The sequence below is a fragment of the Benincasa hispida genome, chromosome 7 (genome assembly GCF_009727055.1).
Source record: "Benincasa hispida cultivar B227 chromosome 7, ASM972705v1, whole genome shotgun sequence".
Taxonomy (NCBI): domain Eukaryota; kingdom Viridiplantae; phylum Streptophyta; class Magnoliopsida; order Cucurbitales; family Cucurbitaceae; genus Benincasa; species Benincasa hispida.
The window spans coordinates 51,753,080-51,824,910 of record NC_052355.1 but is presented as its reverse complement, the minus strand read 5'-3'; the positions used below and the strand labels follow the sequence as shown (position 1 = coordinate 51,824,910).

At 32.2% G+C, this 71,831-nt stretch overlaps 7 protein-coding genes and 1 pseudogene across 9 annotated transcripts; 5 read left to right on the top strand and 3 right to left on the bottom strand.

The window, feature by feature from the left end:
- Positions 1–9,515: 9,515 nt before the first annotated feature.
- Positions 9,516–15,325, top strand: LOC120080825 ((+)-neomenthol dehydrogenase-like). Its single transcript, XM_039035476.1, has 4 exons — positions 9,516–9,676; positions 9,792–10,050; positions 14,485–14,667; positions 14,764–15,325. The coding sequence occupies exons 1-4, from the start codon at positions 9,630–9,632 to the stop codon at positions 15,166–15,168; spliced, it is 894 nt and encodes a 297-aa protein (XP_038891404.1). The 5' UTR covers positions 9,516–9,629; the 3' UTR covers positions 15,169–15,325.
- A 7,475-nt stretch (positions 15,326–22,800) lies between these two features.
- LOC120081143 ((+)-neomenthol dehydrogenase-like) lies at positions 22,801–23,522 on the top strand. Its single transcript, XM_039035818.1, has 2 exons — positions 22,801–23,004; positions 23,091–23,522. Exons 1-2 carry the CDS (start codon positions 22,801–22,803, stop codon positions 23,427–23,429), a joined length of 543 nt encoding a protein of 180 aa, XP_038891746.1. The 3' UTR covers positions 23,430–23,522.
- Positions 23,523–41,968: 18,446 nt separating this feature from the next.
- On the top strand, positions 41,969–44,381 carry LOC120080790. Of its 2 annotated transcripts, none has more exons than XM_039035417.1 (2): positions 41,969–42,124; positions 43,861–44,381. In XM_039035417.1, exon 2 carries the CDS (start codon positions 43,888–43,890, stop codon positions 44,074–44,076), a length of 189 nt encoding a protein of 62 aa, XP_038891345.1. In that variant the 5' UTR covers positions 41,969–42,124; positions 43,861–43,887; the 3' UTR covers positions 44,077–44,381. The 2 variants fall into 2 exon arrangements, with proteins under 2 accessions (XP_038891345.1, XP_038891346.1); XM_039035418.1 differs by having other exon boundaries at positions 41,982–42,124; positions 43,854–44,381.
- A 1,374-nt stretch (positions 44,382–45,755) lies between these two features.
- LOC120081963 (protein FAM136A-like) lies at positions 45,756–48,948 on the bottom strand. Of its 2 annotated transcripts, XR_005482998.1 has the most exons (4): positions 48,685–48,948; positions 48,415–48,552; positions 46,079–46,311; positions 45,756–45,980 (listed from the first exon to the last, which is right to left on the bottom strand). XR_005482998.1 is itself a non-coding variant. In XM_039037150.1 (3 exons), exons 1-3 carry the CDS (start codon positions 48,811–48,813, stop codon positions 46,132–46,134), a joined length of 447 nt encoding a protein of 148 aa, XP_038893078.1. In that variant the 5' UTR covers positions 48,814–48,944; the 3' UTR covers positions 45,881–46,131. The 2 variants fall into 2 exon arrangements, 1 of the variants encoding a protein (XP_038893078.1); XM_039037150.1 differs by having other exon boundaries at positions 45,881–46,311; positions 48,685–48,944.
- Positions 48,904–50,364, top strand: LOC120081960 (shewanella-like protein phosphatase 2). The gene has a single exon (XM_039037147.1). It carries the CDS (start codon positions 48,996–48,998, stop codon positions 50,235–50,237), a length of 1,242 nt encoding a protein of 413 aa, XP_038893075.1. The 5' UTR covers positions 48,904–48,995; the 3' UTR covers positions 50,238–50,364.
- A 276-nt stretch (positions 50,365–50,640) lies between these two features.
- On the bottom strand, positions 50,641–53,751 carry LOC120081961 (annotated as a pseudogene).
- A 113-nt stretch (positions 53,752–53,864) lies between these two features.
- On the top strand, positions 53,865–56,880 carry LOC120081959 (4-coumarate--CoA ligase-like 1). Its single transcript, XM_039037146.1, has 6 exons — positions 53,865–54,574; positions 54,659–55,240; positions 55,442–55,640; positions 55,929–56,074; positions 56,254–56,321; positions 56,416–56,880. Exons 1-6 carry the CDS (start codon positions 54,152–54,154, stop codon positions 56,648–56,650), a joined length of 1,653 nt encoding a protein of 550 aa, XP_038893074.1. The 5' UTR covers positions 53,865–54,151; the 3' UTR covers positions 56,651–56,880.
- Positions 56,881–59,269: 2,389 nt separating this feature from the next.
- On the bottom strand, positions 59,270–63,531 carry LOC120081962 (ranBP2-type zinc finger protein At1g67325). The gene is made up of 10 exons (XM_039037149.1): positions 63,368–63,531; positions 62,906–62,951; positions 62,514–62,629; positions 61,559–61,832; positions 61,164–61,234; positions 60,515–60,566; positions 60,314–60,423; positions 60,153–60,177; positions 59,895–60,046; positions 59,270–59,641 (listed from the first exon to the last, which is right to left on the bottom strand). Exons 1-10 carry the CDS (start codon positions 63,374–63,376, stop codon positions 59,639–59,641), a joined length of 858 nt encoding a protein of 285 aa, XP_038893077.1. The 5' UTR covers positions 63,377–63,531; the 3' UTR covers positions 59,270–59,638.
- Between the last annotated feature and the right edge of the window lie 8,300 nt (positions 63,532–71,831).

Below are 71,831 nucleotides of genomic sequence, written 5' to 3'. Positions count from 1 at the left end.
AGACAAGTAGTCCAAGAGATGAGTTTCAAAAAGTATGTAATCAATTTGCAGTTCAAAAACAAAAGAAATCTATATACATGTTAAAACAAATGTTTATCTTGCCAATAAGAGCTCAGTTCAACTGACATATCTATGTACCAAAGACCGAAAAAAAATTCAAAAAGGTTACCTTCATAATTTTGCACGTGAATTAAACAATGTTTTAAAAATAGGTATGAAGACATATATTTAAGTTATATAATTAGTGGGGTGGGCACTGTAGCATAGTCCTATAGAAAAATAATATGATAGTAAAAGAGGTGAAGATTGAAGAGATATGAAGGGAGGGAAACTAATTTTATACAAAAGAATTAGTTGGGAGTCTAAAGATAGATATAGCTATCACTTGCCTAACGCTAGCCTTTTTTTTAGGCTCTCAAATGTAAAGCACATGGAACCTACATTACAATTGATGGTAAGGGCAATAACAAAGTTCAAACAACTATTTAACTAAGCAAAGTTGTGAAACACTCGTTTCTTTTTCTTTAAATAATGTGAGGCCATGCTTTATAGGCATCATCAAAAGTCACTATTACTCTGCGTCTAGTTGTTGAACATCTCCCATTAAAAATTTTGAAAAATCTTATGAGTTATTCATTCCATTGTTAATTAGTTTTGAGATTCAACCTTGATATGTATCAGACTCTATAAACCCTAAATATATGTTTTAAATCATCTTCAAGATTCTTTAAGAAAATTTCTTATTATTCACGAAATTTCTTGGAAGACAATTTTGGGCTATTAGATCTTATACTTTGTCTATCAATTTATGGCCGTTAGATCTTCCATATTGTCCAAGGCCAATTTGTGACCATTAGATCCCTCACATTGACCGGGGTGAATTTGGAGCCATTGGGTTTGCTCGATATCCAAGTTTCTTTGACAAATAGGTGGAGACTCATGGTAGCCATACAACCTGAATATCTCTCAAGTGAGCAAAATGTAATAAAAATAGCGAGAAATTTTGTTATTCCTCTGTAAGAAAGAAATTTCGTAACTCTTATTTTATATAGTGAAATTCTTCTATTTTTGCATGTGATTTTTACCTTAATTTGTATAGAATTTTCCACGTAAAATCAATGTGTATTAATTTTTTTATTATCGTTCTTCATCATTATTATTCTCAATCTAATTTAGCTGCAATTTTACTCTATTCGGTTATCATCCTTTTCATCATAGTATGCAATTCAATAAAAAATAAAATAAGGTAAAATCTAATAGAATGGTGTGAATAAAAAAGAGACACCCACTTACAAAAATCGAATAAATAATTAGTTTTGAGATAAAATTTCGCATAAAGCAGACAAAATCCAAGAGAATAAACAAAAGATTTCAGTTTTAGGTTGGACCTAAAACCCAATTCTAAGGCTTTGGTCATACATTGGTATTTAAGTGAAAGAAGGTGGCTAACGTGGGATTAAAACATGGAATTAACCTTTTCAAACTATTCTTTGTAACATATAAAAAGTCAAAATTGAAGAAACCCTCATTGATGAAAGAAATATAAGGGGAATTACAGGAAATAGCAAAATCGGGAGGTGTCTTTTGATTTTTATCAAAAAAAAAATTAAAATAATAAGATTTTTAGTAAAAGCAGCATACATGATATATATTTTTTTAATCTCCAAATTGTTCTTGGTATGGTCGATTAACAATTTTTTTGAGTACTATGTAATTGTTATATCATGTATAAATTCTCAATACAAATATAGTGTAAATGAAATCGTCTATTATGAGATTGTGTATCAATTCTCAATAAAAATACAATGTAAATGGAATATCGTTGGTTATAAGACTTCAACCTAACAAATTCAAGAAGTAAAGTTGCCAGATTTTTCTCTCATTTTAAAATTTGAATTGACAGTTTCATATCTATTTTGATTTGATTTAACCACTTTTTAAAAATATTGAGAATTAATCCATCCTTAATTTGTTTATCACCATTTTGATTTTAATTTGTTATATAGCTTTAGATTTTACATTATGTTACTGATTTTTTATTATTTTAAATTCAGATTAAAAATTATTTTATCCTGATTAGGATTTTACTTAATATTTTATACATATTATCATCTAACAAATTGTATATTTCATTTAAATTTATCGTTTTTTGTATTTTTTTCAATCCCTTTTTATTCATTATCATCTTATTATATTATTATACCATTATTTTTTTTTAAACAAACAAAAAAGTGTTCACTTTTGCAATCTTGTTGCTTCTATGTCTCTACAACAGTTAAGTTTCTTTCGTAGGTTTTGTGGTTGATGAAGTTATAAATACAGTGCAATCGTTGAAGCTTAAATGAAAATGGAATTATGAATATAGTGTAATTGTAAATTAACGAGCTCCCTGATTTTTCTCCCCGAATTATATTTGAATTTATATTTTATTATCAAATTATATTTTATCAAACTACTTATCGAATTAATCACAATGAACAAAAACTTCTTTATTTTTTTCCCAATTTATTTTTGTATTATCAAATTTGATTTTATCTAACTAACTTTCAATGTGTTTAAATGTTTATTACAAATTTAATTGTATCTAAATATTTTTTCATTATTTTATACATATTGTTATCGAATTAATTTGATATTTTTTTTCCTTATTTTCAATGTTTTCAATTGTTCATATAGAAACACATAAAAATGACTTGTTGTACTTAAAAAGAAACACACACATATATATACAGTTTTTTATTAATATTAATATTACTATTACTATTATTATTATCATCATCATCATCATCATCATCTATCATGGAAGAATAGAAATAAGGAGATAGAGTGTTTTTACTATCACAAGAAAGATCACTTCAAAAATCAGTGTAGGAAATTAGAAGAGGATCAGAAAAAAAAAACAAGAGGTAAATTTGGTTGAAAGTGAAGAAGTAACAATAAATTTGGCCGAAACTGATAAAGAAATAATTAGTGATGTTTATGTCTGTATTGAGAGTTACATACAAAATAGTAGCCATTCATCTGAATGGACAATTGATAGTATAGCTTCAGTACACATAGCTTCAGATAAGAGTCTATTCACATTTTTCACATCAGAACATCGTAGTCTAGTGAGAATGGGGAATGGTAGAGTTTTCAAGATCCCTAGGATTAGGAACATTAATCTGAAGACAGGGTTTGGCGAAAAGTTAGTACTACGAGATGTCAGGTTTATGCCTAGGATGAAAATAAATCTAATCTCTATTGACAAATTGGATGATGAGGGTTACAGGTGTAAGTTTGGTAGTCGCCAGTGTAAATGCATGTTGGGATCCTAGATAGTGGCAGTAGGCCACAAAAATTTCACACTGTACAGATGTCGGTTTAGTGTTATCAAAAGATCAAAGAGACAGTGGATGCCAGTTAAAATTGTAGATGTCAGGTGTAAAGGTACAACTGAGCCAACAACAATGATAACAAGTGTTGATCAATCAGATCAAGGTCCATTAGTTCAAAAGCAATTGGAAAGTCCGAGAGAGAAAGTTGATGGCTATTATGAACCCCAAATTATTAGACGATTGAATGAATTGATGAAGTCGCAAAAGCGAATAAGGGCATCAAAGTGGAAGGCCAGAGCAATTGCTAAGGTCAAGGATAAAGTCTCCAGCTTGACAATAGGTTTGAAGGAAGTAGTCAAACCATTTGCAGGATGTATCTTCTTCAAGAACAGGTGTTCAGGAGTGAAGAAGATGTCAATTGATACCACTTCGCTGAAGTGGGAGTATGTGGTTGTCCTTTATGTCTGGGGGATAATTTCACATAGCTTGTCTATACCTTGAGGCAAGCACAAATGAGTTACAATTATTTTTCTTATGGTTTCTTGTTTTGTTACTTTGTTGAGCTTACAAGTTTTATGTTAAACCTTAGAGTTTGCCAAGAAGATAAGAGATAACAATTATAGTGGGAGTTGAATCTTAGAATTTGCCAAGATGATAAGTTTTGTTACGGTGAGAGGCAAGATCGTCGTTTTGTCTCCAAGTGGAAAAATGTTGGGATTGTGGAGACAAAACTCCACGAAGAAGCGCACACATATTGATGGAATATATGTATGTATGTATGTGTGTATATATATATATATATATATATATACATAGTTTTGAACAAAAAGGCAAAATTGAAGAAATTCGTACACATGATGAAAGAATTATATATAATATTTATATGATTTTTTATTTTTATTTTTTTTACCAAAAGTCAAAAATCAAGAGAAGAAAATTTATGGTTCGTGGAGTGAAATTTTTGGGCTTGGCCCATTTGTACCCTAAGTAACATATACATATATATGTATATATATTGAATAGAGATGTGAGGCTGGAAAAAAAAAAAACAAAGGAAAGCAGTAGATGGAATTCTTCTTCTTCTTCTTCTTTTTTTTTTTTGGAGACTGACGACAGACAATTTGTAGTGTTGTGCGACAAAAGCACAATTTTTCTAGTGCAGTCTGATCGTGACAGAGATTATTGAAAATACAGTGTGTATTTTTAGGTTTTAGTGTGTTTCTTTTATTGTTTATTCTAATTACCGAGTTGTGGTATTTGGATTCAAATATTTTGTGTTGGGCTATTTGGGGAGAAATTTGTAGTGCGAGTTTTGAGTATTTTTACAATCTTTATCATAGTAGAACTTGCAGATGCAAAAGACTGGACGTAGTCCCGAATTTGGGGCAAACTAGTATAATTTTCGGCGTCGTTCTGGTTGTTAAATTTTGGCTCTATCTTGTAGAAGTGAAAATTTTAAATATAATTTTGTTTTCGCATTTTATTTATATCATTTTAAGTTTCCAACATACTAAATATCCTTTAAAACGCAACCAGAATTTTAAGACAGAAATCATGAGCAATATTTTACATTGTCAATTTTAGACATGTCAAATTATGAGAATGTTGTAACTTTTAAAATAACAAAATATATTAATATAGAATCATAAATTTGAAATGAATAAATGATAAGGGAAGGAGACAAATTTTTAGAATAGCTAAATATAAAAGTTGGTTCAACTTTTGAATGTTAGAATAATTTAAGAAGTGATTATTGAATTGATTATTAAAAATTAAAACATCATTTTGGTCTATATGCTTTAAAATTTTTGTTGTTATTTATAGGCTTTTTACGATAAATTTTGAAAACATATTTAAATTTTTTATTTTCTTACATGAAAATTATTATTATTATTTAATCAATTTCAGTAAAATTTAATTTTGAGTGACTAAATTTAAGATTCACTGAAAGTAGTAGATTAAAATTAGACTATTGAAAGTATAGGAAAATTGAACAAGATGGGACTGAAATAGTATTTTAACCATCATTAAAAGACTTTTCTACAATTATTTGAGTTTTTCGTACGATTAACCCATTCACAAGCACATTTATTATTGATGATTGGCCTCAAACATGTATGAATTATTCTAACTTTTTGCATACGTCATAGCACACTATCACAAATGTATAAATTATTCCAACCTTATGCTTATATCATAACATACTACTGCATTAACGATGTTATCCCAAATCTTTCTATTGTGTTTTCCTCATTTTTCTCTATCAAATCTATCGCAACGATGTCATCCCAAATCTTTCTGTTGTGTTGTAATAGAGATGATCATCATCTTAGTGCTACACAAGACCATCCCTAATGCGATACATTATAAAATGTGTAAGTTTGTTGTATTTTCTCCATTTTTGTCACATTTTGGTCACAGTTTATTGTGAATTTTTTTTATCGCGATAGAGATGACCATCACGTTAGAACTACAATAGATTTAACTATTCCTAACTCGATGATACATCTTAAAATGTGCTAGTAGGTTATGACATAAGTAGAAGATTAAAACTCATACATTTGTGAGATACAGATCATTAATCATAAAAGATTTTGGGAATGGATCATCTGTAAAAGAAAACTCCAATTGCTTTGATAAATACGATCTCAAATGAGGCCTAAACATAGTCCTAAACAAATTTAGACGTATATCATCAACCATTGAAATAGAAGGAAAAAAAATCAAAATTTAAGTGGGAACGAAAAGAATAAGCTCGCTTAAACAAATCATATGCAAAACTATATATATATATATATATAAGTTTTGGAAAGTCAACGTATGACTTATGAGTGGTGATGGGTGGAAATCGGCGATACGTTTAGGCTTATTGAAATTGCCTTACCCACCGTCGTGAATGGCGGAGGAAGTTTCGCTTTACTATACCATTTTATGCCCCTCTAATTCTCCCTCCACATTTACCTTCTATATCTTTTCTCTGCCATTTCTTTTTCGGATTTCAATTTATATTTTTTTTCAGAAAAGCCAGGATTTACTTTTTGCTTTAAAAAAATGACATATATCAATTTTTATTTTAAGAGTTAGTTTAAATTTTTTAAGTGGTATCAATTTAAACCCAAACCAATAATTGTATCAATCTAAACTTTAAACTTTTATAGCTGTATCAATTTAAATCCTAGACTTTCATAAATATGTCAATTTAAACCTTGAACCAAATAAATTTTTAAATTAATATACTTATAATAGTTCAGGGTTTAAATTGATATAACTATTAATTTGGAGTTTAAATTGATATAACTCCCAAAGTTCTGATACAATTATTAGTTTAGAGTTTAGTTTGATACAACACCTAAAGTTTAGCGGTATAAATTGATATTTTTCCCCAAAAAAATTGGATAAATATCAATACAAATCCCTAAACTTTGAGGTTGTATCAATAATTAAGACCTTAAACTTTCATAAATGTATCAATTCAATTTATAGTCAACTAAATTCCTAAATTTTCATAAACCAATAATTTTAGACACTTTCCTACCATCACTTTTGAAAATCATCCATACATTAATTCTCAAACGTGTATAGACTTCTTCAAATATTGGTTTTACAAAATGGACTATTAGAGTAAAATGCATTGATGCTTTTTCAAAGGAAATTTTGTTTAAGAATATAAGTTTAGGAGTTTAATTGATACACTAATAAGTTGAATTCACATGAAGTTTTTCCAAACGTATGAATTGATACACCTACAAAACATCAAGATTTGAATTAATATATGCTTACAAAAGTTCCAAATTTTAAGTTGATATAATTTATTAGTTCGGGGTTTAAATCGATACAACCCCTAAAGTTTAGTGGTATAAATTGATATTTTTTTGTAAAAATTAATTAAGTCAACTTTTAATATATATATAAAAAAAAAAGTAGACTAATCTGATGAGACCATGAACTTTTAATTTGTGTTTAGTTACTATGTTTGTGAATTTTAAAAGATGTAAGATAAGTAAGTTAAAAGATCTATTATTTATAAGATCGAAAGTTAAAACGTCGTTGGACAGATGAACGATTATTTGAGAAGAATGTTGTAAAAAATGTGACAAAAAAAATTACTCAACAACTAGATAAAGGAAATTCATAAATATACAAAATAAGAGATATAACTCAGTTGATATGAAATCTTTTGAATAAAACTCATAAACAAAAGTGTGAACGCATATGTTTAAAGTATGTTGAGGTGTTTATTATACCTAATACAAACACAATATAGATATTATGGGAAAGTAGGCCTTATTTCTAAAATCGAAAATATATGTTGAGATGTTTATTCGAAATTCTAATTTCTTTTAATTTTTTTTTGTGGGGGTCATACATGAATATATGCTTTAATCACTTAAGTTATTGCAATTTTGACAATGTTATAATAGTATTAAAATCTAAGGTTGGGTTCCTAAAAATAATAATTATAATTAAAAATTTTAAATAAAATCCTAGGTTGGGTTCGATGATAATTTTGTTTCTTAATTTTCTCAGTTTCTATTTGTAGAACTTCAATTCCTTTATCTTAATTCAAATTTTATCTGTTTTGTTTTGCTTTTGTTTTTTTCCCTTATTTTTAATACTTTTTAACAATTTTTTTTAAAGACATGCCTATGTATTCTTGTTTTTTTTTTTTTTTTTTTTTTTAAATAGCTTTATTTACCATCCATTTTCTTAATGGTAATTTACATGACATTTCTTTAAAGTTTAGAGGTTTCAGATTCCATCGCCACCTTCGTAATTGTTGTATTAGAAAACAATTATAATTTTTATATAAATTTGAAAAATAATTTTCGGAAACTATATTTTTTAGAATTTTAAAAATATTTTGAAAAGCAAGTTAAAAAGATGGTGCCAATTGAGCATACTTCCGAAAACTAAGAAGAGAAAATTAAGTCACAAAACAATCAAGGACTAATTTTTCAATTTTCTAAAGTTTGACTTGATTTTAAAAATATTATATAAAAAAGTAAATAACAAATAACAAATGTTACAGCTACCGCCTTCTTAAGTTGAATTAATTTGGATTAAAATATTTTAAAGACTCAATCCAATGGTTCATATTGTAAATTTCTACAACTTAAACAATTCCTATAAAATAATGAATCCAGTTGAGTTGTTTTTAGATAACTCAATCATTTATTTAATTTTTTTTTTAAGAGTAAAATATTAATATATAAAAGATATTTAACTATTTTTTAATATTAAATTAATATTAATAACCCAATTTATATATTATTAGTTGCTCACTTGTTGGCCTCAAATGCCCTCATGCATCGATTTGAATGTATTTGGGTGCATGATTCATTTTCTTTTCTTTTTGTTGATCAATATGTTGATTCTGTTTAATTAAATAATTGTTGAAAATGGCAGGACCCTCAGAATGAGGGATAGTAAACGGTCAAGACATGACGGTCAAGCAAAGAGGAAAACCTGCAAAATAGAAACTCGTTATAGGTTGAGTCGCGGAACTGTCCTTAAGATATTTCGCGACTCTGCCCAAGTGTGCAAGCAGGTCTAGAAATTGCCACGTCGTCCCTAGGATAAAACAGTCAAAAGAAACCCGAAAATGCACTATCCACCGGAACACACCCTTTCTAAACCCACTACTCGAAAAACTAAAATGGAAGAGTGAAGAGAGGAAAAATGAAATGAAGTGAAAAATGAGTTGTGTTTCTCGAACAGTTGAAGGTCATGCTTTTTATTAAAAATAAATAAAAATAATAATATTTTTGTTAAATTAATAATCACACACGCGTCACATCCGACCGATCGGACGATGACACGTGTAAGACGTCCACCGAATCCACATTAGTGTATCTCCTCACTCCCTCCAAAACATGGATATCCCTTGGGTCCAAACCTAAAACTCAAGATTAGAGTACATAAGAGAAACTTTCAATATCAAATTTTTCAACGTTGAATCTTCCAATCAAAAGATTTGGTTATATGTTGTTTTGAAAGTTAAATTTTCACTAAACAATAAATAGATCCAAAGTTAATTATTTAAATTCGGTAGAAAAAAAGTGTGATGATTAATTTCACCGTACAAAATTGTGTCCCTCTCAAAGGGGTTTAGTAATTAAGGAGAGACTAGAGATTAGCCCCACCTTCCTCTCAGCTCCCACTTTTATTTTCCTTTTTTTCTTTTTTTATTCCTTCTCATAATTTATCTAATCTTCTTCAGTTTCCCACTTGGCTTCTCCTCGTTTCCCATCTCTATTTATATTATTCCCCCTTTAATTTCTTCACCTCCTCAAACCTCCATCCCTTTCTTCCATGGCTTCCAAAGAATTCGACCTCTCTTCTTCTCCCTTCTCCGAAAGGTAAATTCAATTTCATTACAACCTCCATTATCTCCGATCTCAGATTCATCCTCCTCTCTCTCGATATCTCCTTTTTAATTCTTCACTAATTTCTTCCGCCGTCGTTCTCCTGCAGATGGTGGTCCAAAAACTCGGTGGCGATCGTCACCGGAGCCAATAAGGGCATCGGATTTGCCCTAGTTAGAAAATTAGCGCAATCGGATCTCACTGTGATATTGACGGCGAGAGATGAAGGAAGAGGACTGAAGGCTGTTGAAACGCTACGAAATGAAGGACTCCATGTTCTCTTCCGCCGTCTCGATGTTTCCGATCCCGTTTCCATTAACGCCTTCGCCGCCTGGTTCGCTTCCAATTTTCAAGCCCTCGACATTCTTGTGAGTTTTCTTTTCTTTTTTTTCTTTTTTTTTTAAAAAATTAATATGTGAATTAATCTGCGTAGTGCGTAACTTCTCTCTCTGCTGTGCATCACTTATTTTCAGTCTCACGCCTTCTGTTGCTTACAGAACGCAACTACTTTTTCCATTTTTTTTTCTGAATTTGCAATTTCATCCCTCAACTTACATGAAATTAGGATTCTTCTCACACGTCACGTCACGATAAACACTTCAGCTGATGTTGCAGCCTACTCTGTTCTCATTGCATCTAAACCTGGTTTAAAATGTGATGGCGAACGAAAATGCCCAGATTTTTTAAATATATATATATATTTAAATTAATAAATAAATGTTTTGTGATTTTTAAGCAAATTAACCTTTTTAAATATATTATTAATATTTTTTTATTTTATTTTATGTTTTATGAACTTTTTTTACTATATAATTAAATAGATTCATCTTCTTACGTAATTATGAAAATGTGGAAATGTCAAAATATCCACGGAAATTTAATAGCACGGTGTAAATAAGGTTTTTAATTATTAAGCTCTTTTTTTAAGTAAATAAAATTATTAAGCTTCTTTTTTCCTTTTTTTTTTAAAAGACAATTAAGCCCTTGTTAATTCCCATAACCATTTTATTTATACAAAATTATTTTAATTGGTAAAATTGTTGAAAATATTTTTAAATATAGGATCTATCATAAATAGACACCGATAAACATATAAGTAATAGATGATAGTAGTCTATTGATAAACCGTGATATTTTGTTACATTAGTAAATATTTTTATTCATTTTTCTATATTTGACAACAATCTATTATTTTTTAATTATCTACTTATTCTTTTTTATCATTAAAAAAATTATTTTGTTTTTTGTTTTCTTTTATTCCCTTGGTTTTATTTTTATTTTATACGGAGCATGGCCTGGACTTGTACCAATAACTTTAAAATATGAGGTTGCATCTCCACCTATATATATATATATATATAAAAGATAGTAACTTTAAAATATTGAGGTATGTAACATTAAATTTTGTTACGTGTATACTATTGGAATGTGTAATGGAACACGTGATTTAAGATACATATAAGGAAAGATAAAATTCATAATAGTTTTAAATTAAAGTCAAAATGAAATAAATGTCATAGGATAGATATAAAATAGGATTTGAACTGGTTTTCAACCCAAATTACCTACCTCAATGCTTGAGATATTAATAAGTTTTCCAATGGGTTGATAGATCCAGTCCTCATCTTTCCTTGAAATGTATATTCATAAGGACAATTTCATTTATAAGTTTAGTTCGTGAGTTTTAAAAATTATATCTAAATGTCTCTGATATTTTATTTTAGCATTCTATAAGTTTCTAAATTATTTTATAATTTTTTAAAATTTATAGGTATGTTAGGTACTAAATTGACTTTAGGATTCCATTTTGAAAAAATCAAGTGATCTTACAATTTTTATATGATAGATGAGTTATTCTTCGTATTACCAATTGGTTTTGAGATTCAACCTAATGTTATCTAATAATAAGTTTTTGAATTTTATTTTTTTTGTCTAAATGATTAAAGATCTATTCTACACAAAGTTGAAAGCTATGATATTTATTACATTTTTATATGCTAGAGATATATTCAATAAAAAATTGAAAATTTAGATTCATTTGATAATAATTTTCTATTTTTGAAAGTTATAGTTATTTCTTCCCAGTTTTTTTACTGTCGTTTTTATCTTTCTTAAAGAAACATTTAAGATCTCGTTGGGTAATCATTTCATTTTTTGTTTTTGGTTTTTGAAAATTAAGTTTATTTCTTCTCCGAGTTTTACAATGATTTGTATCTTTTTTAATATAATGGTTAGATTCTTAGCCAAATTAAAAAAAAAAAAAAAAAATCTATTTTCTCTTTTAATTTTCAAATTTTGACTTTTTTTTTAAACTATTGGTAAAGAGTATATAACAAAAAAATGAATTTGAAGGTGGAAGTAGAATCTATAAGGCTTAATTTTCAAAAACAAAGATTAAAAAACTAAGGCCCCATTTGATAACCATTTAGTTTTTTGTTTTTGAAAATTAAGTCTTTTTTATTCACATTTTTTACAATGATTTACATCTTTCTTAAATACAATAGTTGAATTTTTAACCAAATTCCAAAAACAAAAACAAATTTTTGAAAAGCTACTTTTTCTAGTTCTCAAAATTTGATTTGGGTTTTTTAAACCATTGGTAAAAGTTAGATAATAAATGAAGAAATTTAGAAGTAGAAGTAATGTTAGATAATAAACCATTGGCTTAATTTTGAAAAACAAAATACAGGGCTTAAATTTTTAATCAAGTTTAAAAAACAAAAGTAGACTTTTAAAAACTACTTTTCTTACTTTTCAAAACATGACTTAGGTTTTTTTAAAACATTGCTAAGAAATTGATGACAAAATAAATAAACTTAGCAATAAAAAGAGTGTGTTTAATGTATAAGCTTAGATTTAACAAACTAATATGATTTTCAAATGAGAGTCTAATAACCCCTGAACATGCTGAATTCGAAAGACTTGTAAGACACAAACTCCAAAATGATTCAACTTGTAATTTATTATAGGAGACAAGATCACATGTTATGCTATTTGTGTGTGTGTGTGTGTGTATATATATATATATATATATATATATATAGTTGTACCAAGATTTAAAAAGTAGTAAACAAGGTCAAAGAATTATTGGGAAACGAAACGATCTCACCTTTTAGAGTAAAAAGAATAAAAAGGAAAAATTATGTTGTCATGCTCATGCATCCGTAGAACTTCAATAAAGCTTTGTGTAATTATTTCAACTATTGATTAGCTAAGCAATTTCTTTAGTTTAATTTCAATTCAATGTCGTTAGATGCTTGTGGTAATACTTACTAGGTGGGCGGTCTATGTGTTTATGAATGGTATAAATTAGGTAAAAATATCTTTTTGGTCCTTATGTTTTTTGGTAAATATCTTTTTGGTCCTTATGTTTTTTGGTATAGTTTCTATTTGATCGATAAATTTTAGAATGTCACACATTTAGGCCTCGTTTGATAATCATTTAATTTTTTTTCTAAAAAAAATTAAGCCTACAGACACTATTTTCATTTCCAATTTTCTTCTTTTGTTATCTCTTTTTACCAATAATTTAAAAAATCAAACCAAATTTTGAAGACTAAAAAAAATGTTTTTAAATAATTGCTTTTGTTTTTCGAATTTGGCTAAAAGTTTAACCATTGTATTTAAGAAATGCAAGTCATTATAAGGAATAGGGAAAAAATAGACTTGATTTTCAAAAATAAAAACAAAAAGAAAATAATTACCAAACGAGGTTTTAGTTTTTAACATTTGAGTTTATTTTAATTTAGTTTCTAAATTTCAATATATTACAATTTTACTTCTAGAATTTGAGTTTTGTTTCAAATTGATCTTTAGGATTTAAGATTTTACATTTTAAACCTTAAATTTTCATTAAATACTCACTTTCTATCATGAACGTCAATTTCTATTAACTAATTAAAAATAATTATGAAGTGAAATTTTAAATTTAATTCTAAAAGTGATGAAAATATTGAAACTTAATTAATTATAATTCTTTTAATTATTTTTCATTTATCAATATAAATTAACACTCAAGATGGAAAATGAGTATTTAGTGAAAAAATCAAGATTAAAAGTGTAAATCTTGAAACTTAGAGACCAAATTGAAATAATATTCAAATGTCAATGGTAAAATTATAACATTTTGAAACCTAGAAACTAAATTGAAATCCAACTTAAAACATAATGATTAAATGTGTAATATTTTGAAATTTAAGGATCATATAGAAACTAAATCCATAATCAAGGGAGAAAAAATATTTTTTTTTCCTAAAAATCAAGAATTTATAAGAAAAGAACATTATATTGTGAGAGAAGTCAACAAAGATAACATATTGTGAAAGAAAAAAAAAAAAAAAAAACAATCTTAATTTTCTTTCCTAGGAAAGAAGGAACCATGTGGTTGGTTGGATGTTCCCAATTAATTTGGTCGTTTTATGAGTCTTTTCTTTTTCCTGTATTTCCACTTGAAGTGGGCACATTCCAGTCTTCATGACGATGATAATGATAATAATAAATAAATAAATAACATGCACTTTGACTGTTAGCTCCACGCCGCCCCCTCACGAGGACAATATTTTACAAGACATGCTACAATAATATAATATTCCAGTCAAGAGGAGTTTGGTAAGTTATCCAACTGTAGTTGGACAATTGGGTAGACTTTAAATTTCAAAGATTAAAGATACAGGTGTAATCGAGTATGCACCCAAGTTTTTAAAAATATTTTGAAGTTCTTTTTTTGTGTTGTATGTTTGAGAAATACTGTAAAATGATGAGTGCAGTTTAAGGAATATTTGGTTGTTTATTTACTTATGCAGGTTAACAATGCAGCGGTGTCGTTCAATGACATACACGAAAACTCAGTAGAAAATGCAGAAACAGTAATGAAAACAAACTTTTACGGTGCGAAATTATTGACCGAAGCTCTATTGCCTTACTTTCGCTCTTCTGCTTCCAAAAGTCGGATTCTAAATATCACCTCAAGGCTGGGAACTGTAGATGTAATTTAAAAAAACTCATGCCTTTATTATTTATTTAACTTTGAGATGATTTATTGTAGATATTGATTTGTGAGAAAAAAAAAAAAATATATGCAGAAAGTAAGGAACATGAAAGTGAAAGAGATTCTGGAGAGTGAAGATGTGGGGGAAGAGGACATCGAGGGTGTAGTGAATGCATTTCTAAAGGACGTGAAGAGAGGGACGTGGAAGAAGGCAGGCTGGCCGACACTGTGGACGGATTATGCTGTGTCAAAACTAGCGCTGAACACTTATACGAGAGTTTTGGCAAAGCGATACGGTGAGTATGGGAGTGTGAGTGTGAATAGCTTTTGTCCTGGCTTCACACAAACGTCAATGACACGTGGGAAAGGAACACACACCGCCGATGCCGCCGCACTCGTCGGAGCTAGACTCGCCTTGTTGCCGCCTCATCGTTTACCAACTGGCCAATTCTTCTTCTGGGGGCCTAATTATGATATACCTAGAAACTCCAAATTATAGCTAAACAACCTCTCCATGCACTCCCAACTCTTTTTCTATCCTCTTCTATTTAGCTTAAATGCTAAAACATATCCTTCAACTTTGTATTTTCTTTCCAAAGTTGCAATTTAATTACTCTTCGATTTTCATAAACATTAAACATTAAACATTACACTTTTGAAGTAGAAATTCTTTATAATTTCAAATGAAATAATGACTTAAAACATTGTGGTAGTGATAAATAACCTTAATTATGATTATCCAAATTTCTATTCTAAATCAAGTTCACACCATCTCATGTTTCAATTTCTGAATGAAATTTTAAAGAATTTTTACTCGAAAGATAATTTCAAAAAAAGTTGAAAGTTGAAGTGTATATATATTGTTTATTAAAAGTAATCAATCTTCTTTTCTCATGTGGCCTTGTATGTATTATTGTTTTCGAATTTTTAGTTTACATCTCTTCCTCTAATATTTTGTTTGGCCAAACAAAGCAAGGAAAATAATAACAAATATCTATATATGAAATATACATAGTGCATTTTTTGTAGCATCTATCTTTGTGCATCGTCTTATCAAATTGTCTAATCATAATTTGTTAAATGGCAAATTCTTCATACTTCTTTCTTGAAATATTTTAATTATTTTTTTGTCTGTGTGAGGGTGTGATGCATAAATAAAAATAGGTGTATCCCGAAACAGAATGCACCCAACTATTACTCTTTATACATATATTATTTGTATCCCATCCTTGATGATCTGTTTTACTTTTTCATTCTTGTGACTCTTATAACTAGGAATAAGGGGTGATTAGTAACATGTAAAAAGGAACGTCCTTTCAACTTATTTTAACTATTAATAATAATATGCATCTCAAAGGTATAGCTTCTTTTCTTAAAAAAAGGATAATAATAAATATCTTGTAAATAGGTAAGACTTATCGATGGACTCTCTATCCTTTCTTTTTTTTAGTCATCTAATTGGTTTATATTTTAGGATAAAAAAGATGGTTAGAGATCTTTTATTTTTCAACCCAATTGCTCTCTTGATTTTGGAAAAAACTCTTTTATCAATATACTGCTTCTTCTGCACATTCTCCCTACCCCATAACATAGAGTAACTAATAGTTAGGATCTAGAAAAAAATGGATAACTTAACTCACTCATGACAAAAGGTCCTTTCCGCATCAAGCATTAATATAATTTTAACGTTTAATTAGATCTTCGAATTAAGAACATAAGTCCGTTACTGTTTATTTCTTTATAATTGGAGTATAGTGTCATATCCATTTATTCATTCGATCCAACTTAACTTGACTTTTTTTATCTTTTCACATCAAGACTTCAAATAAGGTTTAGCCTACAATACCATTGAAATGTGTGATTTAAGATCCATATAAAAGAAAGATAAAAATTCAAAATAATTTTTAATTAAAGTCAAAATGAAATAAATGTCATAGGATAGATATAAAATAGGATTTGAACTGTTTTTCAACGCAAATTACCTACCTCAATGCTTGAGATATTAATAAATTTTCCATTGGGTTGATAGATCCAGCCCTCATCTTTCTTTGAAATGTATATTCACAAGGCAAAAGAATTTCATTTATAAATTTAGTTAATGGGTATTAAAAATTATATCTTAAATTTTCTAACCATTTTATTGTAGTGTTTTATAAGCCTCTAAATTATATTATAAATTTTTAAAATTCATACATCTATTAAATATTAAATTGACTTGTAAGTGTGAGTATTCTAGTTTGAAAAAAATCAAGGGACTTTATACTCTTTATAATTCTTTTTATTATCAATTGGTTTTGAGATTCAACCTCATGTTATCTAGTAATAAGTTTTGGATTTTTTCTTATGTCTATTTGATTAAGGAGGAAATGTTCAAATATTGAAGCTAAACAGGTCCGAGCGGTATTGTTCATGTAACAAGTGGCAAGCATTCGGCATTCCATGCTCGTATTTTATGGTTGTTTGCTCACATTTTAACATGAACTATGAAGATTTTATTGAGGACTACTACAAATTGTCAACTATGCTAAATGTTACTCTCCTCAATTTCCACCTGAACCGCATGAAGATTACTGAATCACGCATCCTAACATACCCATCTTACATCCTGATCCATCGTTGTTGAGAAAACCTGATAAACTGAAAAGTTCACGTTCACAACCAGATGGATTGGACAGAACCAGCCATTCGACAACAATGTGGATTTTGTAACCAGTTAGGACATAATCGAAGGAAGTGTCCTTCGTTACTAAGACGAGTTTCAGATAGTTAGGGATTGAAAAATAAATAATTTTGTTATTATATACTCATTTTAGTGTATATTCAATTTTTTTATTATAATTTATTGTATATTAAATTTTTTTTATTATAATTTATTGTATATTCAATTTTTTATAATAATCTATTGTATATTCAATTTTTTTTTATTGTAATCAATAAAGTTTTACATTATTCTTTACCCTCATACTTTTCTCTACTATTCAATTATAGTCAATTTTAATATATATATTTTTTAGATCATGGCTTTAAACCCAGGACCTGTTGATCCCAATGTTTTGTACAACCAGTCCATTCATCGATCATATGTTATATGGAGAGATCGTACTACTGGAGAAATATCTTGCAGGCGTTAAGAGGCATTTTGTTCACTTGATGTTCCTGCCACTGTTAGCTAACCTCCATGATGAGGCGGTATTCGTGGGGTGGAGCATGCTTGGCATGGTTGTATAGACAACTATGCAAAGCAACAAGACCTGAGGTTCGAGAGATAGTTGGGCCTCTCATACTTTTGCAACTATGGGCTTGGGAGTGATTTCCAACAATGGCTCCACAAACTACCTCATGTTAATGATGCTCAGTTAGTTGGACGAGTGGTTCTTGGTATGTTGTTTTAATTCAATTTAATTTTTATATCACTGATCTAGTTAATTTAAATTCTAAATTATCGATTTAAAAATTTAGGTGGAGAGACAAATTTTGTGTGACTAAGATAACCACACATGTAGTCAACCAGTATAGATACATGTTTGATCTGCTTCAACCTGAACAGGTATATTACACTAAACCTAATTGATTATTTTATTCACATTTTGATTGTATTTGTCTTAATATTCTTTAATATAATATCTTGTGTTTTAGGTTATTTTGGAGCCGTACAAAATTATCATGCATACTTTGCCTAATTTTTGTACGAATGGTCAAAACATATGGCAGAAGATGAGTCCTCTCATATGTTTTCACATTGGTGAGTGGCATCTTCCTGATAGGGTGATGAGACAATTCGATTTTCAGCAGGATGTCCCATCGCCTTGTAATACTGAATCCGTACTGCATGATATTGACCTAAAGACTGGAGATTGGTCCGAAAAAGTTGCACATTTGGTAATGCGATGGCACTATCGTGCAAGGTTTATTGTAGTGGGGGTTTCTCTTGAACAGTTTGACATAGATGTCACTCCAGAATATATTCATTGGTATAATAATATCACAAGGCGCTACGTCACTCGTCCGAAGCAGGTGTGGGTCATCTGGTAAATGAATGAATATTATCTAATTATTTTTAATTTAAATTTATTTTAAATATTGTCTAATTGTTTTATAATTTACAGAGATCGAACAACAGTAGACTCCGTGAGGTTGCGAATGATCCGAACCAGGTTCTTGTTATATGTAGTGACAACCAAAGCTATATGGGGGAAATTCATTATATGTACAATATACCTATTGTTCCTCCACCAGCTCCTAGACGTAGAGGACCTGTTCGGAAAGAGGATGAGTTTGATGAGATTTCACATAATGTGGAAGAGTTGTCCCCTATGATGCAGACGCAGAGTCAAACTGATTATGTTAGTCCGATGATGATAATGCCAGCATTTGGTTTAGGACATTATGACTAGAGGCTAGTCCTTCGTCTTCATACGTACATGGACATGGTCGGGGTCGTGGAGAGCATAATGAATATTTATATTATGAAGCGCCTACAGAGGTACCAGAGCTACATCAAGAAGAACCTGAGCAACCTCAAGTTCGAAATCGACGACGACAACCAGCTCGACGATGACGTCCGCCTTGTAGGACACATTGATTTTTGTAATTATTTTTATATAAATGAAATATTTAATTTATATTTTTTATGAGTTATTATTTTTTTTAATTTATTCTTTTTATATATTATGAATAGCAATTATTTTGATATAGAAGCTTTTAAATGTCATTTACATAAATAATAACATCAGATAGTCTAAATCTAAAAAGTTAGGTAAAAAAAACTTCAATATTCAAATTTACATATTTTAGATAATAATTTGGGGACATAATAAATCAAATCAACACTCAAAACCTTCACATGCAAGTCTATAAATAAGACTGTATTATTGATATAAAGAACAGAGAAATTTTAATCACAGTATCAAAGGTTTAAAAGATTTTACAATAATGATCCTGGATTCTTTTTGTACATTTGGTACCAAGATTTTGATGGAGTTTTTTCTTCTTTTTTTTTAAAAAAATTATAAATAATAATAAAATATTTTGAGAAATGTTTTTTATAAATGGAAAATTAAAAAAAAAAAAGAAAGGAAGAAAGAAAGAAGAAGGTGGAATGTGTAATAATTAAAAAAAGGAAAAAAGAAAAATTTGTACGGATATCTCGCTCTCGCTCAAAATCTTGATCTCGCTCTCGCTCTCAAACTCTCACTCTCTCAAAATCTCGCTCTCTCAAAATCTCGCTCTCTCTCATAACCTCACTCTCTCTCTTACTCTTCCTTCTTTCGTTCTCTCCTAATACAAAATTATTTTTAACATATCAAATAATTATGAGTGTTATGAGGAAGGTTTTTCGTTCTCTCCACATCAAATAATTATGAGGAAGGTCTCCGGAATGATAATTAAATAGACTCAATAATAATGTTAGGACAAAGTCGAGGGTTCAAAGTTCGACATACAAATGTAAAGGGAAAGGGGAAGATCGAGGGTTCTAAATTCGACCCATCTAGGTCGAATTTTCAACCCTTGACTTATTTATTAAAAAAAAAACAATATTTTTACAAATAGTTTGAAAACAACAATATTTTCCTAAATAGTTTCTAAAAGGACAATATCCTTTTAATTTTCCCAGTTGAAAACTATGTGATTTAGTACATTTTCATTCGCAGGAGATATATTCAATACAAAATTAGAAGTTTAGACTCATTTGATAATAATTTTATGTTTTTGAAAGTTATAGTTATTTCTTCTCTATTTTCTAGTTTTCATCTTTCTTAAAGAAATATTTAAGGTCTCATTTGGTAGCCATTTCGTTTTTTATTTTTAGTTTTTGAAATTAAGTCTATTTTCTTTCCAAATTTCTTACAATAATTTGCATTTTTCTTGAGTATGATAGTTGCATTTTTAACCAAATTAAAAATAAAAAAAATAAAAGCGACCTTTTTAGCTTTCAAATTTTGGTTTGTTTTGTTAAACTATTTGTAAAAATTAGATAACAAAGGAAGAAATTTAGAGGTGGAAGTAGAGTTTGTAGACTTAATTTTCAAAAACAAAAAATAAAAAATAAAAACTAAGGTCTTGTTTGGTAATTATTTGGTTTTTTATTTTTGAAAATTAAACCTATTACATTAATTTTTCTTACAATGATTTGCATATCTTTTAAGTACAATGGTTGAATTCTTAGCCAAATTCTAAATTCAAAAAACAACTTTTTGAAAGCTACTTTTTTTTAGTTCTCAAAATTTGACTTGGTTTTTTAAACCATTGGTGAAAAATAGATAACAAAGAAAGAAATTTGGAGGTGGAAGTAGTGTACATAGACTTAATTTTAAAAAATACTAACAAAAAAAATAAAATGATTACCAAACGAAGTCTAAATAGTTACCAAACGGAACCTAAATTTGTAGTAAGGTTCCAAAAACAAACAAGAATAGGTTTTTAAAAACTACTTTTCTTACTTTTCAAAACTTGACTTAATTTTCTTAAAACATAGATATAAAGTTGATAACAAAATAAATAAAGTTGTAAAATCAGTATGTTTAATGTATAAGTTTAGATTTAACAAAATAAAATGATTAAGAATCTAGTAACATCTAAATATGTTGAAATAGAAAGAGTTGTTAGACACTAACACCAAAATGATTCAACTTGTAAATTATGCTGTGTGTGTGTATATATCTACCAAGATTTGAAAAAGTAGTAAACAAAGTCAAATAATTATGGGGAAACGAAACGATCTCACGTTTTAGAGTAAAAAGATAAAAAGGAAAAATTCTGTCGTCATGCTCATACATGCGTAGGACTTCAATATAGCTTTGTTTAATTATTTCAACTCTATTGATTAGTTAAGCAATTTCTTTCGTTTAATTTCAATTCAATGTCGTTAGATGCTTCTCGCAATACTTACCACCTCCGCCGACTATGTGTTTATGAATGCTGTATCCCTCAATTTTGGGTTTAATTTCTATTTCTTCATTATATTTTAAAATGAGAAATTTTCATATATAGAAAAAATGTCAAACTATTTAAAAAATAATAATAATATTAATAGACACTGATAGACTTCTATCAGTCTCTATCAATAATAGACTTCTATTAGTTTTTATCAAACAATATTAAAATTTTGCTATTTTGTATAAATAGTTTCGTTTGTTTTTTCTATTTTTGAAAATTTCACTTTTAAGATGTTACACATTTAATCTTTAAGTTTTGAGTTTAGTTTTAATTTAGTTTATAGATTTCAAAATATTATAATTTAACTTTTGAGACTTGAGTTTTGTTTCAAGTTGGTGGTTAGAATTCAAGATTTTACATTTTTAACCTCAATTTTTCATTAAATACTCAATTTCTTTTATCATGGCCCATCAATTTCTATTAATTAATTAAAAACAATTATGAAGTGAAATTTTAAATATAAATTTTAAAAGTGATAAAAAAAAATAGTGAAACTTAATTAATTATATATTTTTAATTCTTTTTAATTTATTAATATAAATTAACACTCAAGATGGAACATGAGTATTTTGTGAAAAAATCAAGGTTAAAAATGTAAATCTTCAACCATAGGACTAAAATGAAATGAAATGCAAATATCAATAGTAAAATTGTCACATTTTGAAATTTATAGACTAGATTGAAACCAAACTCAAAACGTAATGACTAAGTGTATAATATTTTGAAATGAATGAATCAAATATAAACTAAAGGTTAAACGAAAAAGATATTTTCGAAGAACTTATAAAAAAAACATTATATTGTGAAAGAAAGTCAACAAAGACGACATATTGTGAAAGGAAAAAAAAACTGTCCTAATTTTCTTTCCGAGGAAAGAAAGAATAAAGTGGTTTGGTTGGACGTTCCCAATTAATTTGGTCGTTTTATGAGTCTTCTTTTTCCTGTATTTCCACTTGAAGTGGGCTCAGTCTAGTCTTCATAACGACAACAAAAAAGGTCATGCACTTCCCCCTCACGTGGTCAATATTTTAAAAGACATGCTACAATAATATAATATTCCACTCAATAATGTTCCGGTCAACGAACAGTTCGGTAGGTTAAGGAATTGTGGTTGGTTGCGTCCATGTTTTTAAAAATATTTTGAAGTTTCTTTTCCTTTTTTGTGTTGTGTGGTTGAGACATACTGCAAAAAAAGATGAGTGCAGTTCAAGGAATATTTAGTTCTTTATTTACACATGTAGGCTACATATATGAAAACTCAGTAGAAAATGCAAAAACAGTAAAGAAAACAAACTTTTACAGTGCAAAATTACTGGCTGAAGCTCTATTGCCCTACTTTTGCTCTTTTGCTTCCAAAATCCGGATTCTAAAAACCACCTCAACACTGGGAACTGTAGATGTATTCAAAACAACTCGTGTCTTTTATTTTATTTAACATGGAGAGGGTTATAATGTAGATATTGATTTGTGAAAGAAAATATGCAGAAAGTAAGGAACATTAAAGTGAAAGAGATTCTGGATGTGGGGGAGGAGGACATCGAGGGCGTAGTGAATGCATTTCTGGAAGACGTGAAGAGAGGGACATGGAAGAAGGCAGGCTGGTCGGTGCTACGGATGGATTATACCGTGTCGAAACTGGCACTGAACACTTACACAAGAGTTTTGGCAAAGCGATACAGTGAGTATGGGAGTGTAAGTGTGAATAACTTTTGTCCAATGACATGTGGGAAAGGAACACACACCACCGACGCCGCCGCACTTGTCGAAGCTAGACTCGCCTTGTTGCCGCCTCACCCTTTACCAACTGCCCAATTCTTCTTCTAGGGCCTAATTATGATGTGTACCCAGAAACTCCAAATTATAGCTAAACCTCTCCATACACTTCCAACTCCTCTTTCATCCTTTTCTAGTTGGCTAAGTTGCAATATTATTCCTCTTCATAAATGTTTCACTCTTAAGAGTACAAATCCTTTATCCAATGAAAATTAGGACCGGAAGTGATCAACAACTTCAATTATCATTATTTAAATTTCCGTTTTAAATCACACGTTCACACCATCCCATGTTTCAATTTTTGTATGAAATTTTGAAGAATTTTTACTTGAAACATAATTTCAAAATGTTTACAAAAGTTCAACGGTAGTACTTTTTTAAAGAAGTAAAGGAAAAGGTTCAAGTGTATATATATTATTTATTAAAAATAATCAATCTTCTGCTCTCGTATGACCTTGTGTGTATTATTGTTTTCGAATTTTTAGTTTACATCTTTTCCTCTATTATTTTGTTTGGCCCATCCAAAGCAAGGAAAAGAATAAGAAATATCTATACATGAAATATACATAGTGCATTTTTTGTAGTACATATCTTTGTGCATTGTCCTATCAAATTGTCCAATCATAATTTGTTAAATGACAAATTTTTCTTACTTCTTCCTTGAAATATTTTAATTATTTTTTGTCTGTATGATGAGAATGTGATGTATAAATAAAAATGAGTATATCTCGAAATAGATGCACCAAACTGTTATTCTTTCCACTGTATTATTTGTATGGCATCCTTGATGATCTATTTTACTTTTTCATTCCTTATGTAACTTGTAACTCTTATAATTAGGAACAAGAGGTGATCAATAATATGTAAAATGGGACATCTTTTGAGCTTATTTTAACTGTTAATAAATATGCATCTCAAATGTATAGCTTCATTTCATTTTTTTTTTTCAAGCGTGAAATAACATCAAACATTGCCACCAACATAAATCAAACACAAAGCACCATTAATTTGTGGTTAAACTATAAAATTAATAAAGTTCAATAATGATCATGAATATCAACGTGAGCCTGACTTATTTTGTTTTTAATTAACTATTTATTCTTTTTCACCATTAAAAAAATTATTTTGTTTTTTTCGTTATTCCATTGATTTTATTTTGATTTTTATATGACAACATGAGAATGACCTACATGACATGATTGAAATGTATAATGGAACGCGTGATTTAAGATGCATATAAAGAAAGATAAAATTCAAACTAGTTTTTAATAAATGTCATATAGGATAGATATAAAATAGGATTTCAACGGTTTTTCAACCAAATTACCTACCTCAATGTTTGAGATATTAATAAATAGTGTTGATTTTTTTTACCTTAATCTCAAATTAATTAAATTTAAATAATTAATTTATTATTATTATGAGGATAATAAACCTACTTTTATTTATTAATGATTTGAGTATTTTGAATTATTTATTGTGTAGAGTTTAGAACAACAATCCCAACTTAATTTGAATTACTCAAATCGGAGTTCAAATGAAAAAGATATGACCAAACAAGCTTAACAGAAAAATACCCGAGATGATAACATGGCGGCTTATTCATTAAAGTAGACCCAATTGTAAGGTGATATGTGGAGCAATGAAGGAGAAATACATGATAGTCTTTTACTTTTTGTTGAATTTTAAAAGAAATGATTTTCTTAAAATATATATTATTATATTATTTTATATTTGTATCGAATGGCTAGTTGGGCACATGAGCTTTTGCTTTTTATTGAGTTTTTAAAAAGATAAGGAATTTAATATTATTTTTTTATTTGTGTCCAAGGATTAGTTTATTTAAAAAGGAAAAACCTCCACCATTGATTTTTCTTTTTCAAGATCTAAAGGCTCCAATTGAATTTAGTTTTTACCTTTTCACTCTCTTTTTAAACTCAACTTATTCTCCAACTTTTCATAATTTTCAATCATCTCAAAAAATACAAAGCTCCCATTGTTGTTCTCTCCAAGCTTCAATTTTATTCTTTTCATCTTATTCTTGAGAGAGATTCATGTATTGTGAGGAATGATTTGTTGTGAGTTTAACATTTGTAAAATCACTCTATTAAGAGAGTTGTAAGAGTGATCTTTAACATTTACAAACATTTTATAAAGGTTACTCTTGATCATGAAAAAGAGCCATCGTAACGATTTGATCCTGATCCATGAAAAGGATTGAATTTGCTCTTGAATTCGCAAAAAGAGCGGTGTAACAGTTAGACTCTAATCCGTAGAAAGAGTCGATGAGATCCTTATTCAAAATCCTAAGAGGTACTTGGAAAAGTAGATGTAAGTCAAGTTTGACCGAACCACTATAAAAAAATTTTATGTTCATTTCTTTACCCTTATACTACTTTAATTTTACAATTAATGTGTTATTATAATTTATTACATAAAATTAATTGCAATATTTATTCTTAAAATTAATTGCTCATGGTTGTATATTTTGATTGTTATTTCTTAAATTTCTACATTCATTATGAATCTTGTTACTAGAATCCAATAGAGTACTTTAGAGTAACATTATTAACTTCTTGATTATTTTGGATTGAATTTTTTGATTACTTGTTAGCTTTTTAATTGGATCCACTTAAAGAAAATTTTAATTAATAGAGAGTTTTAATTAGTTTGATTAAACCATTTCTAGTTGCTATACTGATCTTACTGAGAGATCCAATCATCATCTTTCTTTAAAATGTATATTCACATGGCAAAAGAATTTAATTTATAAGTTTAGTCTATTGAGTTTTAAAAAATTATATCTAGATGTTCCTAACATTTTATTTTAACATTTTATAAGTCTCTAAATTATTTTATAATTTTTAAAATTCATAAATTTGTTAAACATTAAATTGACTTCACAATTAGTGTTAAGATCCCACTTTAAAAAAATCGAAGGACTTTATATTCTTTATAAGATAGATAAATTATTTTTCTTATTACCAATTGATTTTGAGATTAAACCTCATGTTATCTAATAACTTGTTAAAATTATGAGATTTTATTATATTTTATATGCGAGATATATTCAATACAAAATTGAAAGTTTAAACTCATTTAATAATAATTTTTTGTTTTTGAAAATTACGATTATTTCTTCTCGATTCAAGATCCATTTGATAACAATTTCGTTTTTTGTTTTTGAAAATTAAGTCTCAAATTTCTTATAATGATTTACATCTTTCTTGTGTATCATGATTGAATTCTTAGCTAAATTCCAAAAACAACAACAAGTTTTTAAATTTTTTTTTTTTAAATTTTTAAAATTTGACTTCAGTTTTTTAAAATAGGGATAAAAAGTAAAGGTGTGAAGTCAAATCTACTATCGAACTGTAGATGCTTTTTCCAACTCATCTCATACATTATTAATCCTTGCGAACTGTACATGCTTTTTCTAATAACTCATCTCATACATTATTAACCATACAACTTATCCCATTTCTAAACATGGTTTCATTAAACAAATCGCCAGAGTTTCAATCATAAAACATACATACAATAGTACCATATATATATATATATATCAAAATACGTCAAAATAAACCACTCACAGTTTTATTCCAGCTCCTTGTGGATCCTCAGCTACTTCAATCTCAATTGGACACTAGGCATTGGGCGCGTATGGGGGCGCTGATGGCGACACTGGTGCACAGGTGGGTCTTGGGCGCACACACAAGGGTTGCAGCGGCACGTTGGCGTGCGTTGATGGGCGGTAGGAGGCGCGCACTGGGGCTAGGCGTTGAGTGCTGTGAGACACATGCTAGCAGGACGCAAGGCGCTGGCCATCAAACGCAAGGAATGCGTAGAGCGTTGCTGGCGTGCGGGCAAATGCACTCTAGGCGAGACGTGCGGAGGCAGAGATGCGTGGTTGGGCGGTGGGCGCACAGGGCTGGTTCTTCTTCAACCTCCTGCCAACCAGCACTCTGCTTCACCTCTATTTTTCAGCATCTTCCGTTCTAATTTCTTCCATTCCGACCAAATTCAACCCAAATAACTTACATATAACTTCAAACAACCTTTAAATTTACTAACCTTAAGATTTGAGGCCACGAAAACTCCTCTATAACTCACGATCAGCTCAGATTTTCGCACTGCTCTGTTTCCATCAATTTTTCGATTAGCCTTAATTCTTCTTAAATTTGTTCAACTTTCGGACTTCCAATCTCTTCAGCAGCCTCAATAACACTTCTTCCCTCATTCCTTTTTGCAAATTTACAGGGTTTGCACGAGTACAAACCGACAACACCGTTTCTTCAACAAATTATTTTCTTCCAGCTCCTGCTTTCTTCATTTGAACGTGGCTTCAGCTCCCTTTTCTTCACTTACTTCAGTTGAAAACTAAATTAAAGTAATTTTAAAAGAATTTAGTTGAAAACTAAATTTAACTTCCCCTTGAATTCTAATCCAAGTTTTTCCTCTCTCTCTCGGCTACACCCTCAACCTCCTCATAATTTTTTAACAATTTTCCTTTTCCTTTCCAATTCCTCCTCTCACCAACACTTCGCATACATATTTTTTCTAACTTAATTTGTCCCTTTAATAACAGAATTTAATTTAATTAATGTTTTAAAATTGATTTTAACCAACAACTCAAATTTTCTCTCCATTATTAAACTTAATTTAATTGAAGGAAAATTTTAAACTATTTACAAAAAATAGTAAAAAAAAAAAAAAAAAAAAAAAAAAAAAAAAAAAAAAAAAGAAGAAAACACTAACAAACACTGATAGCGTCGGATAGATTTCTATCTGCATCTATCAACGATTGAAACTGATAGAAATTGATAAAAATCTAAAATAATTAAATTTTACTATTTTGTGTAAATAGTTTCTCTTATTTTTCTATTTTTTAAAATCCCCTTTAATTAAATCCATCATAGATCACTTTATTCCATACTTAACACTTTTTCTTTTCTAAATAATTTAGCTTATAATCTTAATTTTCACTCAATTCATCCTAAATCATTTAATCCTCAAAATATAGGTCTTAGGATTTGCACTACTACAAATTTGATCTTTGTTGATACGTAAAAAATGTAAAAGAATTGTCTATGCTGATGAACAGAAAACGTTAAGAAAACCAACATCAAGAAAGCTTGACCATCAAGAACACTGATTTTGTTGACGACCAAAAAGTCACCAAAAAACCTTATGTTGACGTTTTCAACCATAAGAAAAAAGGTACGTTGATGTTTTTTGCCCATCAACTATATGGAAAAAAACAAGAAGAAAATCATTTTGTTTATACTTTTCAAACGTCGAAGGTAATATTAACATTTTTTATCCATCAACTATTTTTTTAGAAACGTCCAGAAAACTCTTTTTATTGACTTTTTTTGCTTGTCAAAAAAACTATTTTATTGTCCATCAATACATGTTTATATTGACGGGTTTTAAGTGTCAATTATACAATTTTATTGACGTTTTTTTATCCATCAACTATATCAATTTGAAAATAATAATAAAAAAGAAAGATATGAGTCATTAGGACCCTTTATATGCAATCTATAATCGACCCCAAACATGCTTTGAACTTGAAATTTGTATTATTACAATCAAAATATAATTAATAGTTTCCAACTTGTATTTTACAAAGAACTAACAAATGTCAACTTCACAAAACTAACAAAATTTTTGAATTATCCCGAACCACCGGTTACAAAACCAACTAACAATCCCCATACCCAACCACAATACTCATCATTGCTTCTAGAGATATTGCACAACCATCAACTCTAAAACTCAAGTGTTTCCTTAAATTTGAGAAATACTTCATTCTTCTACCCTTGAAAATGAGGATAACATTTGCACCAAGTTCAAATAGGGGATAGAACTTTTTGGCCTAATCAATAGTGGTAATCTGGAGGGAAAAAAAGTAATTGATTTAAATGATAAAATATTGAAAATATTTTCAAGTATAACAAAATGTTACTATCTATCAGTGATAGACAATGATAGATCACGATAGACATCTATCATCAGACGATAGACCGTGATAGATAGTAATATTTTGCTATATTTGTAAATAATTTACCCAATTTTTTAAATGTGAAAACACAGAAAAAAAGGCAATCGAAGAAAAGAATTAATGAGGAAATCCTCTCAAGCTCCAATTGCTAAACATTGTTGATGGTTATTTTGGCCACAAATATATCCAATTAAACCTAACCATACACAATTAGAACATTAGCTTAAGAACTAAATAAATATCAGGAGACTTAAAGCAATCCAATGATTGGTATATGCAACTTCAGGAGAGAAAACCTATATGTACCACAAAACACAAATGCAACATACGCTCATACGCTCGAAACGTATTCCATTGGAACCAGCAGAAGTAAAATCATAAGTAGTCAACCACATCATAAATAACAACATTTATATTCTTGAAATAGAATCGATTGATAAAGTTTTTGAAAATTTACCAGATCGGTAAATCTTTAGAACAAAACAGAAACTACCACACTTCCCCACAACTCAATCGTCACATAAAACAAATAAAAGTTCCAAAAGGTTTAGCTAAGATTAAAAATTTAAAGATCTATTAGACAATTTTAAAAGTCTAAGAGATTTAATAGACGTGTTTAATAATCTATTTCAACATATTGCTTCCTTCAATAATGACTCCACTAGAAGATATAATCAGGTAAATAGAAAACTGGAGAGATAACCAACAAATTTGTAAGGACCCAACATAACGTTCATCTAAACCCAATTACATAGCATAACTAAATTTCACTAAGTATTCCACTTCAACAGTCCAAATTTAATAGTGTTTGGACCTTGTTCCCCGTGAGCAGAGGGGTCATAATCCAACACCAACAAAATACGAACCCTGTCAACAGAAGGAACGTTGATAACCTTTACGTGAGTCCATCCCTACAAATGGTGCAAAGATGCAATTAGAAAGAGATCCAAAAAGACACTGGAGAAACATAAAATGTTGGGTGTTACCTTAAATTGGATTCCACATGTGTACTTCTTGAAAAATGCTTTAGGTCCATCCAACTCCTCTCTCTCCACTTCTCTGCAAAATAATTATAGAATTGCAAATACACCAACATTTTGCAAAACTGAAAACAAAACTAGCTTCCAAACTTCATCTTTAGATATCAGGCATAGAAATATCTATTGGACCGCTGCCAGTGTAACATCCAGACTTTCACGAGAGTACATGAGTTGGAGGATGAACTCATACTTGAAGTTTTGGAAGTAAAATTTTTGGCTAAGTTTTGGGAGATAAGATGAATGCATGGTCCAAGATAGAAGAAGGAATTTGAACTAAGTACTAAGTAGGTAAGAAATAGGAATTAGCTTGAATGAGTTACCTAAGGTTAAAAGCATAATGGGAACTATAGGAGCCTTGAACGCATGCTTTGACAAAATAAGGTTCACTTGGATGAATATTAGGACAAGATGGACCATCTTGGGCACATAAATGAACCCATCTGGGGATGTCTAGGGTTAGATGAATGCATAGGGAAATAATTAGTTAAGTGTTGGACAACCATGCGTCGAACTATGCACAACTAAGTGAAAAAATTAGAGAAGGATGCATAGAAGGTGGAATGGACGCATAGAGAGCTAGGTGGGTCCATTTTGGGCACATGAAGAGCAAGATAAAACATGGGAAACCATTGAGGAAGAAGTTGCACCAAGCAACCCTACGAAATGGTTGAGGAACGTATACCTTGAGGAAGAGCATGCTAGGATGCATAGGTCATTGTTAGGCCACTTGGAAAAGTCACTTTGAGAGTAAAACCTCAAGAGAATGGCCTTGGAAACACAAACCAAGGGTAATATGCATTGGACACCCTTATGGACGCATAGATGGAAGGTTTTGACGCGAATAGGGATGTTGGTGAAGATACCATACATTGACTTGAATTCTTGGGCATTAAGGATCAAGTTGACAGCAAGGTGAGGTACAAGACTCAACCAAATAAAGTCAAAAAGGTAGAGGCCTAGGAGAGCATGCAAAATGTTGAAGGACCACTTCAAGAAGAGCCATGCGTTGGGACTATGCATGGTGTAGACACTTAAGCCTTGCATGCAAGTAGAAGGTGTCAAGAAGCCTCGTGTTGGACCTTACATGGTGATAACAACTGGAGTCTTGCATGAAGGGTAAGTGTCATGCGTTGGGGGCTTGAGGGGATGTTGAGGATGGTTTCCTATGACATATAAATACTCCAAGGAAGTCTCATATCACCTCAAAACTCAAACTTAAAAGGGGTATGTTGGAGAGAATTAAGGTTTGGAGGGAAGGCATATGCATTGAAATAGAGTAGCCATGCGTTGGGAGTGGACCACCATACGTCCAATTTGATGTCCAGGCGTTAGAAAGTATAAACTAGGCGTCCAACATGGCTATGAAAGGCAACCCTACGTCCAATTGACCTAAGGAAGACCTATCCTGCGTCCATAGTTATCCTGGATTGATCCAAGGCCTGGTTTCATGTCTGTTGGGTTGGTAAGTTAAGTTTAGGGACAAGAAGGTATTCTAAGGTTATTCTAGCTCTAAACATGAGATTCTAAGTTAATTTTAGGCTATTACAAGCTCGGAACCCAAGAAGAAACAAGGAAGCCAGGGAGCTTGTGGAAAAGAAAACTCTCTACTAGGAAACTGTGAGTGGTATTTCCTTAAATGTTGCTAATTTCCATACATGTATGTGAAGTTTGTAGGGTGATAAATAATAAATCGCACGGGATGGTTAGGGGGTCTCAGGGCTTAGTTCTTGAGCCTGTGGCAGATTTGCGTGGTATGGTTAGGGGGTCGTAAAGACCTAGTTTCTGAGCCTATGAGAAGCACCTCGGGTGGGATGACGGGTCTAGTTTCTGAGCCCATACGAGAGCAATGTGCACATAGGGAAGTATGACTAACTGTCTACTGTGTGTATAGGGATAGCAATAAATGGATACGTTCAAGCTTGAGGTTTGACATGAAGGAAATCGGACATGAGGATTTCCATGAGCAGTGGAATGATCGTTCCAAATTCTAATTGTATTTGAACATACACAATTACAATCAAGAAACAGAAACATACTGGTCATGCATAAAATGAAATTACAGCATGGTGCTTTACATAAGGGATAACAAGACATACCTTTGAAGACTCATCTTCAAACATCCTCGATCATGAACGCTCGAACAATTAGCACAACTACAAATCCAAACGCTCGAACACTACGAACTTAACACAACATGATCACAGCAATCATGAATACAACGAACTCCAAGACTACGAACACAGCGAACGACCTCCAAAAACCTCAAACTATGTCGAGTTAAGTACGACACCACCACAATGGCTACCTTGGTATTCTCGATGTGAGAATCCATAAGTGTAGGCTCTGTATGGACTTGGTTAGAGGAAGAGATTGGAGGAACAATCGTGTAAACGATTGAGCAAGTGGGAGATGACAAAGTCTATTGTATAGGCGATGCCCAATCGTTTAACAAAAGCTATGCGATTATTTAGCAAAAGCTTTGCGATCGTTTAGCTATCGGCCAGCTAAGTGAACTATCATGTAGTGTCACTCCACGATCGTTTAGTCTCTCTTCAGTTATCGTTTAATGAATCTAATTCACTTATTAGTCTTTCCATAAGTAACTTGTCGAGAATAGCAACTTTATCAAATCTACTAAATTTAGGAAAAAAAACATTTTTCCTTTTATCTCACAGTTATCATGAAACCACCAATAACCTTCCACTCAATTGGTTATTAAAGAAAAAAAGACAATTACTCAATAATTAATATTATTACAAATACTGTTGGGATTGGTGTCCTAATTCTCCTGGAGTTTCGTTGTTTTGTAAAGATACACATTGTTTAATGAATAAAATAAGTGTTATTTAATTATGGCCTTTACTCATATCCAATAAACAAAGCTCCTTGGTTATCTTATGTGAACTTAAGCATGTATATGTGATATACAAGTGAATCATGCCTTAAGTGGTAACCTAAATAGGTCTGTAGTATAAGGATTAAGGTGGGATACCTGATCCTGGTGACACTCACGGATACGGCCGCTTTGTAGAGGTTGCAAGTGTTGTAAACTACTACAGATGATAGATTCTGACCATTCATGTGGAGACGTGCGAGCGGGGGTGTCCTATACAAAGAGTTTGTATAAGACTTGGACCACGAGATGACTAGACTCTATATATGACGCCATTGATACTAGAGACTTACATCTCACCTAAACGACCATAGATGACTTTACCACAATCTTGAGTGTTTTTGGGAACTCCTGCCTTTGAGAGTGGTCCTTTGATTAGTATAGGTGAGAGTGGCCAGATTGCCAACTCAACACATGCCAATCTTTTTGGGGACTTGTCTAATCTAGGAGTTGGAAAACTCAATCCACAAAATGGAATTCACTTCTTTCCTGAAGCAGGGGATAAGTAGAGAGATTGCTCCCTTAAGGGTTGATTCCGGGGCTTGAACATAGTGGCCACAACTTCTCTTTGGAAGAGAGGACTCAGTCATCGTAGAACTATGACTTATGTTCATTAGAGGGATCAGTGGTACTTAAGAGATTAGATGTAACTATAGGGACATAACGGTTATTGGTCGAGCTGTACTTACGAGCGATCTGTGAAGGGTTGTCGTACTGCTGATTGGTTATAAGAATAGACACATAATATATCTGTGGTAAGGAGAGATTACAGGGCCTATTATCGAATTAGCTTATGTGTGTGATAGTATGCTACCGTCACACGCTAAGGATATAGAGATCGGTGACTTCATTTCTCTCTATGACTAAAGAGTTTGACTAGGTCTTATTTATCTCTCTGTACTGGTTGGAGCTAGTCGTGAGTTCTAACAAGAGCATAAGGTCCCACGTGTTGGTAGCTCAAATCAAAAGTGGTGTATTGTATCCAGCGCGTTCCATGGGTAGAGAAATGTTATTCATATATTGATTGACAAGATGGTCATAATGTATATAATTACTGATATGAGATCGGTAATAGGATCTGGAATGTCACTGAGAACTCACTTATCGACATATGTTATAGCGTCACCGCTGTGATTGTAAATGATATTTACATTAAGTACCATGGAATAAAAAAAGAACTATGGTTTATATGTTTCATGAGATGAAATATTAAAACTATAGGTTATAAATATAGTATGATGAGTTGGTTATCATTTATTTATAATAATATTAATTATTGGATAATTAATTATTTTTCTCTAATAACCAACTGAGTAGGAGGTTATTGGTGGTTCATGGTAACCGTGAGATAAAAGGAAATCTTTTTTCCTAATTTTAGTAAGTTTTTGAAAAAGTTTTTTGGCAAAAATTGTTTTTGAGATCTCTCTTGCAAAAGGAAACTCACGGAAGCTTGTCAAGTAAATACAGATTTACTAAAGGACAGCTTGAGTGAAGTAAACGATCGTGTAGTGTTTTGTAGGCGACATACACTAAGTTAATTAGGCATCGACCTATGCGATAGGTTTTTGTCTTCTCCCACTTGCTCAATCGTGTACACAATTGTTCATTCCTCCTTCGTCTACCTCATACCAAGTCCAAACAGAGCCCCCCCTTTGGATTCTCACACCGAGAATACCAAGGTAACCTTCTTGGTGGTGTCATACTCAACTCGATACCGTCGAGATTTTATGGAGGCCGTTCGTGTTGCTGGGGAGTTTGTGAACGAGGCGATCACTGAGGACGAGCGCAAGGTATTTGTGCAGTGTTGTGGTTGTGTTGTTCGATTGTTCGAAGTTGTTATGTTCGAGCGTTCGTGAACAAGGAGCGTAGAAACGAGTCGACAAATGTTCTAGTGTTTATCCTTGTTCATTTGTATTGTTCATGCTGTAATTTCTATATTGATTGATAACTGTATGTTCTGTTTACGACTATAATTTGTAAAGTTCATTCATGATTGTAATTTGGAATGATCTATTGTATAGACTTTACTACTCGATCGTTTAGAAAGATGAAACATATTGTATAGACTTTAGTACTCGATCGTGTAGCAACGAGTAAACAAGTAACTATCGCATAGTAAACTCGTAACTCGATTGTGTATGCTCTCTATGATATCGTTTAGTAAAATACTTTTACTTGATAAACTTTTTGTGATATTATTCTGAATGAATCATCATCTTAATTTTGGAAAATAATTTTTCTTCTATCTCACAGTTACCATAAAACTTCAAGTAACCTCCCACTCAATTCGATTATTAGAGAAAAAGAATAATTAATTATCATATAAATCATATTTATATTTATAACTTATAGTTTTAATATTTCATTATATGAAACATATAAACTATAGTTCTTTTTCTATTTTATGGTATTTAATATAAATCATATTTATATTAATTACTCCAGTTAATGTATATAATACATCATATCAATTATATCACATATAATTGAATTTTCTCTTGTTAATTTGAACACTTTAAATTAACCCAAAATCTGATTCTCAACTTGAACCCATTGAGGTGCCAAGGGGACCTCATGGACCTATACCTTGAAGATCCAACAGTACGTGAATAACTTATTAAACTTTCTAATCACGAGATCCACCATCCATTAACTGTTGGTCACTCCACTAAAGACCAACAGCTGCATCTTCGCACTACAGATGTATTTTTATGTTCATATGACCCTTCACAAATCGCTCATAAGTACAACTGGGCCTATTCACCATTTTGCCCTATGTAGTTACATCTAACTTCTTAAGTACCACTGATTCATCTAATGAATAATAAGTCATAGTCCTACTATGACTAAGTCCTCTCGGGCCAGGAGAGGGTGTGGTCACTATGTTCAAGACCCGGAATCAGCCCTTAAGGGAGCAATTTATCTACTTATCCCTACTTTGGGGAAAGAGTGAATTCCATCTTGTGTAGCTAAGTTTCCAGCCCCTCAATTAAACGAATCCCCAAAATGGTAGGCTTGTTGAATTGGCAATCTAGCCATTCTCACCCATACAAATCAAATGACCGCCCTCATGAGCAGGAGTTCCCAACTCACTCAAGATTAAGGTCATATCACCTATGGTCATTCTAGTGAAATGTAAGTTTCAATTATCAACAGTGTTATATAAAGAGACTAATCATTTCATGGTCCGGTCTTATACAAACTCTTTGTATAGGATACCTCTGCTCGCATGTCTCCACATGAATGGTAAGGATCAGACCATTTGTAGCACTTTACAACAATTGTAACATCTACAAAGCGGGCTGTCCCTAGTGTCATTAGGATAAGGTATCCCTCATTTATCCATCTACTATAGACCATTTAGGTTATTACTTAAGACATGATCCATTTGCATGTCTCCACATACATGTTTAAGTTACATGAAATAACCACGGATCTTAGTTTATTAGATTTTAGTAAATGCTTATAAAATAACATTTATTTTATTAATAACAATATGTTAAGTGTTTACAAACTATGAGACTACCAGAAGAATTAGGACACCAATCCCAACACCCATAATCATAACAAAACCATAAGGGAGTATGCTTCACCAAATCTTTGCGACTTCTCTACAGGAATTATGTGGCCGACTTTTAATAGAGCCAGATTCAAAATGAAACCAATAATGCTTCAAATGATCCAGACTATTGGTCAGTTTGAAGGATTTCAAGGGGAAGATGCTCATGCACATCTGAAGATCTTTTAGAGATTTTTAATATATTCATCATCCCAAACATCACTCTTGAGGAATTGAAATTGTCACTCTTGCCCTTCTCCCTAAAAGAAGAAGCTAGACAATGGGTCTACTCTCTGGAACCTGGTGAAATAACCACGTGAGAACAGATAGTGGAGAAGTTTATGAAAAAGTATTTTCCTCCCAGGAAGAACGCTAAGTGGCAAAGGGACATTAAAAATTTTGAGCAAAGAGATCGAGAAACTCTCAGTAACGCGTGGGGATTCAAGAAATTGGTAAGGAATTGCCCGCATAATGGAACAGATTCAAGATACACTTGAAGAAAGGTTCTTCAAAGGTAAAGTCTCTCATCCTTTGTATTTAATTCAAAGCATGCTGTAATTTATGATTTAATGCATAATCTGTTTAGTATGACTGTAAATGTATGAGTTCTTTCATAATGGAGTTTGGACGATCCATTTCCGCTCATAGGTCCTCTGTAATTAAAGATCCTTCAAACATTTCAACCTGAATAGTTAGAATAGGCATTGTCTGTTCAAATACATCTTTGCAGTTAGATTGTGATGTTCCATATTCCATATATACAGTTTAGGTTATAGACGCACGCAAAAGGATATACCACATTTTCATGTAACCACTTCTACCCAAAATAATTGTAACGAGAGAAAAGATGTGATTGTTTGTTCAAATATATGTCTATCATTAGATCATGAAATTTCATGTCTATGGTCTGCATCACACCCGTATAGAAAAGAACACACAACTTCAGGTATAATTACTGACAAAGAGATTTACTATCACTTGCAATCTCTACTAATCAAATAATATTTATAATTAACATAACCAACAACTTAGACTACTAGGTAGCACAAGCGGTAAGTCTTAGGTCGAAGCATAAAGAGCCTAAGATAAAATCTCTTCTAAGCTAAATTTGTCTTTGAAAAGCAGTAAAAATAGGGAGTTTTGTATTTGGTTTGACAGAAAAAACTAAATGCATAATTTAAAATGTGGAAAAGTAAGATAGATTGAGAAAGAGTAAGGACAAATACAAGATTACCTTCGCCGATTTGGAGACCGTTTGGCTTTTTATGAATCTAATCATCGATTAATCATGCAAACATTCAAAGACTAACTAATTCTCACGCCTAATCGAATGTAGGGATAATCCCGATAAACTCCCAGTGGAAAATCAACATGCCATTGATTCTTAAATTAACCAAGCTTATAACTGAGGCTACTTAGTTAATTTCATTAAGTTCTTGGATTAATTAGAACATTAAACAAGAATGGTTAATTCTAATCTAATGTATTTCTAATCTTTAGGTTTCGTTATCAATTAGGTGATCCTAGAAGTCTAGCAATCAAGCCATAATTCTAGCTAAAACCTATTGCTGTTGAAATTAAGAATTTGATGCAATAACAGACATCAAAATCATACATAGCTAGAGAGAACGAACATACATGCAATTAAGTCAGCAATTTAATCTACTTATACGCTCATTCTTGAACTTAAAACAGAAAGAGGAAATCAAATAAGAAACAGAAAGATCCAAGGAGTTCTTAAAAATCTCATAGAATTCAAAAAAAAAAATCCTACAAGCCTAAAAACCCGACAATTTGGCCTTCAAACTTTAATCGAATTCGAATCATCATGCCAATATTTATGAGTTAAGATCAAAATACAAGGTAATCACATGAGTTTTGGCCTAAAATGGCCAAAATCAAGCTAATAGCTCTCAAAATCGGCCTAAAATACTCTTCCCTTAACCTATTGCGAATTGAAAACTATTTATAAGAGCGCTGCTATACTTGGGAAGAGCGTAGCTGTGCTCTGCCTTTTTTTCCATAGCGCCTCCCTCGAGTGTAAGGGCGCTCATTGCAACGCTCGTCATCATTCGTTTAGACGTGCACGCTATTCTTCCATCAACTTACGCAATGTCATTGTGGTTCAAGGTAGCGCCACTATGCTTCCATAACTATTGCATTATGCCTTTGAGTGCCGAGTGTAGCGCATAGCTAGCACAGCTAGCACAACTATGCTCCCACCAAGGGGCATTTTTGTAATTTCTTCTTCTTTTTGACGATTGATGCTCCAAAGCTCCTGTTTTTACTCTTTTTGATCCCGTTGTAGCTCCAAATGATTGTTCTACCTTTTAATTGTTCAATACCTACAAAATAGAATAATAAATGTATAAAAATCCACAAACAAACCTAAATTAAGTTAAGAAAAATAACACTTTTATGGTGCTATCAATTACCTTGATCCAAATAATTGTAATGAAATATAATATAGGAATGATTAAAATATGTAAGGGTAAAATTGGGATGTTAATATTGCCTCCAAATAAACCCCTTTATATATATATATAGTATAGATCTTCCATTTTTCAAAGTTTTCTCTTTTATTTGTTGTTTTCTGTTTTACTTTTGATCGTTTTTGTTTTTATTTTTTAAGCTAATTTTATAATATAATATTTTAATTCTTTTCAAAATATATTATATTGCAACTATTTCATTTCCAAAGAAAGTTTAAATTTAATTAACGATTAATTATGGTTAAATTATAAAATGAGTCACTCAACATCCATGTTTGTTTGTATTTAGTTCATCAACTTTAATTTTGAGCTTTTGGTTTTTTTTTCCTACCAATTTTTTTATTCTATGTTTAAATAATTAATGGAATAGTTAGATTATCAATTTAGGGTCCATTTATATATATATTATATATTTTTTCATTTATAGATACTTATTTAAGCATTTAGAAAGTCAATTCAAACACACTCTTAGTTCATAAATATATGGTGTTTGTTTCCATCCTAAGTCCAACTTTTATTTGGGACAAGAATTTAGGAAGCCAAGACTTTCTACACTATTTCCCATTGGTTTGAACATTATATTTTTTTTTTCTAATTTAATTTAAAAAGTTTATCGGCCAACTTTCGAACACCTCTAGTGATCGTTGTCGACCATCTTTGATCACCACTCTTGGCAATCCTGCCGGCAAACCGGCCACCTATTCTAGCCAAATTTCAACCACTGCCGACCAACTTCAACTGCAACCTTTGGCGATTGCGTCGGCCACCTCCAGTCGCCACTTCTGATGACCATACCAGCGAATTTTCAGCCACCGACTTTGGCCAAATTTCTGCCATCACTGACCAACTTTGGAAAATATTAATAAAAACACTTTTAGTGTATAACAAATCAAACAAACATATATATATATATAACTTCTAAGAAAGAGTTGCCAAACACATGTATGTTTTTATTTTATGGAAATCTTTTAATCAAAAGTGTTTAAATAAAACAAATTTTTTTAAATTATTTTTTTCTAAGTCATTCCAAAGAAGCCATTGGTTTAATTACAATAATATCTTTTTAAAATACATTTTCCCTTTCTTCTAATTATTTTTTTCATTTGGAGTTTTTTAATTTTAATTATTATTATTAGATAATTTTTTTTAGTTCTCTCTTTCCTTCTTTATTCATATGTTTCCTTAATTTTAGAATATTTCATTTATATTCTTCTATTTCTCCTATTTGTAAATTGACCATTATAATAAACATCCTTATATGCTTCTTTTTGTGTTATTATTATTATAGACACATTTTTAATAAAAAAAATCAAATAGTAAGTAGGGCTAGGAAGTAAGTTGGACTAGATTTTTGTGTAAAGTATAACCCATTAGATTGCAATTGCTAATATTTATTTAAGTTGCATGTTTAGAAAACCATCATTTAAATTAGTTAAAGTCGCAAAAGTATATATAGCATTTTATTTCAAAATCTAGTAAAATCAAAATATCAAAATATTAAAACAATAAATGAAATAAAATTATAATTTTAGTAAAACTCTATTTCAATTTTTTTTTTAAAAAAACAAATATTCTTCTAAATTTTTTAGATTATTTTAAATTTAACCATATTAATAATTAAGATGAAAAATTTAAACTAATCTAAAATCCAACCACTAATTAAATTTAAGAAAATATTTCACAATCTCAATATTTATAAATCTACACTCCATTCAGAAACTTCTTAAGCTTGTCCAAACACAAGATTCTTAAATTCAAACTTTCAAAACTTACATTTCAAACATAATTTTCTTAAATCTAGGCTATCGAAACCTTTCAGTCTAACCTTCAGCTCAACATTCCAAGGTTTAGCATTCCAAATCTACACACCAAACACCCTTAAATTTATGTATATTTGGTCCCAAATCAAGATAAATTTAGAGATCAAATTTGCAATTTAATCTGAATAAATACTCGACTAAAATTAAATTATTTTTAAATAAAAGAAGTTGCAATATACAATATTCTTTTTAAAGATTGAAATATTATAATATTCAATTAGCTAAAAACAATTGCAATTATCTTATTTCAAAAGGTTAAAAAAATAAATAGAAGAAGTAAAAGAAAAACCGAAAAAACAACAAATAAAAAACAAGGTAAAAAAATAGAAAAAGGGTAAAAACCAAAAAATTGAAAATTTACTGACTAAATCTGTAATTTAACCAATGAAATAAATTGTAGCATAATATATTTTCTTAAAAAATTGAAACATTATATTATTAAATTGACTTTAAAACAACCCATTGAAAATGTAAAAAAAGAAAAAAAAGGAAAAAGAAAAAAGAAAAAAACAAAATAAAACAAACAAACAAACAAACACAAAAGCACAGAAGAAAAATGGAAGATATTCTTGGAAAAGACGAGGATATGCAAAAATATATATAAAATAAAAATAAAAATAAAAATTGTGTAATAAGATTAATATCTATTATATAATTATAATAGGTTTTACAAAACATTATTAATAAAAGAAAAATTGTGTGTAACCTAAGCATTGGTGAGATTGACAGTCAAACAAAGGCCCAAGGGCATATTTGGGCAATGGCAGACCCATATTAAAGGCGGCCCAATAGCTTCAAGCTGCAAATTTCAAAACCTTCCAGCTCAGACCGATTGTGGTCATCCGAATCTGCACGTCAGGACTCTCAGGCGACAGTCGAGCAAATCCAGTAGAAGCGACGCCATTAGGGTTTTGCCTTTCATCCTAATCCTCGAGGTTTGAAGATTACTTTGTCCGGATTGATTCATGATAACCTGTTAAATGATGCGTTAAGATATTTGTAAATTCTTTTCTGCTTTGTAATTTCTCGACGAAAAGATTACTATGTTCTTCTAAGCACGGGGTCGATCAGAACTTCGATTTTTTCTTTATGGTTTGCTAACTTGTCTGATCATGGCGTAGAGTTTAGTTTCTTTCATCAATGTCTGAATTTTTATTATTTATTATTGATGGTAAAGAAAACTCAGGAAATGTAAACGCTAGCTAGTTTTATGCCGAGTTGAACCAACCTACTTGGCGCTTGTCGTTTGCACTTGTATTTTAAGACCAGTGTGATAACCATTTAGTTTTTGACTTTTGGTTCATGAAAAATTAAGCCAATTTCCTCTGAATTTCTTACCATGTTTGCATCTTTCTTAATTTAAAGAAGCAAAAACAAGTTTTTAAAACTACTTTTTTTGGTTTTCTTTACTGGCTTTTTTTTTTTTTTTCTTTTTTTTGAAACATTGGTAAAAAGTAGATGATAAACTAAGAACAAAAAATCAAATAGTTACCAAATGAGCCTTAAGAAATTTGCTGTTACAATAATGTATTAATATTTAATATCACACAATGAAGCAACAATTGTAATCTGTGAATCTGATACCCAGTATAACTGTGGGTGGTCAACGTTTTAATGCAAGAAACCCTTTGTAAGAACCACCTTATTTGAACAGTATCGATAGAAATAGGTGGGTTGCATATTGGTTCCCTAGAGCTCTAAGATACCCATAGTTAGAAGCAAAATACATGCCATATCAAACAAAGTCTTAGATGCTTCCCCATGAAGTTTTTGCACAAGAGTTTGATCATTTGTCGAACCCAATCCTGGTGCCTGGTTCATATGGACTATGCAGTATCCAATTTTTAGTGCCAACCAGTTGGCAAGAGCAACAGTAAGAACCATCCTAGTGGTACTAGCTTGGAGTACGATATTGAAGGTCTGACAATGATCAACATCCAGTGATTAAAAATCTTATCTATTAACTTGACCTTTTAATGAGCTTCTGCCCCATCTGGATATCTCTTCATTTTAAATATCCGTTTACACCTTGCAACCTTAGATGAGAAGCTTGGTTGGCAATAACTTGGACGGCAACAAATTTCTCAGGAAGTTACCTATATCCATAGATATACCATTCGCTGTGGAATCCATTTAGTCTCCCAGGGTTTTGTGCTTCCCGACGATTTATAACCATTCTGTTTCTTGAGGTACCCATGCCTACTCTTTCCTTCACTCGTACATTTAATCCTCTGCTACCATCTTAAGAAAGCAGATATATTGATGGAAAGATCACTCGTAACCATTTTGTTTTTTGTATACTCGTAATTTATTGGGCTTTACATGATAGACCCAAGTATTGCCTAATGGTCTAACAAATTAGAACTTAATGAAATATAACCAGCTAATTGTGTCTACTACAACTAAACAGAACCAGATGAACAGATATTCCAAACAAAACCATCTAAAGTCATTTATATTTCAGTGGCGTTCTTGGAGATGTCTCATTTTCTCCTTTTGTATAACTTGATTAAGTGTGGATCGAATTTTTTCGTTTAGCTTCTTCTAACAAGCCCTCGATTTTCATTTCTATCAATCCATTATTGATCTTTGCAAGACTTGTTCCTTGGGTGAAAACCATTATAGGCCATTGGATAGTATTATAACTGGTTTAATATTGTTAAGTTTGCAGCATTACAGCGGTGTCTTTGCTTGCTAAATGGCTGGACTTTTGGGATATAGGGGCCTTGGACCCAAGACAAAGAATATTGTTGTTGCTGGAGGTTTAACTGCCTTCGTTTTCGGGGTATATTTCTACACAATGAGAGCTGTTGGAGGTTCAGATGAACTTCAAGTAGCCATAGACCAATTTGAAGCACAGAAAAGCGACAAGGATTCAAATGCGTAACCTTGAAATGAGCTTTTTTTTCCATGGATATTCTTGAGACTACAACAATGAGGAAGCCATTGAAAGAGGAGGAAAATGACCACCGAGTTTTGACTCTTTTTTACCGCCCTTATAAATCTGGGAAAATAACGAATTCCTGGGCCTTCATAAACAACAATAATGTGTTTTCCATGAACTCTAAGTAGAAATATTATGTGGGGTTGCTCAGCTAGTTTTTCCATTTTGGGAGTTCAAATGTTATGTACTTTGACAATTCTATTACTTCTAGTGATTTCAATGGATGAACAGAAATGATTTATTCAGAACGCATGGTATGAAAAGTGATTCACGCACTGGTTAAAAATTGGTTATCAGGGATAGAAGGCTGCCACTAATTTTTCTGTACATTACACTTTGAGATATTAAATGTAACTTGGCACTTGCTCACTGAAAAGATTTCTAATGTTAGTAGTACTTTTTTCCACCGTTTTTTTTAAATAGAAACAAAAAATTTTATTGATAAAATGAAAAGAGGCTAATAATCAAAATATAATGTTACTTAATAAGCCAAAAGAATAATAGGATAAAGTAGCTAAAAGAATAATAGGATAAGGGGAGACGAGATCAATGGGCACACCAAAGGAAAAAAAATCATTGTTATCGTAGTACTTTTTTCTATTATATATATATATTATTTCTTTTTAATCTTCAAGTGCATTTGATTTTTTAGTTTAAAAAACATATCCTTTTATTTCTCGAAGTTTCTAAAATCAAGTGCATTTAGAAAAAATGTNTTTTTTTTTTTTTTTTTTCAAATTCAATTACTTTGGAAATAAAATTTTTATATTGAAGATAAAGCTGGAAACTGAAAAAATTAGCAGTTTGAAAAAGCTAAAATATTGAAAAAGATAGAAAAAAACGATAAAGAAAACAATACAACATACTGACAATATTTTAGAGATATTATGAGTGATATTTCCACGCTAATTCACCAATATATACATGATTTTGTTGAGCTAGAGATATATCAATAAAATGATATATTGCCAATAAAAAATCAACAATGTCAACGATAAATTGTAGATTTTCGTAAAAAATGATGTTACCATCGATATCGAAGACTTGATTCTATAAATTTTAAAATGTCACAATAATTTTATCCTAGGTTATAATGAGGTGGGTCCCATATTTTTATTGCACTTTACCATCGTGAGAGTACAAGGATTACGCTTAAATTGGTTAAAAGTACAATAACTAAATTTCACTAAATTATAGAAAATAATGATATAATTTTGTATTTTGTTTAATTTCAAAATTTTGAATAATACCCATAGTTAAAAAAAGGTTAAAGAAAAAGTTAAAAATTCCTTTATTAATGAATATTATGGAAATTTTTATAAATAGAAAAATCATATTTTATAGCAAAAAGTTTAGGAATGTTTTGGAACTTTTTATTATAAAATTTAAATATTTTTAAATATTTTTTATATTTAAAAATATCCCATAATTATATGATATTTAAAACTAAAAAATAATTTTAGAGAGGAAATAATTTTTAAACCTAGAGGATTAGGTTCATCTTGAAAACTTCAAAATCAAATGCACTTATTTTTCTTTAAAATTTGTAGACTAAAAAAGAATTTTTTTTTTCTATATTTTATATTATAGATGTAGTCTATTATTTATTTTAAAGCAAACGATGAATATAAGTTTGATACTCTTACTAATACTATAAATTTGTTCCATTACATTACAACCATGATATTTGGAGTCACTCATAATTTTTTATAAAAAAACAGAAGCAGACATCTAAACAAGTGTATTATATCTCAAAGTCATTCTCTTATCCTATGATATCAGGAAATGGGTCAGAATATTATGCAACTCAAGTGTCAGGGATGAACTTCAACAAGAACCCATATTCCCTGTTAAATACATAATAGTCAAAGAATTAAAATGACAAATAAATAAACGCAAAATTGGAAAATGACTAGTAGCAAAAAAAAAGCAATGATTTTTATACTCCACTGCCTCTTGAAAGGAGCAAAATGAAGCCCAGATCTCTATTTCACTTGATTAATTGCTGATATTGAAGGAAGCTTTTAATTTATTAGCCAAATGTGGCAGCGTATTCAAGCTTTCTTGTATTGATGCATCCACACACGACTCCAAATCATAGACACTCCCAGTTTTCTGCTGAAGCCTGGCTGCTTCGAACTTGTCTTGGCACACCATTAGTGATCTGTTCAATCTTTCCTGCATTCACATAATAACACCATCATGAGAATGAACCCCTTCAAATGTTCTAATTAGTCTTTGGTGATCAGAGAGTTCCTCCTCCATTCGTCATTCAAAAAAGAAGATCAATTTTAGTTAGTGATGTTTAGTCCTCGTGACATTCCATGTTTTTCTATGGGTAACATCTTAATTAAAAAGAGGATGGGGTATACGAGGATGCCTTACAGGGATGGGGTATTGTTAGGAACCAAGGTAAAATGAGATGTTTTTGTCCCACATTGGTTAGAATGAGATGATCAATGTGATACTTAATGGCTTGGCTCTCCCACCCCAATAACTTTTGGAGTGTGGTTCTCCAAGGTGCTAAAGTACTCAACAGAATTTTCGTGTGCTTGACTTTTTGTATGCCCTTGTATTCTTTTTAATCGAAATCGGTTGTTTCTATTATTAAAAAAATGCTTTAAAAAGTGTTTGGTTAAATTACAAAATTGATTTGGAGAATGTTAAAATTTAGTCTCTATGGTTTATAATTAGAATTTAGTCCCTACAATTTAATAAAATTCTAAAAAATAATCCCTATTGCAAAGATTATTTATAAAGGTTTTATAAACCATATGGACTACTTGTAAAATTTTATCAATTCTCACATGTTGTAAATTCATTATTCGATGTGAATTCAAGCTTTAGATCATGACTGTGTAATGCTGGATAGCTCATCTCTGAAAATCATTATATGTGTCGGTGATGAGGTAATGTTGTGGATGAGCTTTTCCATGGAAGCCTTGAAAGATAATCATGGCCTAGGTCATCCTCTTAAGGCCAAAACTATATATCTTCAGAGTAATGTGGCAGCAAATCCAATTTCAAAACCAAGTCAAAGCTAGTTTGAGTTAGAATTGAAGAATTTAGAGCATATGTTTATGTCATTTAGGAGTGTTTTGTCCATCGACTTTATATATTGGGATAAATAACTCAATTCCACCAACTTCAATAGTGTTCAATGTTGAACTTTGTACATTTATCAAGAAACTTTATCTTTCTCCCTTCTCTTTTTCTAATGTCTCCTAACTAGTGTGTTAAAAAACCCGATAACCCAAAAAAACAATCAATCCAACCTAACTCGTGCAGTTTGAGTTGGGTCATCAACTCATTTGAGTTGAGTTGGGTTCAAATAAAATAAAAATTTTATGGGTTGGATTGATTCATGGGTCATCTAAAGTAACACAAACCACTCCGAACCTATCACATTAGCTTTAAAATGTATATTTTTTAACTTATTAATACAAGTATATATACATATACTTATTTTAGTTTTATTTAATCTCATTATTTTTTGGACAATTTATTCTCCAACAAATCCTAAAAATAGTTTTTTTAGAACTTTGGAAAGAAATTTTTCATTAAATAAATTGAAATTGAGTTTTATTTTTAATTCAATATATGAAAATAATTGAATCAAACTTTTACGTATTAAAATTTTGGGTTGGATTGAGTTTATTTTTTTAATAAAGGTTATATGGGTTGAAGAAATTTACAACTTGAACTGGTTGGGTCTAAAAAGTCCTTCAACTCAATCCACGAACACCTTTACTCCTAACTTCGGACTAAATTGCACCCAAACACATACTTCTTAACTCCAACATATTAATTTCAAACTTTAGAACTCAACTCAATGCCCCAAACACATAAACATAGGTTAAAAAACACTTATTGTAAACTTTCATAAAAGTAACAATTTAATCTTTGAACTTTAACAAGTAACGATTTAGACTCTATACTATACAACTTGTAATGATTTAGTAAAAATGTTAATATGATTTAATGAAATTTATTCCTTGTATCGAGGATAAAGTTATCCAAAATCAAATTTGATAGTCCTTGTACTATCAAATTTATAACAATTTAGTAACTATACTTTACTATTTGATTTAGTTCCTATTATGAAAAATCTCATTATAATTAAGTGTCAATTTTTATACCAACAAATGATTAAGTTCGTTCCAAAGAATTAAACTATTATTTTCACAAGAGTTCGGTTCTTTTAACCATAAGATACGAAGTTAAATGGCTCGAGAAATCAAAACAGAGGTGGACGAAAAGGAGATGGATAATAACACGTACTTGAAACTTAGCCATTTCATTCTCAACATGTTGCTGAGCTTTAACAACTGGAACACTACAATTCTCAACGCAGTTACTAATCTCTTCCTGCCTTCTTCTTCTGTCGAAACACTCATATGCACATTTGAAATACGCTTGCTGCACTCAAGAATCATGAAAAACAATTTTAAAAAAAAAAAAAAAAAATCAAGCAAAAGGAAACAAGAAACAATTGAAAATGAAGATCATAAAGAGAAGGAAAAAGAAGTTCGAATGGAAAGAAAGGAAAACCTGAAGGGAAAAATTGACATGGTCTTGAATAGGACCCAGATGGGATTGCGCAGCCATGTTCACTTCGTTAAGCTTTTGCCTCATTCTCTCAGAAACTACTTGCTCTTCCATTGCTGCTATGTGATTCATCTTCTTCCTTCCAAATTCCCCAAACACAGAGAAGAATCCGCTGAAATCGCAGGGTGGAGCAAAGGGTTTAGGGTTTTTGCTTTGAATTCTCGTTTAACATGCCGGTTTTTATACTTTGGGCCCGGCCCATTTGAGCCCAGCCCATATATTTTCGATATCTCTTTCGCGCTAAATAGACAACGATGAATGAACGATCCCCTTCCGAGAAGCAACCAATCCCAATGGAGTATTTTGAAGACCCAATTTGTACAGACGTTCCCAATCTTGTTTCCTCTTTCGTTGACTCCTTTGTCGACTTCTCCGTCAGTGGCGGTCTCTTCTTGCCGCCGGCGAGCCCTGTTCCCGCTCCACAAGACGCACCGGCGAACCCATCGTCCTCGCAGCTGCATACCTGGTTACCTTCTCCGGACCGTCTAATTGCTGTTGGAGACCTCCATGGTGATCTTTCGAAGTCGAAGGAAGCGCTGAGACTTGCTGGATTGATCGATGGATCTGGAAGATGGATTGGAGGGTCCGCCACCGTGGTCCAGATCGGTGATGTGCTTGACCGCGGCGGCGATGAGCTTAAGATTTTGTATTTCCTCGAGAAGCTTAAGCGAGAAGCAGCCAAGGATGGCGGAATGATCATCACCATGAATGGAAACCACGAAATCATGAACGTCGAAGGTGATTTTAGGTACGTGACCAAGGAAGGGTTGGAAGAATTTAGGGCTTGGGGAGACTGGTTCTCCGTTGGCAACAAGATGAAGGCTCATTGCGTTGGTTTAGAAACGCCCAAAGATCCATTTGAAGGAATTCCTACGGCTTTTCGTGGTGTTAAGGAAGAGTTTCATCCTGGATTTCGTGCTAGAATCGCCGCTCTCCACCCTAACGGTCCGATTTCAGGTCGATTCCTGTCGCAGAACACGACCGTACTCGTCGTCGGAGAGTCAGTGTTTGTTCACGGTGGCCTTTTGCCGGGACACGTGTCATATGGGTTGCAACGGATTAACGAGGAGGTGAGAGATTGGATTAAAGGGTTGTCAGGCAAATTCGCACCGGACTATTGTCGTCGTAGCAACGCCATTGTTTGGTTGAGGAAATTTTCCGATGAATCGGCGACGAATTGCGATTGTTCTTTGCTAAAGCATGTTCTGGATACGATTCCGGGAGCAAAGAGGATGATAATGGGTCACACAATTCAGATGGCCGGAATTAATGGCGTCTGTAATAATCAAGCAATTCGAATTGATGTTGGCATGTCGAAGGGCTGCGCTGATGGCTTTCCTGAAGTTTTGGAGTTCATTGGGAACTCTCCGCCGCGTATATTGACATCAAATCCTTATATGAAGCAGTCTATGAACTCTCTAAATGTTGATACCAAGGATGGGCTCGGGCTGTTGCTTCATGAACATGGACAAAAACAAGTGGAGGTTAAGGCTTAGCATTGGCAAGAATTGATTCTGGGTATGTTAGATTATTTGGTGGGCTCTATTGTCTTCACATAGTTATTAATCACTCATTGGTACATATGATTCAATTGAAATAAAATATGTTGTTATAAGCTTCTAATGTGGCCTTTGTGTTGGATTATTGGCTCCCCATTTTGTATTATAACTTTGTCTTGATCTGATGTATGTTCTTTTTTGAAAATTCTTGAAAACGAGTAGTCCTGGTTAGAAGAAGAGTAGAAATATTCTATTTTGGTGTTCTTTAGACCATATAGTTTTGTCCGCATAAACGAAGATTAGAACTTAGAAGGTTAGCTACAATAGGATTTTAATATAATTTATCACGATTGTCTTTGCCTTGAAGAATGTTCAGAAAAATTATTCGAGTCAAATTTTCTCTTTCAATATGCTTTCAAAATAGCCCCATATACAACTCCTTTTCCATCTTAACTAGAAAACGAAGGAAATGAATCAAGGATTTGAACTTGTATAAGAGTCATGAAATGTTGCTTCAAGTTCTAGAGCTATCATTGCAGTTCATAACTCTCTGGAAATTGGTGTGAGATCTTCTGCACAAATGTGTACCATAAAACCATCAATAATCTTGAGCTCCATTGATAGACTCAGCAAATCTAACATAGAAGCTTTATAGATACCCTCTGCTTTGGCTTCTGTAGTTATGCCTCATCTGTATGTTTCAATGAATATATATTGTCGTTTTTTTATTCAACAACTGTGAGTTGGGACCGAACCATCAGCCTTTGAGATGGTAATTGGTCCATTATCAATTAAATTATGCTTGAATATCGATAAGAGGTATTTGACATTTTGGCGAAAAGGTGGGAAGGGATGTGCAGCTGATGAAAATGAAACAAATCCTTACAGCGAAGAATGGTTATTTTCACTCGGGTTGGTTGATGGTCTAGCTAGTGTGGAAAGCTCTGTCTTTAGCTCAAGATTGAAGACAAACTGCAACTGATTTTCTATTTCTCGCCCTTAAGCTATATTGAAACAGGTACAACTATAATATTGGTCATGAATCATGAGGGATCTGTATTTGCAACTCTCATGATTCATAACAGAAAGCTGAGAACTAGAGAATGCTAACTGCTATTTAACTACATAACTATCTGTGGAACCTGACTAGTTAAGATGATGATTTCACATCCCCATGGCACTGTTAGGGAGTTTTCTTTCCTTTTTTTCTGGGTCTGACATCAGAAAGACGTTGAGTAACTTGCAGACCTTCGAGATGCTGGAGTATTTGCTTTATGCTCGGACGATTTCTTGGAAAGAATTCTATACTGTGCATTGCCAGCTCAGTGAGTTTGATCCCCTCTTCTGCGCTGTAACCCCAGTCTTTCTGCAAGGTTTCATGGACAAGTGAGACATTTGGTCTGTATTCATTCTTTGCCCAAATGCTCACTGAGCTGTTTACAACCTTGTGATGATTTTGTTTTTCTAGATTCTGAGGTTCAACATCTCTTTTGGCTATAAGTCCCAGCAGAATTTCCCCCAAGGAATATACATCAGAGCTCATTTCCCCTTCACTCCCACCTGCAATGCCTCAAGGAATAAAACTTCAAACCTCAAGGACCAAAATGAAGTTTTGAGCCTATGTAACGAGCCCATTGACTCTTGTATTCACACCAAACTCCATACCTCCTATAGATGGATGAAAATAGCCAGAAGGAATTTGTACAAACTTGTAAAGTTTATCGTGGTCAAGGTTCGTCCTGTTGTTGTTAATCAGCTTGAATCCGCATAGCTTCGGCTTGCATTTCTGTTGAAATAAACAGATTAGCAATCTTGAAGATTCATGAGATAGCAGTAGCTTTGAACTCTTCATAGTTCAAAGATAACATGGAAACTATTCTGACCCAATCAAGCAGTATATTTGATGCTCTAAAATGGAAGGCAAGACTTTGCTTTTCTTGACTGTGAATGAAGTCCAACAGCCGAGCAAGTTCGAGAATTACATCAACTCTCTGGAGCCAATTAAGAAGATCGTCTACAAATAGAATATTAATATCTCAGATTACATCAAAGACATTGGTTCTATGGCAATCAAAGAGTAAAAATTACCTCTTGCCATAAGATTTTGCAAGGAACCCAATGGATTGAGATCATAAACAAAACCCTTGACTCCATCTTCACAGCAATAACCAATCAGTTTTGCCAAACTGGGATGGTTTTTTAGAGATTGATGTGTTGACAACGTTACTTCTTCCTGAAAAGACAGAATTTGAAGTTTTGAAAATGGAGGTAATTATAAACTTAAAATTTGACTACTCACTTGAACCAAGCATTGGTTGGCTGTTGGTTTGTCGAATTCTGGCTTTTGATCCCATATTTTTACTGTCACGTTTCGAGTTTCTGTTGTAGTTGCAGCGGACCACGGTGGTCGGAGCTGCCCTCTGTAAAATCTGCTGGATTGAGTTATTCCGATCAGATTGTTGCCGTTGAAATTGTTGGTAATTGATTTCAAGTCCTCTGATGTAAAGACTAAGACATTCCCATTTTCAGAATCCGCCGCACGGTGGAGGTTGAAGAAACTCAGCATCTCCGCCATGGAAAATACGTTGCGAAAACAGAGCAAAATATGGGAGTTGCAGAACCGTTGACTCTCGAGGATAAATAAACCACCGTTCTTTGCTTCTGCCTGGATGATCTGTGCATTATTAATAAATATTTAAAGAAAGATGGGTTGTTTCATTTTCACCGGTAATTTCCTTAGCAAGTGGACTTTTTCAGGTTAAAGCCATACGAAGAAGGTATAGCAGAAGAACGAAGCTTTGACCAGCTTCGCCGCAATTTGTGACGAAGATGGGTTCATTCGGTGGAAATTTAAATTTAAATTCAATTTTCTTTTTCTAGAAAGAGAGTCAATTTCTAACGATTTTCCTTTTACGTTAAATTATACTACCCATTTTGACATGATGTTAAAATATTACGTCAAGCTTCCATGAATGAACAATCACAGGTTAGGGAAAGAAAAGGAAAGAAAGGAATTGGGAAGTATACGTGGAAGTTTCCCAGGAAAACAAGAGTTACTCCATTGTGCAATGCTTGATTCAGAAAAGGTATATGAATAAACCAATATCACATTCGAATGAGATAAATTCTGAAGATGTGGAAGTATGATTAAAAGAGGCTTCAAAAAATTGAAGCTACTACTACCTATACCATAAAAATGCACATTCCTTTTTTGTAGCTCAATTATAGATACTTCAAAATCAAGTGTGTTTAACTTGAAGCATGTGAGTAATATTCACTCCATACTTTTGGTTTGATATGTGCTCGGTCTAAAGATGTCAAGCCTATGATTGAAGAGTTCCTCCACAATTTGCCATTTGGGGAGAAAGACCATTTTCTTTGGCTTGCTAGTATGTTCAAGTCTGGGTTTTGTGAAGTGCATGGAATAGTAGGGTGTTTAGGGGATTGAGGGGATCCTTGGGAATTATGGTCCTCGTCTGTTTTTCATGTTTTCCGTGAGCTTCAATTTCAAGGTTTTTTTTTTTTTTTTTTTTTTTTTTTTTTTTTTTTTTTATTACTCAATTAGAGTTGTTCTCATTAAAAAAATGACATGGTGCTGCTTCTAAATATAATCAATAAAATAGATTTTAAAAAAATGTTATATTTAATGGAATTCCTGTCCAATGAAATTTTATTTGGTTCAATTAATTTTAGAGCAAGCTAGCTTCTGTTTAGAAAGAGAGCTAATAAGCCTGCCTGAATGAATGGCATGAATCAACAACATCCCACCAAAAAAAGGCTCATGCCAATCTCACCCTTAAGAACTCTACAAATTTCTCATTCACAAAGCATGATACAACCTTTCAAAACTCTTCATTCAAGAAGAGGGAAGTCGACCCTTATCGACACCTGCAGAAAACTACAACTCCGCCATGGCTACTTGCAATCGAGATTTGGTAGAAGACGAGGAACACATTTTCCGCAGCCAACTTCCTGAGGTCCAAGTGCCTGATGATATCACACTGCCAGAGTTTGTACTTCAGAATGCCGAATCATATGCTGAAAATGTAGCATTTGTGGAAGCTGTGAGCGGAAAGGCATACACTTACCGCGAAGTCGTGAGGGACACAAATAGATTTTCCAAGGCCTTGTGGTCTCTGAGGTTGAAGAAAGGGCAGGTGGTTATTGTTGTTCTACCCAATGTTGCAGAATATGCCATTGTTGCTTTAGGGATAATGGCTGCTGGAGGTGTGTTTTCTGGTGTAAATCCAGCAGCTCACATATCAGAAATCAAAAAGCAGGTGGAGGTAGCAGAAGCCAAACTCGTCATCACAAACAGCGCAAACTTTGAAAAGGTAAGATAGAAACTGTTGTTGATATTGATCGTATTTCTTTCAAATTCAACTTGTCTCACTTACTATCTATGTTGTTGAGAACAGGTGAAGGAATTAAAGCTACCTGTTATCTTGTTGGGGGAGGAACTAATTGAAGGTTCCATGAATTGGCACAAACTGCTTGAAGCTGCAGACCGTGCAGGCAACAATTGTGTTAAAGAAGATATTAAACAGAATGATTTATGTGCTCTTCCTTTCTCATCAGGAACCACAGGGGTTTCCAAAGGTGTTATGTTAACTCACCGAAATCTCATAGCTAATTTGTGTTCGACTCTCTCGGGTGTCCCGCAAGAAATGGAGGGCAAGGTCACCACGTTAGGTCTCATTCCATTCTTCCATATTTATGGGATCACTGGAATATGCTGTGCCACACTTAGAAACAAGGGAAAAGTTGTGGTGATGGGAAGATTTGATCTCCGGACCTTCATTAATGCCCTCATAACACAGGAAGTCACATTTGCTCCAATTGTTCCTCCTATCATCCTGGCTTTGGTTAAGAATCCTATTGTCGAAGAATTCGATCTTAGCGGTCTCAAACTTCAGGCTATCATGACTGCAGCTGCTCCGCTCGCACCTGAACTCCAATCTGCCTTCGAGAGAAAGTTCCCGGGCGTGGATGTTCAAGAGGTAATTTAGTTATATAGATTTTGACAGCGCTCATCTTTTGTTGATTCCTTCAATTTTTTAGCTATGACTTGTCTTCAAACTTCCTGTTTTCGGCATATCAGAAGTGAACCGAGCTCCACCGTCGCATTGCAGAGTTAATCCATGGGATCCTGACTCCTGACTTGTAAAATAGGCTAACTAATTGTTGTTGATCACGGACAGGCATATGGACTAACTGAGCACAGCTGCATCACTCTCAACTATGGAAGTATAGGCAAAGAGAATCTCGCTGCAAAGAAAAACACAGTTGGCCGCATTCTCCCTAATCTAGAAGTCAAATTCATCGACCCGGACAGTGGAAGGTCTCTGCCGAAGAACACCCCAGGTGAAATCTGTGTAAGAAGCCAGTGTGTGATGCAAGGTACAGAACATTTGATGCAGAAAATCTGCCTCAGGATCTCAAATTAATGGCACGTTTGAGAGTGATTCTAAGATTATTAATATTACTTAAAAAATACTTTTAATCATGCCAAATCAATTTAATAGCATGAGAATTACATTTAAAAAGATAAATTTAAACATTGAACTGATATTGAATCATTAAAAGTTTATTTCGGAGTGATTCTAAATACGATAAAAATGATTTTAACAGTTTCAAGATCACTCTCAAACATACACTAAATGTGAGTTGAAACTTCCCTTGTTTCAGGTTACTACAAAAATGAAGAGGAGACTTCAAGGACTATCGATAACAAAGGCTGGATGCACACTGGGGATATTGGATACATTGATGACGATGGTGACGTGTTTATTGTGGATCGTATCAAGGAATTGATCAAGTACAAAGGCTTTCAAGTAAAGACATAACGTAACATAACCTATTTCAAGTTGATCCATTGGTTGATAAAAGGGAAGCTGAAGATGTGAAAAATGGAAGTTTGCAGATCAAACTTTCTTTTTTTTTTTTTTTTTTTTTTGGTGTTTTTTGCATGTGACATTAAATAAGGTGATGGATGTCATTGATTTCTCTGCAGGTTGCTCCAGCTGAGTTAGAGGCGATCCTCCTCACTCATCCCTCCATTGAAGATGCAGCTGTGGTGCCGTAAGATTCCTCGTCTCACATTCATTTCACTTCATGTTGTTCAATTTAAAGATAAATTAGGTAAAAACAATGTTATGCTGCGTCTGTATTTCAGACTGCCAGACGAAGAAGCAGGTGAGATTCCAGCAGCAAGCGTCGTGATGGCTCCGAATTCGAAAGAAACTGAAGAGGAAATAATTAAACATGTTGCCTCAAATGTCGCCAATTACAAGAAAGTCAGGCTAGTTCATTTTGTGGATGCTATCCCGAAGTCGCCTTCTGGGAAAGTTATGAGAAGGTTGGTCAAAGAGAAGATGATCGAAAAGATTCGAGCTGAATCTGCCTCTTAGATCTGTCTGATTAAGCACAGTATTAGCCTGAGAGATCTTTGAGTAAACTCCTGTCATATCAATATTTTGATTGTATCTCCTATTGGCAATGGCTAGTGAAACTCCACATGGTTCTCTAGTTAGCCTCGAAACTTATCTTGTTGCAAATGGGCACAAGATTTCCAAGTTGATCTTCAATAATAGGGATAATAACGAGAGGCTTTGATAAACAAAAGGCCTACTTTCGAAAAGATGCAAATGGGCACAATGATTTTATTTCAACTTCTATTTTTGTAAATGTGTGTTTGTAGTCAATATCATCTAGTTTGTTTTCTTTTTCCCAAATATAGTTTTAAGATTGTCCATTGATTTTTAAAACTATAAGTACGCCTTTGATTTAACCTGAACTGATATTTAAAAGAGATTTGATTTCAAATACTTACATCACACATGAACAAATAGCTTCTTTTTTTTTTTTCATAGTATTTATGGAAACATTAAAAACATATGTGATTATAAGTTACAGATTAAAGATAATTTATCCTTTTTTTACTTGTAACTTATTAAACACAAAATTAAAAGTTGAGATCAAATAGATAAGCAATTTTTTTTATTAAAAAAAAAACATTTGGGAGTTATCTTCAATATTCTAGCTCGATGTAGATTTTGCATCAAGCATATTGTAACACTTTTAGGAATAATAATTAAATGTATAATATTTCTAAAGAATTGAAAATATAGCAAAATCTATTAGGCTGCATAGATAGACTCCTACCAATGACATACTCTAAGAGTTTGGTAGTGAAAAATGAAAAAAGAGTTGAGGGTACAATTTAATGAAAAATTTTAGTTAATAAAATTTAAACAGAACACCAAACTAATAACATAACACAAGCAAGGAAAAAGCGGACTACGTTTGTCAAATTAAAGAAGGCCTCGACTACGGATGTTGCTGACCTGTCCAGCTTCGAAAAGAGCCACCGATGGCCCCCACCCATAACTCAAGGATTGTTTCCTAAACTCCAAAAGAGCGTCCAACGTTGAAATTGGAACTTGGAGCGGAGGAGACTTCGTGTTTCACTAATGAAGGCGGCCTTTCTCCTTTTTCACATACAGTAATAATGCATAAACTTTGACTTGTAAAATAAATTTGATCTAATCTAAACCGTCCATCGTCAACATATAAAAAGATTATTTATTCTTTATTTTGCCTTTTAAAAATCATTTTTCTCCAAAGTAGGGAGACTTTGTTCAACGATTTAATAAAATAGTTGGAAAATAATGTGATCTTACTATCTGTACACTAATCTTAAATTTGCTTTCAAAAAATTATTTTAGATAACAAAATGTTCGAAATATGTACACGGCTTCACAAAATCAAAATGTATGAAAGACTTTAAATGATGTAATATTTTTAAATTGTCAACAAAATGACAAATACCAAAATAAAACCTTGTACATATTTAAACCCAAAAGCAAAAGTAGGTTATACCTTTAAAGTTAATGGAATGAATATTATGTAGTTTAAATAAGAAAGACAACAAAGCTACACCAAAAAGTACAAAAATAAAAATAAAATAATTGAAACAAGATTGAAGCGACAAAAGAGAATTGAAATCCTTCCGAAAACATAATAAGTAAAACAATAAGATATAAATTACCAGGACACCTACTTCATCTAATGTTACCCGTATGTAATCTCATAATACCCATTCAATGCGTTTCTGAAGCTTACCTTCATCTACATTGCATCCTCAGGGCTTTATTTTAGGAACTATTTATTTCTAAAAAAATTGTCTAAAAAATAATGCTACCAAAATTTCAAACCTTAATTCTTTTTCCAAAAAATAAAAAATTCAGACCACATTTGTTCTGAAATTAATGGTTATGAAAAAATAAATAAAAGATAATTGTTTTAAATGACAAAACTGCTAAAAATATTTTCAAATGTAACAAAATGTCAATCTATTAGTGAAACATTGATAGACATCTATTGACATCAATCACTGACATACAGTTACATTTTGTTATATTTGTAAATAAATTTGATCATTTTTCTATATTTGAAAACAGCCCTAAAATAGAATGGTAATTTTAGCCCACTTACAGAAAATGGTAAGTACATGTCTATCTTGCTTTCGATTGCCACGAGACCACAAACACCACTTTTTTTCTGGCTGATTTAAATACTTCATCAAACTCATAGGAAACTACCAAGTGTAAAAGATAAACTTACTCCAAATAGTTGGGTAATGAAATATTCCTGTAATGACTACAGGAACATCTCATGACAGTGAGTGAACATGGCCACATGGGAATGACAAATAATAAATGAGATATAAGAATAATGATGACGAAAACGGCCCTTGGCGAGCCAAAAACAGATAGCAATCTACCTAAAAATTCAATCTAGTAAATATAACCTAAGTCATTGCCTGAATTTCAAACTCCATTTGGGAAGCAACCATTACTTTTGACGACCATGCACCATGCTAACATAATTTATTGACCATAATGAATGATGACGTGACCCCACCAAATAAGGGTAATAAGTAAAGAAAGTAAATCCTATCTAATCCAATGCATCCTCTGAACTTTGGGACCCTGTCCTAGAAAAATATCAGTTCAGCACACCCAACAGCACAAAGACAATGAAGATTTCAAAACCGAAAACCCAAAAGGGTAGAGTCTAGTCTACTCGCAACATATTTTAGTGCACAAATTAACAGGCCCACTAGACTAAAAAAGTGGATTCCAAATGTAAATGTCCCTAATAACAGAAACCAACCATTAAATCTTTTGCCAGATCATATGATATAGTGAATTAAATGAGTGAAAAGACCATCACTAAAATTGAGTTAATACAACTTGACACGGATCAAGAGAGGTAGACTGACTTGACAACTGCTGCAACATGAGAGGACGACAAGACTGACTTTCAGACACCCATATTGAGCAACGCTGGAAGATAAATCTGGACCTTCTCAACCCTCAAACATGTTCTAGAACTCACTGGAACAGTACACAATGACAAATTAATGCATGAATGGGAAAACAAAATTAAGAAAAAAAAATTGGGTATACACAACGAAAGTACTAGCACTACCACCGAAAATATACTGAAAGGGTTCCCCTTTTCATGTGGTTCATAAATTATCTTGTTAATTAAATTGAATGGAATCCACTTCATAATGCATACATATCTGAACAAAAGCACAAGCAATTGCAAACAACACACAGAGATACAGAAACTCAAACAACAGACCTGATCATTTTCTTCCTGTGCTGGTGATGGGGATTTCTCTGAATCCGCTGGCTTGTCTGCTCCACAATTTTGTCTATTGCACTTGGTTCGGAATGGATAATTTATGTTGTTACATTTCTCACACTTCCAGCTACCCTCTGGCGTCTTTTGTTCTGGAAGGCATCAACAAGTACATTAGAAATCAACAAATCATGAAAGTTTCAAGAAATTCGGGAAGGAAATGGCTTCTGATGGAACAGGCCAATATGTTCAACTTACTAGAACTTTTGTCATTTTTGATACCCTGCATTTCAGAGATACATGAACAAAATAAAATGAAAAGGTTAGACTTGCAAATAAAGTTAAGTGAACTCAAATTTCATGAGTTATGCATAACAGAAATATGCCAAGCGTACTCCTAAGAAAATAGTTTGACAGACCTGTGACCCGGGCTTTGGTGTATTGCATTTCCTCATGTTACAAACAGTTCTAAAGGAGAAGTTGATATTTCCACATTTTGGGCATGCCCAATCATTGTCGCGAGTAGTGTCTGGGTGAGCATAAGTAATAAATTAGATGTTAGAAGTTTCCATCACCATTAGTCAAAGGTAGCAGACAACAAGCAAGTAAAGAATGACAACCTGCACCCTTCTTCTGAGATATATCATCTGGAAAAAAACCTGGCCTCGGACCCTGGAAAATATGATTGCTCATAAATTTTACATAAACGGTGAGATAGACAGGGCAGAAATTTGGAACTCAATCAAGAAACACCACTACATAAAAAATGCAATAGAAATGCCTTCAGATAGATTTATCAAAAACCTACTACATAGTTGACACCTGCGATAAAGAATTGCAGGGGTAAGTTTTTATCCACAAAAACGTTTTGTTAATCCCATTTGAACATCCATTCCAATAGGAAAGACATTTCCCTTCAATATTCAAGCATTGAAATTCTTTCTTTTAAAAAATCAATACAATTCTCTGTAGTTCGTTTGTTAGTGTATTATTAGAACATATTTTCAAAACTAACGTAAATATTGTAACGTGAAATGATGCGTTTCTTTTTAAAATTTCTTATCCTCAGAAAACCAAAAGATTTGATGTTCACTTTCTCAAGATTTGCGTAGAAACCTATCATCGTTAATCTGTCTATAGATATCAAATATCATCACTTGAGGGGAAGATTAGGGCTAAAAATACACCAAATTTGAAACTTCAAGGACAAAAACAAAATATATATATTTGATGAACCGCCAGGTAAAAAATTAGTATCAAAAGACCTACCATGGCGCCAGGGCCCATTGGCAAAGCCATGCCATAGCGATCCATTATGGGTGGCATACCATACACTGCACCTACGAAAACAGTAAGGAAACAAAATAAATAGATAAATAGAAGATCGATCAACACAGCACCCACTTCCCATAAAATGTTTGTGGAAAACAGATCAATGAAGTTCAAGTCATAATTTTGATAGACAGAACAATATGATGTAATAAATAAGAATCATGTATGATATCTAATGGGTACTTATTCTTTTGGATTAAAGACCATATTTGTAGGTTTGGGAGAATCTTTTTGTATGCCCTTGTATATTTTCATGTTTCTCAATAAAAAATCAGTTTCTTATTTTAAAAAAAATCACAGAGAAATGTAAGCACAAAAGAAATGAAACATACTGTTTCCCATCATAGATCCACTTGAATAAGGTGCAGGCCCAGATAAGTGCAAGGGCCTGTAGGGGCTGCCTGCAGAAAACCGGCTGCTGTAGTTGTAATGATATGCTGATCCCCCAGAAAATGGCACATCATAGGGAGGTATAGATGAACCGTTGAATATGGAAGAACCATATGGTGGTACACCAGGATACATTGAAGAGGGTGCACCTGAACCCATGTAAGGAGCAGAATAGGAGTAACCCTGCGGTGCTTGAATGGGCTTGGCAGCAGATTTCTGGAGAGAGAGAGAAAGCTCAAGTAAGATTATTTGTTTATCAAGAAAATATGGAGTTCAACCGTGTGTTTGGTGATGATGTGGAGGGTTAAAAACCAACTTTTCTTTTATGAAAGAAAAGCATAAGAGGTGTAGAGAGACTGGCCAAGGAATGTTACAAGTAACTAAAAAAAAGTGAACCAAAAATCATAACTACTAGAGTTCTTGGTGAGACTACCATAAGAACCTAAACCTAATCAGTTGTCAGTTGTGAGAAAATGCACATCTTATACCGTAATTACAAAAAAAATCTAAAATGCAAAACATAATTACCACCTAAGAATGAAAAAACACAAACAATCAAACTCCAGAATAAGCTACGAAAAATGAAAAGTATATGAGAGATGACAAGAACACTTGAAATAAAATGTTCCTTCTCCAAAGACGACTAAAATGAAAAAGTTGTGTGCACTTTTTAGTTACAGATTTAAATTTTTTTTTAAAAAAAAAAAAGAAAAGAAAAAAAGAAAAAAGCAACAACAACAACAACTCTTCTGCTGTGTATGCAGTTAGATATAAATATAAAACACTGCGCTACATACTAAAGTCTTATCTAGATTATTAACACCCAACATAATCAGGTTCTGCAAATCGATACAAGAAATAATTCAAGTCTCCTTAGGGGCATCAGTCATGTCTTACAGAATTATGATCAGCAGGACGTGGCTGAGTGCAATTGCGCATATTGCAAGTTGTTCTAAATGAAAAATTGACGTTTCCACAACTAGGACAAGTCCAATCATCTTCCCTTCGGCTACCTACAAACAAATAAACAAATAAACAAACCTACACAGAGACAGAGACAGATAGAGACTCGTAAGGAGAAAAAGAAGCGCCTAACTAAAGACAAACAACATCGAATACTGGAAGACTCAAATATCAATAGATTCGATTTCGTTATTGGTGCATTCACTCAAAAAAAGCTAATAATAATTGATAATAAATTTATAAATGTAACGTAGATGTGAAAGAATGTTTGATTAAATATGAAGGTATAACTGAATTACAAAGGAAACGGTGGCGCCTATACATACCATCAGTTCTAGCACGTTTGGCTGCAGAGGAATTCCTGCTATCAACCTGTAAAAGACACAGAAAATAAAAGAAGGAGAAGATTAAGAAATTATTTTTCATAACTAATGGATCCATTAATTCAAAACCCGTAGAACTCTAACTCAAAATTCTCCGGAAGTATCTAGCAATTTCAGCCTGAATGCGAAACATAGAAATCGTACGGGGAGATAGAGAGAGAACAAATACAAACAAAGATGCGCAAGTAGATCGAACTGAGTCTAAGTATCATCCAGACTAAGAATAACTGGCCAATATCATTCTAATTCAATACCTTGAGGAATAACAGGGTGCAATTATGCATCCATTCAACGACAACAAATAATTAACCAGGGATTTTTTAGGGTTTAAGGAAGCAAGACCTCGAATCTTACAGAAAACAAAGCAATAAACAATTAACAAAACAATTAAGTGAGGGAACGGACCTGAGACATGTTGCGACTTATGAGAAAGACGATGACGGAGAGATCTTGTTCTTGGACTCGGAATAGCTGCGTGGATCTTTTCTTCAGTTGGGAACGGCGATGCTCGTCGGGTAAAAGGGGGCACGAACGCCGTTTCGTAGCGTGAATGAGCGCGAGTGGGCTGCCCAAGTTCGCTCGTTTCTTTATACGGTGCACTATAAGTGGGCCTTTGCCCGGCCCTATAAAAGTTTTTAAAATCTCATTAAAATTCCTTTTATCACCCAAATCATCTCTTAAATTACTATTTTGTTCATGTTAGTTTGTTTTATACTTATGACAAATTCGTAAAGAGAGAAAAAAATATTTATTATAAATATTATGATAATAAATGTCCTCGAATTGTTGATTTTGAAAGATGGACAAAATCCATGAAAATTGAAGATTTTATAGAAATTCCTTATTTTATATTTTACTAATTTAATTTAATTAATTAATATATATTTCTGTTTTAATTTATTTAATATTTATTTTATTATTATATCCTATTTATATTTATTTTAATATTATATTTTATTGGTATTTGTTTTCCTCTTTGCTCCTCAAATTCACAACAAGTTATTATCATGAATCGTTTTTCCTATTAAAGGTAAGACCAAAGATATGTCAGCTTTTCTCTTCTTTCTTATAATTAATAAATTAAATGTTGTTTTATATATTTGATATATATATTAAATTTCTAATATGAATATAATATTTTGTAATATTGTTACTATAAAAATATTATAAAATTAGAATTTGTAGCATTTGATATTAATGGTAATAATTATTTGTCATTAGTGCTTGATGCCAAAATACACCTGAATCCTATAAAAATTTGATCATCAAAAAACAATATTTTTTCCTAAAGCTCGTCGTAAATGGATACACTTGAGGCTCCAAAATTTTAAATCAATATGTTAGAGAAACATTTTTCTACACTTTGGATATGCTTCTACAATAGAAATATTGAGAGAAGTATTTTAAAAATACTCTACACACATCTGATGTCTTCTCGTGGCTAAATGAAATAAAAAGTTATTGATTAAAAAAATATGAATCGTAGCTGGATAAAAAATCATGAATCTCGACCAACTGAAACAACAACATTCCCTAAAGTGAATGTTTGAATTTTAATAATAATCGTGGTCAAGGTCGTGGTCGTGGTCGAGATCGTGATCGTGGTAGAGGAAGAAATAATTATTATTTTCGTGATGATCGTTCTAATCATTCAAATTTCAAAAGAACCACACAAAATGATGATAAGGAAAAACTCATCAGATAAGAGTTCAAAAAGTATTGAAAATAAATGCTTCCGATGCGGAATAACTGGGCATTGGTCACGTATCTGTCGTTGTCAAAACAAATAGTTGATCTCTATCAAGTCTCCCTAAAGAAAAAAGAAAGAAAATGTGGAAACAAATTTTGCATATCAGGATAATGAGATATTTTACCCATCCAATATAACAGATTTGGATGTGGCACATTTTTTCTCCTGAAGAGAAAATTGGCACAATTGGTGGCATAACAAGCGTTTATTTTGATTTTGAGAATATTTAGTATTAATGTTGTCCGTTTTTTTATTTTCATATTTTTTTCTTGGTTAATATTGAATTTTGTATATTCCAAGTGTTGTTTTTCTTATTGTAATTATTTTCTTTTAATGAAGAAACCTGGATCATTTTCATATGTTGGGTGACTCAAAAATGAGCAAAAATATCTATGTCTGGCAGATAGTACAACTACATACAATACTTACAAGTAGAAAATATTTTTCCAAACTGACAATGCTGGAAGCAAAAATCAATACAATATCAAGTTCTGCAAATCTAATTGAGAGGTTTGGAAAAGAAAATATTATTTTGCCTAGAGGAACAAAATTTACAATTGACAATGCATTATTCTCTAATCAATCAAAGAGAAATCTACTTAGTTTCAAAGATATAGTTGCAATGATTATCATATTGAGACTAATAGAAAGAATAATATGGAGTATCTTTATATCACATCTACTGTCTCATATGAAAAACATATACCGGAAGAATTGCATGCTTTATGTTCTGGATTATATTATACTCATATACAAGTAATTGAAACATATGCAACAATGAACCTGAAGTTCATGAATTCAAACATATTAACAAATTGACATGACAGATTAGGTCATCCAAGGTCTACAACGATGAGAAAAATTATTGAGAATTCAAATTGACATCCATTGAAGAATCAGAAAGATTCTTCAGTCTAATGAATTATCATATGATGCTTGCTTTCAAAGCAAATTAATCATTAGACCATCACTAGTGAAAGTGGGGACCGAATCACCTGCGTTTTTAGACGAATTCATAGTGATATATGTGGACTTATTAACCCACTAAGTGGACTATTTATATATTTTATGGAATTAATAGACACATCAGCAGATGGTCACATGTGTGCTTATTATCAAGTCAAAATCTTACATATGCATGATTACTTGCTCAAATAATTAAGTTAAAAGCACAATTTTCTAATTATACAATTAAGATCATTCGTCTTGATAATGCTGGTGAATTTACATCCCAAGCTTTTGATACTTATTGGGATAAGTGTTGATGAACATTCTATAGCTCATATTCGTACACAAAATGGTTTAGCAGAATCATTTATAAAACATCTGCAGTTAATTGCTAGACCATTGCTTATGAGAAGTAAGTTTCCTACATCTGTATGGGGATATGTTATTTTGCATGCAACATCACTTGTACGCATTAGGCTAGTATCTTATCATAAGTACTTGTCATTACAATTAGCTTATGGCCATGAGTTAAATATTTCCCATCTGAGAATTTTTTTATGTGTTGTATATGTTCCAATTGCTCCACCACAACGTACTAAGATTGGTCCTCAAAGGAGGTTATGAATGTATATTGGGTACAATTCTCCATCAATTATCAAATATCTTGAACCCCTAACTGGTGATGTATTTATTGCACGATTTACTGATTGTCATTTTAATGAGACAAATTTCCCAACATTAAGGCGAGAAATTAAGAAATTGGAAAAAGAATTTACATGAAACGTCGGGTGCGTACATATCAATGTGAACTTGAAGTTTAGAAGATGACTCATTTGCAAAATATAGAAAAACAGTTACCAAATGCATTTATAGATTCAAAGAAGTAATTGAGTCACATATACCAGCTGCAAATGTTCAATTGAAAATTGATATCTCAACACAGTAAGTTGTCACTGATGAGTCTGCAACACGCCAAAAGCGTGGTAGATCAGTAGGTTCCAAAAATAAAAATCCTCAAAAAAGTAAAATAACTAATAGTCAAGAAGACTTTGTTGAGGATGTATGACATAACTATTGATGAAGGTGAAATACCTAAATATAATAATAATATTTCAATAAATTATGTCATGACAGGAAAAAGATGGAACCAGACTCATGTAGTTATTGACAACATTTTCGCGTATAACGTTGCTCTTGATATTATATATGAAAATGAGTGTCTTGAACCAAAATCTGTCGAAGAATGTCGACATATAAAAGATTGGCTTTAGTGGAAAGAAGCAATCAAGGCAGAATTAAACTCACTTTCAAAACATTGGGTTTTTGGACTAGTAGTCCGAACACCCGATAGTGTCAAACCTGTGGGATGCAAATTGATATTTGTGAGAAAATTAAATGAAAATAATATGGTCACAAGATATAAAGCAAGACTAATTGCACAAGATTTCTTATAAATACCTAGTATTGATTATGAGGAGACGTATTCTCTGGTGGTAGATGCAATTACATTAAGATATTTAATTGGTCTGACAATGTATGAAAATATGGACATGCATCTTATGGATGTAGTCACAACATATTTATATGGATCTTTTGATAATGATATTCATATGAGAATCCCATAAGGATTTAAGATACCTGAAATATATAAATCAAATTTCCGGGACTTGTATTTAATAAAGGTACGGAGATTGCTATATGGATTGAAACAATTAGGACGAATGTGGTACAATGACCTAAGTGGATATTTGTTGAAATAAGGATATCAAAACAATCCAATATGTCCATGTGTTTTTATGAAGAAATCACAGTCAGGATTTGCTATTATAATTGTATATGTTGATGATTTAAATATAATTGGAACTTCTTGAGAGCTTTCAAAGGCAATAGAATATATTAAGAAATAATTTGAGATGAAAGATATCGGAAAAACAAAATTTTGCCTTGGCTTACAAATTGAGCATCTAGTAGATGAAATATTTGTTAATCAGTCAAACTATACAAGACATATTTTGAAAAGGTTCTATATGGACAAAGCACATCCATTGAACATTCCAATGGAAGTTCGTTCACTAGATGTAAAGAAAGATATATTTCGACCTCGAGATGATAATGAAGAATTTCTTGGTGCTGAAGTACCATATCTCAGTGCAATTGGTGTACTTATGTACCTTGCTAATAATACAAGACCAGATATTACATTTTCAGTAAATTTATTAGCAAGATATAGTTCTCCTCCAACAAAAAGACTTTGAAATAGAATTACGCATATACTCTGTTATCTCCTAGGACCTATTGATATGGATTTGTTTTATTCAAATAAATCAAAATTTGATCTAGTTGATTATGCAAATTTTGGATATTTATCCGATCCACACAAAGTTAGATCTCAAACAAATTATCTATTCACATGTAGAGGAACTTTTGTATCGTGGCGGTCAGTGAAACAAACCATAATGGCTACTTCCTCAAATCATGCTGAAATTCTTGCAATTCACAAGGCTAGCTGAGAATGTGTATGGCTAAGATCAATGGTTCAACACATTCGTGAAACATGTGGTTTGTCTTCTAGTGAAAATCTTCCAACGATATTATATGAAGACAACAAGGCATGCATATCTTAAATCAAAGGAGGATATATTAAAGGAGATAGAACAAAACATATTTCACCAAAGCTTTTCTACACTGATCTTGCAGAAAATGACGTTATCACTGTACAACAAATTTATTCGAAAGATAACCTGACAGACTTATTTACAAAGGCATTACCTACAGCAAATTTTGAAAAATTGATGCACAACATTGGAATACGGCTACTCAGAGATCTTAAGTGATGTTTCCTTGAGGGGGAGTAAAAATACTTTTTAAGAGTACAAATTATATGAAATATGTACTCTTTTCCTTTCACTAGGACTTTTTTTCCTAGTAAGGTTTTAACGAGATATATTTTATATATATAATGAGCATCTAAGGGGGAGTATTATAAATATTATGATAATAGATGTCCAATAGATGCTTATGCTTAGTGTCCATTGACCATTTGTCATGTCCCCATTTCCCAAAGTATTGTCCACGTGTCTCAACATTACACATTATTAGTATCCATGCAATCTACCTTCTATTTGCCAAATTACCTAGCAATAGTGGCATTTGGTGGGTTTTGGGACACACAAATTAGAAAAAATCCATGAAAATTGGAGAAAATGGAGATTTTAGAGAAATTTATTATTTCATATTTTGCTAATTTATTTTATTTTTTTATATATTATGTTTAATTTATTTTAATATTTATTTATTATTATATTATATTATATCTATTTTAATATTATATTTGATTGGTATTTGTGTTCATGTTGTGCTCCTCAAGTTCGCAACATTTCCTATATTTTTTAAGGGGCAATCTATATCTATTTCTACCATCTCTACTATATTAAAGAGGGAAAAACTTTATTTAAGAAAAAAAAAAATCTTTACATGCCTTTTTTGCCTTACATTTTTCATAAATTTCTATATTTCCCTTTTTGTATAGTGGTTGTGATTTTTCAAGTGTAAGTGTTTGTTTGCAAGATAGTGGAGGTGACTTTTACAATTTTTAGTTTACAAAATAAATTTATATATTTAAAAATAAATCTTATGTTGAATAAGTGTAGTTGATGTTGACGGGGTGTGTGACTCTTCGTAATAGGATATAATAGATGTTAATTGGATGCATCTGTTCGAGGTGGAGGTGGTTTTCAGATATCGATTTGGTGCATTAATTCTTTCAATGTGAGATGTATGTGTAAAAGAAAAACAAAATAAATACTTCCATTTATATTCTTTAAAAAATAATTCCATGAGATCCAAAGTTTAGAGAAAATTAGAAAAAAAAGATTTAATTAAATGAAAGTAGTAACTACTACGGTGAAATAATGCATCCTTTCCCTATGGTTGATAGGAATGTCCTAAAACTCGGAATTCGTAATTCATGTTAAACATTCTATTTATCGATAAAATATTATCAAGTACTTTATTTGTGAAATCCGGATCTCAATTTTCCTACTTAAGCAGGTAACTAAGGAAATTAACCAAGTATAAGTTAAATCTTATGTTGAAGGGAAGGAAAAATTCTAAGTATTGGAATAGACTTTTTGAGTAGCTTTGAGTTGAGCCTTAATTAGTAAAATTTTTCTAAGTATGAAGCCAAGAAGAAACCATATGTGTGATGTTAGGGAGCATTAACGCATAAGGCTCTAATGAGGCCGAGTTTGTAGAGGTTATAAGGAATTAAGTATTGAAGCCAAGGACAACCATGCGTTGAGCTTGTGAGGTATGGACGTATGTTGGCCGAAGTGTTGGCATGAGACGCTGCCCAAGCGTTGCTATGACAAGGTCTGCTTATGCATTGGGATGATAAGAGGTTGCTGAGTAAGCAGTGAGGAAGGGCCATCAAGTGACGAGGATGGGCCAGGCGTGAGCAAGGATGTGTTTAGTTGCACGCGAGCATGGGCGCTGGGCGTTAAAGCGTGCGCGCGTGCGACCGCATAGCTGCTTATGGGGCTGCACGATGAGCGCAAGTGCTAGACGATGGGTGCAAGCATTAGAAAATGGGCGTGAACGCTAGACGATGAGCGAGAGTGAGAGTGCCAGACGATGAACGAGAGCGAGAGGGCAGCGGGCGATGAGTTATGCGATAGGCGCAATAGCTACATGATGAAGCTATACGATGGGCCAAGCCACGATGGATGCATAGTGTAGTGTATGCGTTGATGGGGCTTACAGCACACAAGGCTTGCGAGGTTAGATGGTGAATGCATTGGTCTTGTGCACGAGGCTATGGGAGTTGGCAAGCAACAAAGGTATGCTTGCGTTAGTTATAAGGAATGCGTTAGCAAGAGGCTAGGCAATGGTAAGACAAACCATGAGGCGTTGAATTGAGACCTAGCTTGACCCTAGGGTTGGTATGCAATGGTGATGTGCTATGCATTAAGGCTAATTTATGCGCCAAGGACATCCGAGGGCATGTGGGCGCATATGACAAGGCTAGCAGCATGCGATGGAAGGATGAAATGGTCATATCTTAGTTGAACACATGTGCCAAGGGTGAGCCATGCAAGGAGATGGGTATGCAGCCAAACAAGGACTTGCGATGCCTTGAGGTTAGTGTGGCATAAGTGATGCGATGATTAAGGCATGTGATCAAGTAAGCATGCGACCATGTAATTGGAAGGATGTGATGATGAGAGAGCTATGAGCCAATAGTTTCATCCAAACAAGTGGCTAAACCAAGAAGAGGTTGAGCTTAAGTTAGAAGGAGGTAGACAAATAGGGTTTCATGCAAGGAAAACTTATGCATGAGGAAGATAACTCAAACTTTATTCAAGTAGGAAGTAGCATGGAAGTAGGTGAGTGGCATGGGAGTAGGTGGTGACAAAGCAAGATGCAGACACTCCAAAAGTACCTATGTAGGAGGTGTCATGCGTTGGAAGCCTTAAGAGATGATGAGGATTGGTTCTTAAGGCCTGTAAATACCACCACAAGGCTTCTCTTCAATTCATAACACAAATTCTCTTCAAAGGATATTAAGAAGAGTGTTTGAGAGCAGATTCGGAGGAAGCTTCACGTTGATCCAAGAGGGCATGCGTTGATAGCAAGACCATGCATTGATCAAGTGGTTCCAAGAGGTAGAGATGTTGTTGGATAGTAAGGTCATGAAGTAGCATCAACTTGGAATGAGGAATTCTCCCAAACTACTCGTGAGTTTTGAGTGATTCTAAAGCCACTTGAAAGCTTTGAGAGTCTAGTTTTCAAGTTAGGGCTGTTGAAGAAGAATCTCAAAGGAATCAGGCTGGAGAGTGAAGAAAATATAGAAGGGTCGAGCTCTTAGGTAAGCTTGGGCCAGTCTTAATGATTTAAAGATTCCAGCCAAAGCACGAGGAGTCCTGAGCTGATATTTTAAGGTAAGCCTCCTTAGAACATGTTTGTTGAAGGAAGTGTCTCAAAATAATGTTTGGAATGATGAGTAATTTGAGCTTCAAAATGAATTTGGAATTTAGGGTTCAAAAGAGAGCCCGAGGAAACTAAGGAACTTGGAAAGAGAGAGGCTTCTACCAATCAAGGTGAGTAGTATTTCTTTTATGTTCTTAAAGCATATCTTTTATGATATATGTTTATGTTGTGAATGAGTAGTTA

Bases quoted from the DNA above. Each gene is read 5' to 3' on its own strand.
- LOC120081143 (XM_039035818.1), top strand. From the start codon at position 22,801: ATGAGTGCAGTTCAAGGAATATTTAGTTCTTTATTTACACATGTAGGC. The intron at 23,005-23,090 runs GTATTCAAAACA...GAAAATATGCAG, and splicing joins CAACACTGGGAACTGTAGAT to AAAGTAAGGAACATTAAAGT.
- LOC120081963 (XM_039037150.1), bottom strand. From the start codon at position 48,813: ATGAATCACATAGCAGCAATGGAAGAGCAAGTAGTTTCTGAGAGAATG. The intron at 48,553-48,684 runs GTTTTCCTTTCT...TCTTGAGTGCAG, and splicing joins ATGTCAATTTTTCCCTTCAG to CAAGCGTATTTCAAATGTGC. The intron at 46,312-48,414 runs GTACGTGTTATT...ATGTGAATGCAG, and splicing joins ATGAAATGGCTAAGTTTCAA to GAAAGATTGAACAGATCACT.
- LOC120081959 (XM_039037146.1), top strand. From the start codon at position 54,152: ATGGCTACTTGCAATCGAGATTTGGTAGAAGACGAGGAACACATTTTC. The intron at 55,241-55,441 runs GTAATTTAGTTA...GATCACGGACAG, and splicing joins CGGGCGTGGATGTTCAAGAG to GCATATGGACTAACTGAGCA. The intron at 55,641-55,928 runs GTACAGAACATT...CCCTTGTTTCAG, and splicing joins AAGCCAGTGTGTGATGCAAG to GTTACTACAAAAATGAAGAG.
- LOC120081962 (XM_039037149.1), bottom strand. The intron at 62,630-62,905 runs GTATGTATAGGC...ATTTGTTTGTAG, and splicing joins CAAACGTGCTAGAACTGATG to GTAGCCGAAGGGAAGATGAT. The intron at 60,567-61,163 runs GTAGGTCTTTTG...CATATTTTCCAG, and splicing joins CAATGGGCCCTGGCGCCATG to GGTCCGAGGCCAGGTTTTTT.
- LOC120080790 (XM_039035417.1), top strand. From the start codon at position 43,888: ATGGCTGGACTTTTGGGATATAGGGGCCTTGGACCCAAGACAAAGAAT.
- LOC120080825 (XM_039035476.1), top strand. From the start codon at position 9,630: ATGGCTTCCAAAGAATTCGACCTCTCTTCTTCTCCCTTCTCCGAAAG. The intron at 9,677-9,791 runs GTAAATTCAATT...GTTCTCCTGCAG, and splicing joins TCTTCTCCCTTCTCCGAAAG to ATGGTGGTCCAAAAACTCGG. The intron at 14,668-14,763 runs GTAATTTAAAAA...AAATATATGCAG, and splicing joins CAAGGCTGGGAACTGTAGAT to AAAGTAAGGAACATGAAAGT.
- LOC120081960 (XM_039037147.1), top strand. From the start codon at position 48,996: ATGAATGAACGATCCCCTTCCGAGAAGCAACCAATCCCAATGGAGTAT.